This window comes from Sinohyriopsis cumingii, chromosome 4, assembly GCF_028554795.1.
Source record: "Sinohyriopsis cumingii isolate HCF-2022 chromosome 4, ASM2855479v2, whole genome shotgun sequence".
In the NCBI taxonomy this organism is placed as follows: Eukaryota; Metazoa; Mollusca; class Bivalvia; order Unionida; family Unionidae; genus Sinohyriopsis; species Sinohyriopsis cumingii.
In genome coordinates, this window is record NC_142964.1 from 61810705 (window position 1) to 61871652 (window position 60948).

Genomic DNA, 60948 nt, shown 5'->3' on the forward strand with positions numbered 1-60948 from the left:
GTTTATAGTGTTAGGTGCACTTTATCTGAAAGACCATAGCTGGAGATGTAATATCTGGAGCATTTGTCAAAAGTATTCCGCATTTCTCATTCGCAGCTATAAGGTTTCATCATTTCGTTTTATTTTTTTATCCAAAAGCAGCTTTTATGATCGTTGAGTGAGTTGGTTCGTGTTTTTAAAGCAATTGATCAAGTCTGAAATTTAAGGACCGGACTCGATCTGTTCTACTAAAATGGTAATAACTGGGAAGAAGACTTAATCTGCATTGCCCAGGGATTATATTTTAGTAACTTCCTGATCGTGTTAGTCGTTTGTAATTTGAAATTACTTTTATCCGTTTTACTATAAAACATCATTTATCTACAAACATAAGCTTTGCAGTTGACAGGACTGCTTGAAATAATCGCTGGTATTCAGAACCAACACGTAGAAAATAACCGTCTCTCAGGCAAACAACAAAGGTGAATTAGCACCTTAATGGAGGACTGTCACGTGATATGAATACAGAGACAGTTGTTAGATGTTGACCTCGGTACAGTTTTAAATGATATTTAGCAAATAAATCGTTTGTTTCTTTGTGAGACAACTTACATGTCTGTTTATCTATATAAAAAAATCATGACTGTAGTTAAATGTAAGACTCACAGGAAATATAAATCATTAAATTCTCTATATATTGGTACATTCAGTTTTGATATGTCTCGATTTTAAAAAATGTATTAAAAATGCCATGGTTTTGAAGTGACGTCCTCTTTGCCATGCCACTTGTAAGAACTAGAGAATATCTCGCGGAACAATGTTTATTTATATGATCTCAGTTATGGCCTGACGTTTCAAAAGATTACTAACACTTTATCATCTTGTAAATAAGTATTTCATTATCTATAAAAAATATATACTGAAAAAGATTAATTCGAACTATAGGACTTTTATAATATATATTTTGAGAATGGCATTGCTGCTATTCAATAATCATCATCTTGTTTTAAGTGAGCATGCTAAATTTGGGACAATCATCGAATAGTAATGGTTTGAAAACAGCTGATGAGGGCAACTGATTGTAGAAGTAAATTTGAATCGATCGAGAAAACGTTCACTTTAAGAATATCTTAGCTAATCAGATCATAGTTTGCCAGATACCGAGTTAAAAAAAAAAATCTAGGGGCTGCAGAGGTAGAAATCTTAAACGAAATCAAATCTTACAAATATCTTGAAGTTCAATGTTACAATAAAGCCTTATAAAATGCGCCAGGGATCTTGTATGACTGTTTAAATTGACCCTTCGATATCGATGCAAGAAAGGAAAAGAAGCGACGTGCATTGAAATTTCGAAAGTGATATCACCACTGTGACGATAAAAGTGACATCACTACTGTGGTGATAAAAGTGGTACAATTTTTCTCCCACTGATATATTTCAATATCTCAGTATGAAATAAATGATACATTGAGATAATCACATGTATGGGTTAAATGATCACAAAACTTTCCACATAATGGCACAGGAAACCGTGCCTTGGACGAATTATTATCAATGGCAGTATCTATCCAGTTTTTCTCTCCGGATCTATATTATTAAAAGGAAGCAAAGTGTACACTGCTAATTAAGATTTTTAAAATTTTAAAGCCTTAATCTTTAATTTAAAATTGATTAATTGATAACTCTTTATCGAATAAACACAAATAATGCTGAATGGTTGTAAATGTAAAGCTGTTAGATTTAAGGCACGCATGTGCTACTACCTCCATTGCGTGGCCAGAGACCGATTTTTAAATGAAGCTGAATGATAGAAATGTAATAAGATAAAACCAGGTTGAGACTGCGTATGCTCGGTTTAAAACCCAACTAACTGAAACATGTCTTTTCAGGTGTCTTTGGGGGACAAAAATGGTTTTCAGATCGACCTTTCTTATGTCAAGTCGTAGCCTCGTTCTGCTTGACAGTTTGCTTCTGTTCGCTTCTTGGTCTTTCCGTCCTCACGCTGAACCGTTACGTCTACGTCTGCCACAAGGACAACTACGACAAAATCTTTTCCCGCACAAAATCGAGAGTAATCTGCATCGCAACATGGATCCTAGCTTTCGTACTGGAGATGCCGAATTTCTTGTATGATGGTGGTCATACGTTCGACAAAAAGAATCATCAATGCATATGGAACAGGTCGGGAAATTTTACATATACCCTGTTGGTTTCGGCAGCCTTTATTTGTGGGCCTTTTATATTGATAGGGTCATGTCTACTCCGTATGTTTGCTAAAATCGTCGCCAGCAAAAGAATCATCAACAAGCAGTGCAACACGGGACATTTAAGGTGAGTAGTGAAAGTGTAGAATTCGAATGTTTCATGATCAACCAATGGAATTAGCAAATGCAACTTTGTAAAAGATCAGTCGTTTAAAATAAAATATTCAATCCACTTTGTATATTTTTGTGGATCGTGGAAGAAGACACGATTCGAGAATTTGCTCAAATTAAAACCCTTAACAACGTTTGCTAGAATTGTGACTACATGGGAAATTAAAGCAACAGTTTATCTGCTGAATATATACGGTTTCGAGAAAATGTAATCTACATTCCGTCTATTTGAATTCTCATGCTCCACAAATTATATAATAATTTTCTGTTCACAATGAAAATATCGATTGTGAATTTTGCCACTGTGCAGAGTGTATTACATTATCTAAATTAGAGATACGGTTCCTTGTTCCAAATATACAGCTGGTACACTCAACATGATTATCAGGGAGATTCCAAACCAAGGAAATGACAGCTTACGAGTAATCATGACACTTGAGAATAATTTTACATTAGAAATTTAATTTCCTTAAACGAGTTATTTTTAATATAGAAAGTTCGGTTCTTGCTGAGGGATAGATTAATAAAATAACTACTGTAGGTTTCTGACTTTTGTAGATACATCTAACTGAGCAAACGGGTTGTAGGTAAGGACTTGACAATATGTTACAGCAGACGATTATCAAACACCACAATGACCACATACTATTTCTTGGCTTATGTTTGCGTAAAATGAAAGCAGTAAGAAAGCTTTGATTGACGTTTTGTGAACGTAGCCTGGAGTTGCATATGTGTGAGAGCTGATTCATCTGCTAGGTCGCTGAAGTATTTTCTCCAATCCATCTTCCTTTCAAGTATTGCAGTATAAATACAAGTAGGATAATTTTGTTAAAAATATTAGGCTGCCGGCTCGAAATACCTACAAAACAGTTCAGGATACATACTGCATATGCATTACAATATTCCGTACTTTTTAGATCTTTATTCTTGTGAGAGCATACTACAGAATGTATTTGGTACTGGGAGTACTTTCAGAGTTAACGCAAATGCATTTATCAATATCCATCGGTTATGGTTTCGCTCTGGGCATTTTCGAACAACTGAAAGCTGAGAGGCCACAGAGCAAACTAAGTTTCTTGCTCTACAGCTCTGTCAGTGTAGAGAAAGTTCATTTACATGTCTTTCGCCCGCATGAATTGAAAATAATTTTGACCACCGGTAGCAAAACTATGAACTGTCTGAAACGGCCGACACACGATATTTGGGCGCTCGGACATTGTACATGATATATAGTATACAACACATACAATTTGCTGTCCTGCACATACGGAAATGATTTTTCACTGCATAGGCATCACTATCTTCTGAAAGTGAACTTATAAAATTGTTAATTAAGAGTTTAATGTTGATGTTTTTAGTCTATCGTGGTATAAACTGTCAGTTGCCGACTAACACATTTGAATGTAAGATGTTTGAGTCAGCAACTGACAGCTTATACCACGATAAAATAAGGGGAAGAAAAAAAACAAAATTAAACTGTTATAATTGCAATTCTTTATAATTTTAGAGCTTTATTTAAGCGTATTCTTGCTGAGAGTGTCTGCTACATAGTTATTTATAGAAAAGGGGATTCTCCATCTGCAACGTAATACCTACGTCAACATAAATAATTGTACCAATGGTAGGCGATCTAATGTTTTCAACATTCGACAGCATCGTCTTAATCTTTTATTTAAACTGGAATATGTTGTCTGAGTAAAGTTCCTGTTCAATATTCAAAGAAAAGGATGTGTTAGTTTGTTTGAGATATGAATGACTCTTGGATTTGACGCTCTCTTGAGTTCATTGTGACTTGACATAATCGTTATTGTCCATACACGTGAATAACCATTTTTCGTTTCTTTAAATCTATTTTCGTGTTCATTAGAAGTTTATTTTACCTACAGGGACTACTTACAAATGAAATTAGGACTATCGGTAAATGGTTATAGTGAAGGAGGTCCAGAAGTCAAACATTTCAAGACACCGACCCTGACATTTATGATGGGGAGTAGCAGGATTTTTACCCATCCATCTCCCCCACATCGTAACTTTCAAGGTTCGCGTGTTGCACTATATGACCGTGAATCCAACTGTTATAATGTTAGTCTTTGACCCCCTCCCAATCTTCCCAGTTCCTATACCCATTTACCGATAGTTTTAATTCATTTCTAAATAGCCGCAGTGAAAGTTCTATACAATGCCTCAGTGTTCGTCTTGGCAGATTTTGAGTTTGCCAGCTTTTTAAACAAATCTAAGAAAAAATTATTTATCTTCAGAAACTTACAATTTTTCTTATTTTATTATGTCAAATCAATTTATTAAATTCTTTAAATAAAATGTAAACCCACTGTTTTTTTATTTTGCTTTAAATGCATGTAGTTTGTATGCCTTTCGTTTCAGTGTTTGCATTACATTGCACGTGACCCTATTTATAGAATGAGTATAATGTGATTCTTCGTACAACCTATACAGAAATAAACGCAACTGGGTATGGTCACATGGTTATGTTCTGACAAATGGACATCTTCCCCACAGTTATCAACTGATGCAACTGCAATTATAAAAGAAATAAATGAAACAATTTTATCGCCTTATTGTTTATAATTTACTTTTGAAGTTCATCAAGTAAAACAAAGCTATACAGGCCAGTAAAATGCTATGAAACGAACATAAGAAGTAAGGCCTGCTGAGCACACTCAAACCAAAATTAACGCTTCATTCAGGTATGAAAATAGATAAAGGTTCAAGTTCTTTGAGCATCACCAAAGAATATGCATATTTTTTATAACAAGCATTATCAGTGGGAGAAATGAGGGGATTCGTTTTCTATAAATTTTCAACGTTGCTCAAACGTGAAAATCATCAGCGAGATCTAACCTAGGTATTTACTTACAAACTGAAGGCTAGATTCAAAGCGGGTATTATGACCCGAAAAAACTAGAAAAGAAAACATTTTAACCTGCTGACAGAAAACAGTAGGAACAGGTACAAATGATTTTACTAAATATGCATTTTCATTAAGTGTCATTTTTGGTAACGCAGGCAATTTTACGACTTACCGACAAATAATTAAAGCGGTTATCTCAAACTTCCATGTAGTTTTCACACACACACACACACACATACAAACGAAAAATGTATCCATGCAATTGGATCCAGGTAGGTTGTAAACCTGTTTGACATTAAAAAATTCTCTTGAAAAAAGGGTAATAAATGTGATAGTTGTTTAGGTGTATCTGCTTTTCTGAAATATTATGACTACATCTGTGTACTTTCTTTAATTTCAGTATATGTTTCAATCATAACATGCATACAATCGTTGCAGTAGGAAATAGTGAACTTTGCATTTTTTCAATAGTGATATTGTTATAAAAATCTGCCAAGTATTTAAGAAATTCATATGTAATAAATAAATAAAGTGATATGTTCACGTCCAATCCAGGGTAAATTCCAATTCAGTCTTATATAAACTCCAATATAACCAAATCATGAGTAGTGTGTTTTATGCAAACATTCGAACGGCGACGGTAACTTCGTCACTTTGACATACTGACTAAACTGTAATATGAACTAGTGGTTCGCAAAGTGGGCGGTACCTGTCCAAGGGGGGGGGGGGGGAATACTGAGTAGGGCGCTAAAGCTGAATATTGCTTTTTAAGGGGTAGCGTAGGGGGCGATGTGGATCACCAAGGGAGCTGTGGCCCAGAAAAGTTTGGTGACCACTGATCTCGACTTTTTTGCAGAATGAACTGCATGCATGTAAATAATTTGGCTATAATTCTACCTTAAGTATCTGCGTTCTTTGATGCAGTTCTTTTTGTTCTGCGACCCTCATGTGCAACTTGTATTGAAATATCATGACGTTTTTCTTCATGAATTCCTAAGCCACCCTTTCTTCATATAGGCAGTTTCTAGCAACTTTAATCCAAACTATGTCTACATTGTATCTCTCTCTCTATCGAAGACTATGGTAAGAATATCTAGAAACAAAACAGAACAAAACAACAAGAACACAAAAATCCCAAAGTATTTCTGATTTTCCAGAAATGTTAATGAATCTCAAGTCTTTAAGAATCCACAATGTGCTCATTTATCTCATGGCCGTCATTATGCAACTCATGACAAAGGCTCATTTTCCACGAGACTGAGATGGAATCTCTCATAGATTTTCATCTCATATTTCATTTTAAAATGTCAAGTATTAAGTCAAAGAACCGTCGCGTGCAATAGTTACACTATATCTGGATGCAATATACAATATACACAGAAGGATGGTACAAGATTTTAAAAAAAAGAATATAACATTTTTTAGGGTGAATAACAGCACATCATTAGTATAGCAACGTGATCGGGGTGCTTGTATCGCGTTTAATTTAATAGTCAACTGGCATCGGAGAATGCTCGCCCATTCGGGTCTAACCAGAAAACAGATTAAAGTTGGAACCGCTTATATTGCCAATTTGGGTCGGATACTCGTCTCGTGTATTGACAGTCCGAGGGGAGCTATTATAAGTTTGCTTTAATAGTTTAAAATGTGAAATCAGTGGACGATCAAGGAGTCACGGTACTAATTCAACTCCCATAGTAAACATATGGACAAAACCATCATATTCAAAATTCAATAACTTAAAATTTCTGGGCGCTGATGATCAGACATACATGTATCCATGCACAACTATCACTAGTGCAAGCTTCTGTGTGGAGAACACCATGTGACCCGCGGCATGTTTTTAATCTACATGTGCATGAAACACATATTATTGGTTCTGCACCAAATGAATCAAGTGCTACTTTCATTATTGAGTACTCCTAAGTCAAGCCTGTAAAACTATTAAAATTGCATCAATATAATTTTGCCTCTTTTTTTGTAATTACAAATAGAATAAGCTCTCAAAATATATTTTTACTAAAATTTTAATTTTCATAATTAACCAATTATGGATCACCAAACCCTTAAATAATCTATTATTTCTAGACTGGTTCACAGTTTTCCCGTATAATTAATACCGTGTGTCCTCAAACATCCAGGCTACGGTCTGATTACACCATTTGATTCTTTAAAACAAGCCTTATTTCATTTCAGGACGAGACAAGCACTACGGGACTCCATTAGCACAGCCAGAACACTGGTCGGCATTTTCTTTCTATTTATCATCTGCTGGACACCTTACGCTATTGTCATCGTAATTGATTTTAGGGATTTACTCTCACAAGAGGTTCATCTGTTCGTTACACTGCTTGCACATGCACATTCTAGTGCCAACTTCTTTGTATACATTCTCTGCAGTAGGTAAGTCTAGTCAGTATTTACCATGGCGAGAGAGAGAGAGAGAGAGAGAGAGAGAGAGAGAGAGAGATGATGTTGTGATGGGGTTTAAGGACAAACGGTACGAATGATACGGAAAAATGGGAACCTGCCTTGAAATGGGTGAACATAAAATATAGTATATATGGGTTTGGCTGACTAGGATTGCTCAATAATGTAAGTTATGTTGTAGGAAAAAGAATCTTTTGAGAGCTTATCCTAGTTGTAAGTGAAAACAATAGCGACATTGTTTTATTGATGGAATTTAAGTCCTTTAACAGTCTTGAGTTTGGAACATTCATTACTAAAATTAGCACCTGACTCTTTGGTGCGGAATTGAAAGCAGATGTTTCAAACACATGCAGGTCCAGAAAATGGCGCGGCTCATAGCCTTTCCTCAATACAGAAGCCGACATCAATGTTTCATCTATACTGATAAATATAGGTTTGATCATGCACACGAAAACAATTGAAGTAATTGAATTTTTAATATCATGGTGCTTGCATAAGTTTACTATGGGAATTTAATTAGTACCGTGAGTCCTTAAGGAAAGCATGATACGGTTTTAAATATTGATAAGCTTAGCTGCAAGCAAAACTTAATTATGGTGTGACATCCAGATGTATATCGGACAGAGTTCAGCAACGAACTGACAAAAGAACCACTACATGCCCTTTCTTGGTGGTGCGTTACTTTTTCAATATCACTAAACAAGAATGTCTCAGAATACTGTGATCTCTCTGTTTGCCCGATGAATGGTTCGAGATAAAACCCTTACATATAGTTAAAGCCCCACCACAAATCCGAAGAAAAGGTATGCCTGTTTCCGATCGGCCGAACGTCCATGTTTTTCGTTGCCTACTTTAGCACTTTTACCCTTCGGGGTAAAATGAAGAATGAATACAATAAAATATTCTCGAAATTGATTTGTGCATTTAACTGTCTAATTGAGATGGTTTAGCCCATTAATTGAAGTGCTTACTATATTAAATATATTAATCATTATAATATACAAAATCTTTTTGTTTTAAAATCAGAAACATCGTCGACATTGATTTCTGCATCTAATAGAGTAGGTATAGTCCAAGAAGCGTCTAGTTCATCATATATATATATATATATATATATATATATATATATATATATATATATATATATATATATATATATATATATATATATATATATATATATATAATACCTACCTACCCTGATTTTAAACTCAGTGCAATAGGAAACACATTTTTTGGCCTAATACTTAGCATCGTTACTCCATAATGTAAGTATACCCACCATATTTCAGTAATATAAAAGTAGAGCCATTGGACAGTTTTTATCACTTGAGTATCACCTATCCGAACCCTAGGTCCTAAGATATATATTCACGTATTTTTAAAATTTAATTCTATCTTGAGAAATACACCGTACTTAATCGCTAATAAAACGAATCCAGCAGCAAACTTCAGAGACCCAGATTTGCCATCACATAATGCACCGGCAGATATTGGTCTGTGCAGATTGTAAGGAATGATCAGTATCATAAACAACACAGATACTGATCCGCACTTTGCTACGACAGGTCAGGGTCTTTATTGTTTGCAGTTTGATTCGACTTATAAGCGAGTTAAAGTAGTTAATTAAATAAAACAGAGAAGTAAGCGGCAAATATATTCTATGGAAGAACGACCATCATGTTTTGTTTACACAGCACCCAGTATGACTGCCAAATATGATGTCACCCACCAAAGACTCCTAACATAATTGTCGAAAATATATTCTGGCCATGTCAATAAAGAAAAAAAACGGCAGAGTAATACCATTGCGTTACGGTCGTTAGAGTGGATGATACCTTAATTAGAGTGGGTGGTGCATACATAAATAGTGACAGTAACATTGTATATGTACATTCTTACTGATGAACCTTACAAACTTGGATCACCTAGGTAAGAAAAAGGAACAGTAGCACAAAATCTTAAAAAGTGCAGATTTTAAACTATTTTCAAAAGCTTCATTGGAAAAGCGCGTGTGTTATGGTCCTCTGAAAGTAAACTTTTGTTTTAGCCGTTGATTTGACGTTAATGCATATCATAACTGATTCCTATAACTGGTATTTTTCTTTGCTAGATCCAGTTATCAGTTTGGTCTCGGTGTTCAATATCCGAATGAGGCTATTCAATACCAATTCTCAAAGACATTGAAAAAATGCAAGAAACGTCAAAACCGTAAAGTATCTTTCAAGGCTAAGGGTCAATATCAGGTTGACTTCAATATCTTGATTCATTGTAGAAAAATCTCTAATATGAAGATGATGGGGCGGATTTACTTTGTTTCTAATGTGTCTCTACTTATTTATTTCAACTTCTTCCTCTTTTGCAGATCGTTCCGAACAAAGGTTCGGTCACTGTTTTCATCGGACAATTCTGTGTCACCTGACATAATAGATGATGGTGAAAGGCAATCAGTGGTTCCCAAAGTGTATCACACGACCGGAATGGTGAAGCTTAACCCCATTTCTCGTTAGAACCTTTTGCCAGCTACTTCTTCACAACTTCTACTGCCAGTGTGTAGATAGGGTTAACGTATCAGAACCTTGGCTAGTGATGATGACTTCTTCATGGCAAATTAACTCGTGGAATAATCATATTGGTGATTCTGTATATATTTGGCCGCGAATCCCAACTAATCCCATTCCCTTATTATTGCATTGCCATATACCAATGCTCCATCTGAAATCGTCACAGTAACTCCTTTGATAGGATCAAAGGAGTGGACAGAATGTTAACATAGTGCGGCATAGCTGCGTGTTGAATATTTGGTTTCGAGATGTTTGTTTTGCATGCCTATGATTAGCTTGAGGTAAGCATAGGTAAACAGAATCGTACTCATTGCAATGATGGCAACCCATAACCGAAACCAGCCAATGTTCCATCGTTAATGTTTGCAGAAGAAGATATGTGTTTTTGTTCGTATGTATAGGATTGTTATCGCCAGCTTTCGCCCTTTAGGTGTAATCCGACGGACTACGTTAAAAAATCTGAACTTTATTTAATCGCCTGTTTTATAGTTGATATCACTGGAATACTAACAAGATGATAGTTGTGTTTTGTCCACAATGGTACTCGTTCCGAGAAAGATTAATAGCGCGTGTTTAAAGAAAAAAATATGATGTTGGGACTGCCTTTTAATCATGATATTTAGTTTTGTAGCAGGTGCGTTGATGTATGCTTCTAGATTTCCAGGACAAATTAATGATCACTGTAAAATCGAGAAATGTGATATTTTTTATGACAGTATTTGGTATTGATATTCATGGGAGTTCTTTGGAAGTCTGAGTAGATGGACCATTATATCTTAGATCAAGCTAATTATTTTCTTTGAGAAGAATAAAATACATGCAAGAAAAAACTACCATCGATTTGAAAAGCTTATAAATAAGCAAATTCAGTTTTCCTTTCAGATATTAGGTGAAAAACAATATTAACACCTGAAATTTATTATCGTGGATATAATTTGTTTTGGGTTTACCTAAAGATGACTCTTTTGTTACTACTTAGATATGTGAGTTTGGAAGATTTCCCATTATTTTCACAGAAAGACAATTGATTTTTTTAAATATTTTTTTAAAATTTGTGTCTCACACTAACACTGAAATCAAACGAGCATTATAATCCCATTAAGATGAGTTCTCAGCTGGAAATAGTAATTTCGCTGAAACCACGATAAGGTAACAATGCGATTTATTAAAATCACTTTTGAATTAATAGAGCCAGAAAATATTGCAAATAGAGAGACTAGAATCAATTAGTAAATATCTTCCACTGAGAGATTCTGTTAAAGAAAAGCTACAAGCGCGACAAGAATCTCAAGCTGAATTTGCAGAAAGGGCAGAACATTTATTTAAACCTGTCTCATCGGTTAGTAAAAATAGTTGCAACAGCTACTGAAGGTATTTTTCCGCCAGTAAAACAAACCGCTGAACAAACTGAAAAAAGCGAGAACTAAACAAACAAATAGGATTTTACGAAAACTTCCAACTGATAAAGATGCTGCACAATTTCAACCACCTCCTCAACTTGAAGAAGAAAAAACACCTGAAGGGGCTGTTGAAGAACCAGAAAAGGGTAAAACTGTAGATGAAAAATTTAATTCAGGAATTATTGATAAAATATTTTTTTTATAGATGATATTGAATTAGCTAAATCTGGGCTATATTCTTATCATTACATTAAAAAAATACTTAAAACCCGGGTATGATAGAGATAGAAAAAAATGGGAAATATGGGCATATCGAGTGTATAAAGGTATCAACCAGGCTAGAGACAATGATCCTGAATTTATGAAATATCAAAATGATATGGATAGACTGCAAGCAAATATGAATAAATATCCAGCGGAAAAACAATACTAAATAGCGGTTGAGTTTTTAAGAAAATTTGATGATCAACCAGGTCCTTTTAGGAGAATGTTTAAACCTGAAGTTATTGAGGAACATGAAACCCCTACTAAATTAATTGATATAGCTGCATATGGATATAATGAAAAAGAAAAATATATAAATCCTAAAAATCTTCAAAACTGAAAACTGGAAAAATGGGTTGGCAAGGTATATCCATCTGCAAGCGATTCAAATAAAATTTATTGGAACGACCCCCAACTAGTACAATTTCAAAAAGTAGTAAAAAAGTATAAAGAAAAGAGATAAGAACAACGACGACAACAAACGGAAGGGGAAGAATTTTTTAATGGACTGATTCGAGAACCTCCAAAAACCGGAAGTTGTCTTGTTACTTCATACCCTAACAACATCCTTAATGAGGTGCAACGACTAGAAGTTCTCATAAGAGGAAAACGAGCATGAAATAATTCTCCAGAAATAATCAATGAAGCAGCTGATATTTGCCAACGATTATTTCTGGGTGGTATCATGGATATCGATGTTTGTCGGGAACTTATTGATGAAATCGCGGACGGCTACTACAGTGATTAGATAAATAAATAACAAATAAGATGATCATGCACAGCAACGGTCACCGCAAACCCGTGATGGTCAGAGTATTAAACTCACGATTACCCGTTTACAGCGCGTATTACGGAGATGGACTCGGTAATGTTGTTCAGGGATTATTTACAAGAATGGCTCCCAAAGCAGCACCAATCGTAAAACATTTATCAATGAAAGATATCGACGTTATTCGAGAAAAAGCTCCTCGTGTAATCGGTAACGTTGCTAGTAAAGCATTTTCGGAAATCGAAGACAAAATAACACGATTAATACGCAGACCTCAAAGACCGGTCCCACCACAACCAGTGAAATTAGCACCCACGGAAGCCATGCCCGCGGATGCCAGTAAAATAATAAATCAAACCCTAGCAGCCCTGATAAATCGAGAACTTATACCTGGCGAGGAAACAAACACAAGTTTTATTTCAGGAAGTGGTTTTCGTGTCTTTGGCAAGTCTACGCGATAACCATTTGGAAAAACGGCAATACAATAAGATGTTCAAACGCATATCCGACACAGCATTCGATATGGATGAACCAGTTCAGAAAAATAGATCCGTACGCGATTACCAGTTTTATTCTTATAACGCGCGCGTACCTAATGCACGAGGAAGAATTGAATTACAAGTCCATAATACAAGCATATATTTTCTACCCTCAGAAGCATTCATTGAGGTTGAACGTGAGCTTGTAACAGATGTTCCTCTCAATATAGCATACAACGCCTGGGCTACAGTTGGTTTTGTTAATAACGGGATTATGGCGTTATTTGACAGCGCCACATATATGATTGATGGAGAAAAAAAAAACATCGAGACAATTAAAAAAGACGTTGACGTTGCCACAACAATAGCAGGGTTAGCAAGATACTCCGATGATTATACAAGATCAATTGGCCCATCAATGATGTTTACCAAAGATAACTCCAATCATTCTGATCCCAGACAATTATCCTGAAGTACAAATACCACGAGATGCTGCGACTGACCTACAACCGGCTACAGCAATAGCCAGACCTGGCTCTGCAGAGTTGATGTTACAAAACACCAACAACAATTACAATCTTGGATTTGCTATACACATAAATTAATGCTGAAAGATGACCGTAGAAGATTTTCATGCGCGATTCCACTGTCACATATCTTCGGATTTTGCAGAAACGTTAGAAAAGTTATCTTTGGAGCGAAACACACAGTCGTGCTTGTACAAAAAAGTAACGACAATGATGCTATTTGGCGATCAGCTGCAGCTCCTGCTGGTAAAGTAAAACTGCATAAACTTTCACTATGGAGGCCAGTGATGACTCCGTCGATTACTGAAGAACAGCTATTACTTTCTTTCATGAACACAGGTGGTAAATTGTTGCAAATAGCGTCAATGAAGTTTCTTTATGAATAAATGGACACCAGGAACCATCCGAGGATATAATTTTAAATTTTGAAAACAATAGTGCTTCGCGCGTGTTATCATTGATTGTTGTCGTTTATGGGACTTGATCAAAACGCATATACTGGTTTACAAGTCTCACAGCTGGATTTTACAACACTGTATCCGATCTATTACTTTTCACTGGGGGTTCCCAAGTGGCCGAGTGGTCTAAAGCGCTCTCTCTTACGGAAAATTGCCATCTCACCTCTGTCTCCGTAGGTTCGAGTCTCGGATTCAGGCAATGTGTGTATGTGAGAAAGCTTGCCAGTAGCTTCTCGTTCGTCGGTGGTTCTTTCCGGGGTTTTCCCGGGTTCTTCCTCCACCATTAATACTGTCCGCCATGTATAGCCTATCGTGTGCTGAAAAATGGCGTTAAACCCTACACTAACAACAACAACAACAACTTTTCACTGGAACATTTAGACTTATTTAGGCGATCTGTCGTTGATATACACTTCAGAGCTTTCCTGAATCCAGGTGGCGTTAATTACAGAGCAATTGCGGTTATACTTAGCGACAAAGCTTGAAGGTGCTGGTGGTCGAATGAAAGTTATTAATGCACCAGTAGAAAACATGTAACCGGCGGTGATTTATACATACGAGTATTTTATAAATGTCATCGTACCATCACGTTAGTGTTAGTCTGACTCCTGGTCATATTAAGAATCTAAAGTGAAAAAAACAGGAACCACAATAACGCTAAAGCAGTAAAATCACAGGCGGTGAAAATAAAATGTCGTTGACATCAGGTCAACTTAAACATCTCGATAAAGCCAGACTATTCTGAACCGGAATACGACTCAAACTTTCCGCCGGAGCCATCAACGATACTGCTAAGACTGGCGGTATATTTCCACTTCACGCGGCAATACCAGCGCTGATAGCTCTGAAGCTCCAACCGTTGCAAAAGCAGAAGCTTTATGTGCTATTTGAACAGCTGCTGTAATGGCATTTAAAAAGCAACGGGAAATGGCTTAAGGCTTCTGGAAACTCATCCTCGGGGAAATGGTCTAAGATTTCCAGGAACACTTCGTTGATCTCACAGTTGTCAAATTCTGATTTACTTGATGCTGCTAAACAACTAAATATCAAATACTTTAGAGCTGTTTTTACGCGCGATCAGTTACCGCAACGACCAAACAACACAGAGACAGGTATTATTAATCTTGATAATAGTACCGGTGCAGGAACTCATTGGGTAGAATAGGCGATTGATCCCTGTGGAATTGTTTACTTCGATTCGTATAGGTTGGCTTCACCGCAGGAATTTATCAACTATGTCTCACCACACAAAATCCCGGTTCGGTACTTAACGCTACCAACACAAACACTAACCGATCCACCGATATGTGGTCGTGTAGCAATTGCTGTACTCGACACTGTATCAAAATCAGCGTTGCCACCTTACAAAGTCGTGCATAATTATACAAGTGCGTCGTTTAAACAATAATGGTAGATATTTACGAATAATCTTGCGGCAATACTACTAAGAGTTAAAAAAAATCGACGAATAGATTTGTCAAATTACGCGATAAAGACGAACTCGCTGATATTATGAACCTCTCTGGAGCTGACCTTGATGAAATTGTTGTTTTTCAGGATAAATACGACGTTTAAAGACGAGTAATATCAAATGGAATGACATTGTTCGTAGAGTTCTTGGTGCTAACACGGATAACATCCCTGTGTTTACCAGAGACGTTAAGATCAGAGACTCAAGTACATCTGTATCGCAAATCAGAAATGAAATTGCAAGAAGCATTGCTAATCGTTTGAAGACTACCGGCGACACAACGACAGGTGAACTCAGCATGAACGGAAATAAAATAATCGTGTTAATGAGATTCAACATCCGACGAAGACGCCGCAACAACAAAATACGTGGACAAGGTAGATTGTAAATTGTTGGCGTTGCGGGCCGAGTATGACGTTCACGTAAGTGCGTTTACAAATCTCCGTAGAAACTTTCGAAAACTTAATGAAATCGCAGATGATTTCTTTTGCACCCTGTTGACTGCTGACGTGAAACTTTCTGATGTCAAGAGGAATATTGAAACAATTAAAAATAACCACTAGAAGATGTAGTAAGTGGAATTCCTGATATCGTTAACAAAATTAATCTGATTAAAATTCCTCACAAACAGTTTGTCAACGTGGTATACACGATATCATGAGGATTCTCAACATGGTCACAGCAGAATAATACTATCAAACATACCGCGGAAGTCAATGGTGTGTACAGGTTGTCTGTGTTCAGCGCTGAAAATTTAACATATACACTACATATCCCTGGCATCATTCAACCGATAATTTTTTTGGGGTTGTGTCTATTGTGTTAAATAGCGGAGACGAAGAAACATTTATACTGGAAGCATCTGATAAGAAATTAACCGCAGCATCTCACTGGTGGTGTCTGGAATTTGTTGCTGAAACGCCTCAATTGGTTACCGTGTAAAACATAATAATGGACTTAAAAGAGTTATGTGCTCACAAATTTAGATATGACCAAGTACGTGAATGGCAAACATCGTTGACAAATATACAACGAAAGTAAAATAAGACGCGCAGTTCTCCTTGATTTTGTTGTATAATCGGTATCTGCGCTCACTGCTGGTACCGGCGTAGTATTATTAGTGCTCATACCAATGACAGCAACAGTAGCAGTGACAACATGTGTTTCATCATCGGCAACCATCGCTGGGTTTTTTAATATTATCGCGAAAAAGATATCCAGGTGCACTAGCACAAAACCGCACGATTACTTTGTAACATCACACAGCAACACCCGCGTACGCTAAATGTTTGTCGCCGAAATCATCAAGTCTAAACGATGAAACGATATCAGATTCTGAATTTGACGGAATGCTTAAGACATACAGTGAAATAATTGATTCAGAAAACCATGATTTAAATCACCATTTGAATAATGACAGAACTACTGCAGCAGATAGTCGCAGATACAAATCCGCTGAAACCACAATGATATCAGTAAACACCACTAACCCTGAATTCAGTATTAATTTTCCAACCGCGATTCCAATAAAGGCAATAGCCCTTGCGCAGTTGCGGGTATACTAAAGTTGGCCAAATATCAAATCAAAATCATTCAGTGGTTTGTGAACAAATAATTAGTTAGTATTTGCGAATAAAAATAAAGATGATGGCACTTCCGACTGGCAGGTTGTTGGAATATCCAGGTGAAGTTATTAAATCGAACAAATCAATGATGAATTTCAACGTAGAATAAGATCGATAACTAGACGAGGATCCAAGATAGCTATAACAGTCCATGAACCAACGCTATTGGCCGCGTTGAGATAATTTATTTCGATTACGTCGTTCACATTTATCAGTCGTCGATTAGATCAGTGTTAGGATGGCCCGAAGTTGCACCTGAGTATCATGGACCGCCAGAACCAAAACAGTTTGATTTTATCACTAAGGAAAAGAAGTATATAACGAAACCAGAATATCGAAGAAAATATCCGTGGATAGGAAATTACCGTTATGATTCGACTTCAGATCCTTTGATTGAACATCCTTGGGATAAAACGTTTTTTTTTTTAAAGAATAGTATGCGATTTATACACCCATGATGATAAATTAAATCTGATTGTCAATTAACAATTTGTGAAATCATTTTCCGAACCTATTAACGTCGAGTTTAGGCAATCATTAAATCAATTACAAAATTTATTTTCCAGCGCTACACAACTCCACAACGATGACATAAAACAAGAAATCATTCCAACGATACAACATCTAAATCACTTTATGTCAGATCTTGAATATATGAATAATATTGTTATTGGGAATATAAATCGCCTCGGCAGTGAATTTGTTCATTACCATGGAAAACCCCGTAAAATAACTCTTAAACAATTGTTTCTAAAACACTATGCGACCAAAGAAGAATAAATACAAGATCTCATATTTCCAGGATTGGAAACTATCCAACTAAAAACGATCAATCAACATTCTCATGAGGTTTTTCTCTAAAATACTAGAGTCATGGAGAAAAATTGCGCCGCCACCAAGTATTCTCAGATACAACAATGATCAGCACGGTGAAGGCCATCCTATTTCACCGGGAATTGTAAATACAACCTCACCGATCGCGGTCAAATTTGTATGTGACGTAATTTGATGGCAGCTATCAGATAAAGATCGACGTATAAAATCGGGCGCAGCAGGGATATATTATTTATACTTTTACACCACAAGTTCCGCCCGGATATCTGATTGTGCGAGAACCGATTAATCCGGTCTATCTACGATAGCATAATCCGCTATTATCAAGAATACATTTCAAACTATTTGACCAGACCGGCCACTTTGCTAGACCTTCATAAAGAGGTTTTTAGTTTAAATTTATATGTGTGGTCTTAATGATTTTTATCAAAAGACAACACATACTTGAAAACAGGAGGAAAAAATGCATAATAATCTCCCTCCTTGATCCTTGACTCTGTCAAGGGGACATTTTTAAAGACACATCGACTAAAATCAGTGACAAAAGGACTAAAATCTGACATACTTTCACTTTCACGAAATGACTTTTTCATTTTCAGATATAATCTTTCTTAATTGTCTTATGTGAGTTTTGATTGTCTTTTTCGCTTGGTATTCATGAGACAGTTATAATCTAATTTTTTATATTGCGCGCGCGCGAGAGAGAGAGAGAGAGAGAGAGAGGAATTTCCCTACTTCAGTTTCGTTTCTTTTACTGTAGTCAACGACTAAAACATAGCGCCTTGAATTCGCTTTACAAATTTGTATTCTGATGGTAGTGTGTATCCCCCTTCGAATTTACGTTCTTGTAATGTTTCAAAATCAGTAACAATTTTTTCAGGAATTAGCTCATCAGGTATATTTATTTTAAAAGCAGAAATAATAGCATTGATATTTTCGTAATGCATTATACAGTATATAACATATCTTTAAAATATATTTCTCAACCATGTGATATAATACAATTGTGTGAAACGCATCCTCTAGATTATTGAATAAAATATTTGTCTTACCTCTGCTGTTTTGTACTTCAGTCCAGACTGAGGTAGAAAATTTCCGTCTTTTATAGATATACACAGATATTTCCAGTGAATCACCCGATGAGTCATTTGGGAACTTACATGAGTTATTTTGGGAATTCACGCGATGACCTATTTTTGGGAACTTATATGATGTGTTGTCTTGGGAATTCACATGATTCACTGGAAACAGCTGCATATAAAAAATGGAATTTTTTTTCTATCTCAGTTTTGACTAAAGTGCAAAACAACAGAGGTAAGGGATATATTTTTTTCAATGTGCTATGCCAATTATTAGGTAGACATTTAAACTGTGTGATCGCGGTGGCTACAGTGATGAAAGATAATTAATCACTAACATGCGAGATAACTGCTTAATTATTCTACCCGATTAAACTTAGCATTATGTCTTCATTGTCCGTATCTAACACTATTGGAACATGGTAAAATGAACTCCACCGTTCATTCTTCTGCGAAAACGTTGATTTTCGTATTTTATCTGCAACACGTTTTACCCGGCGTGGGTTAATTCTGAAATGCTTGCCAGTCGGGAGCATTGATTGAAATATTATTTCTTCACCGATCTTAATATTTACATATTTAACTGCCTTCCTTGCAACTGTTTTACATCTCCCAGTATTATCACGTGTAAAATTCTCACTATGTGTAATAGCTTGTAAGTTATTGTGCTTTTGTACGTTAATATGATCAATCACAAGACCGTGTTTGATCACCTCGTGAAAAGTCTCGTATATAAACCTATGATTGTAATACCTTTTCTTCCTATCGGCGGTGAACACCAGATAGCCAGCATTGTCAACAACTAGCTTTTTCGCCGACAGTTTTAGACTACACCAGCACGAGGTGTTTCATAATTTGTGGTGACAGGATGTCTCAAGAATTCCTTTTACTCAATTTTATATATAATATTATTTGTCTAAATTTGTATATGTCTTTACAAATCAAGCTATATAATCTTCAGGGTTTCTTATAACCGTATCGTGTAGATTTTTATCCTCTTGATATTTATCAAGGTCCTTGACGTCGTAAAGGTTGTTATTTTTTTTATCATAATATGGTTTTAGTTCTCTATATTGTTTTACTACCACATTGCACACACAAATGCGTTTTCCCTCTAACTTCAACACCACACCGTAAGCAGGGTTTTGGATCAAGACTTCCTCGACGCCTTCTTTGCAAATGTTGTCCGCAAAATTCATTTACACAGGATTTGTTACAAGGAGTTGAAGACCCTATCATCATCCACTTGCATCATTGTATATATAATATTTTTAATTTAAATGCATGTTTAAAATATAACATGGAAGAGTTTGAGAGATTATCTACAATCGAGCCCTGAAAAACGATGTTTCCTGAGGCCAGATTCGATCTTGACAGAATAACTCCTGACTTGCTGAGGCGAGCTCTGGTTGATCCGACGAATAACCTAATTAATAATATTCGGGATGCTGAAAAAGAATTTCGCGACGATGGTGCATCTCACGTATGGTCAAAATTCAAAATTATACACGACGACAGTGGTGTCGATGGTACAATGAACCATAAGCGGGCGGAAACGATTATTAATTATCTCAACGATCAAAAATATTTTTCAGAATAAAATTTGTTGTATTATCAGAAACAGACAATTCCAGCGCTGGGTGGATTATCCATGACAAACGTGACCCTGTCCTTGCTAATGGGAAAACCGCTGTGCTAAGCAAAAATTGCAAACCAGGAATGTTGTGTGGTATTGATAAACCATATTACGAACGAGCGTATCCTATAACAGCGTTTATTTATGGAATTTATTCGCTAAATGATGAACCCAGCGTCGATGATCTTGCGACAATGAGATTGTCATGGCTAAATTGTGTAGCCGAACGAGTAATCGAACACTTTACAAACGCGATACGTAGAAATGTGTTAACGAATCAGCGACGTGAAAAAATAAACAAATGGGCTGAATCGGTCAGTGATACCGGAGCTACAATAAATGATGTTGCCGGGTTAGAAGAAAACACTAACATTCCCAATAATAGTAGCAACGAGAGATTTTACACGATTCGAAACATTATAAAAAGGGGTGAGCTCCAATAAATATCGTTGATCATAATGCGCACGCGTGGACTAGCGCAGTGACAATATTTCCACGAGATCGAACCGTAATGATTTTACCCTCAAGACTCTGGGGGAAACCTGTTTGACTGTATTCACGAAATAAGCAAAAACGATCCTGTATCAGTATGGCTATTTAAGAGTTCCGACGATGAAAAATATGATCAATTTGTGCGACCTAACGGCGAATTATATCGTAAAAAATCTCTTCACGAAGAAATGAAAAATCTTGCGCACAAAGCTGCAACAGAGAATACGGAACAATTGTTGAATAATTGTTTTATAGTTCCATCTGTTGCAGCTCACTTTGCAAGTGAAAAAAATTAGTGGAAGACAACACGATTTGAATTTCTTGCGATGTAAAATTAAGTTGCTGCGTGTATGGTCATGGTGGATTGTGGAATACCGAGTATGACCACAACGATGTTATCTCGGTTGATATGGTCTCGTGTTATCCGGAGAGTTTTCTTGGTTATGGAGAGTGTTATGGACATTTTAAAAGATTTGGACACCCCACACACGAGATGATTAGAGTATCAATAAACGGACCCCTACCTGATTTTGATCTAACTGGATTCGCCCGTATTGAGTCATTCGTGTTTGATGAAGGTCTTCATCCGATCTGTTATGCTTGGTTTGGTAGGCACTTTTCAGAAAAAACGTTGGGCACAAATACTGCTGTTACGACATATGCTTGATTGTAAAATACTAATATTGTTGATTGTGAGTGAGGCAATTATATCATACCGTCTTCAGAAAGAAGTTTGGTTACCACCACCTGATGAAAATAAAACCGCAAAGGATCTTGGCAGAAGAATAATTGGTAAATTTACTTAACGCGGAGCATTTGATCATTAAGGACATTATGCACGATTGATCATAGACTGATGTTGAATATGATTTTATAATTGCTGATGCAAGAAAGAGAAATATATCTGTAAGTCGAGAAACCGCTTACTTGTCTAACGGAACACGATTAGGTACTATTGGTGGTTATATTGACGAGGAGTCACCTCAGTTTATTCGTTTAAGATCTTCAATGATCGCTTATGTTTCTATAAATTTATTATCGATGATAAACAGATTCCCCACCAATGCAGTCAGAGTTGCAACGGATTTGTCTTATATTGAAATAAAATATTCAGAATTACTGACTCAATTTACCGCTCATGATGCATCGTGGGGTGAATGGAAAATAAAACAAGAAATGTTATATAATTATTCTGAATCCCCAGGTGTTACGGTTAAAGGCATTTATTTTTAAAAATAATCAGATATCAGAATTGTTGTCTGCGGCATCCGTACATGATCCAGTATCCCGACACAAGACTGTTTATCTAAACGGACCGGGAGGTTCTGGTAAAACAAGCGAGTTATTGAATTATTTCGGCAGAGTTCAGATGATATGGTTGTTTTAACACCTACACACAGACTAGCAAGATAAATGAAACAACGAGGAGTGCGATCATGTACTTATCATAGCTTCTTCCGATGGAAGGGTGATACATGTACTCCTGACCGAATGGGCGAGAAATACATTCCAAAGATCACCATTTGGGATGAAGTATGCACAATATCTAAAGTTACATTAAAAATGTTTCTTGATTGGCTGTTATTGAAACATACAGCTGTGATCATGTGCGGCGATCATGGTCAATCACCGCCGTTGTTGGGTTATCTCCGCACGAATGTCTAAAGAATTTTGTAGATTATTATGAAGAAGTAACTGATGATCATAGATCTCTTGATCCAGAATTAAGGGAGTTTAAGAAATTAATCAGACTACAACCGAATAAAATTCAGTGTGAAATAATGCGTAAAATAATTTCAGAAACTTCTATGAACGATTTTCTGTAAGTGAGGAGAGCAAATGATTTGATAGTGGCAAGTATCAGGATAGTTCGTGATACACTTCAATAGCGGTTATTTCAGTTGCATAAAGAAAACATTTTAGATCTACGTGTACCATTGTGTTATAGACCAGTTGATACACCACGACAGGATATCGAAATTGAAATTCCCGGTTCAACGGATAAACAGAATCTCGTATTAAATGATGTTATCGTAGTTGATGTCAGTACTGTTGAGGATCAGCTGAGCGCGGATAAGACTCCATGGACGTTGGGATATGCAATGACAATTCATTCATCTCAGGGGTTAATCATCTCTGATACACTTGTTTGGATCGTCGATGATCACATCGAATGCTCAAACTTAGTTTAACTCGCAGGGTATCGAGTCAGAAAAAAATATCTCAGCTGCGGAGAATTGTCATAGACGCTACAGAAACCATCGATGATGTTACTGACAGCGATATAGCAAGAAAATAAGTTAGCTGGTTATAAACAATGTGACAAAAAATAAAAAAACAAACGCGACTTTGATCTAGATGTTGATTTTATCATGACGTTGAGACAACAGCAGAATAATCATTGTGCGAGCTGTAATACAGTAATGTTGCGACAGTACTCGGATAAACATCTAAGACAATTTACCGTAGACAGAAAATATAGTAGTCTTGATCATACACGCGAAAATGTGATGCTAACTTGTCTTGAGTGTAATCGACGTAACGGAGCTAGCTACAAAAGTGATCGCGGTGGTAACTCTGTGTCTTCAGTAATTACTTGTAAATGTTCACGTGTAAATCCACGTTGAGGAGCAGTTTAATCCAATTTGTAGATGGCGGGTCTACCCGTGGATCTTACCACGAAGGAAATTGTATGCGTTGTAATACTCCAGATAGGATCAGTCGGTCTTTTTTAACCACCTTTAAGTTAACCGGTTTCATATAAATATCTTACAGTAACATTACCCAATAATGGTTGTTTTGAAAAATCACGTCGTTGTACATGTATATGCTTTTTATGTGATCGCAGTAACGGTTTTCATAGAAGCTGTTCGAGTAATTTCATTATTTAATGCAGCTACCACACTTGGTAATCTCGCTCCCCATTCGCGAGATGTCGTATTTTTAATCATTTTCGTCGCATACTGATATACAAATAATCGCTCAATAATTGCCTGATCGCGATGAATTGCAGTGTGTCCACGTCTGATTTTGACGTTATGTGTTTTCATCAACGATGATACCGCACCCTGAAATTCTTTGCCAGGATCAATCTAGTTGTGTCCATCGTTCAAAAGCTGAAGCTACTTCAGTTGCTATTTTAGTTAATAACGGCTCTGCTTCGTTATACCTACTTGCAACGTCAACGACAGTTAACGCGTATTTGTATGTTACACGACGTATTCCAATTTTAATAGTATCATGTGGTAAAGACAAAATATCTGCTTGACGAACTTCATTAGGAACGCTGACATCAAAATGTGGATGCTAAATATTTTTAGGTGGTGGTAGATCAATTTTAAATTATTGTCTGTCGTTCTAACCATTTTTCAGCATCAACACGCGTAACACTTGCTGCGTCGGTGAGTTTACTAATCGCTGCTCTACCTTTCCAATATCCCCTTGGACTATAATAAATCGAGTCCATTATAATAATAATCGGTTGATTAATTACCGGCTGCTAATGCTAGTTTACCTTTCATTGCAGATCTTACTAACCAATTAGCTAATGATTCTTTGAAAGATTTATTTTTTATGGAATTTAGCGCATGAACTAATTTTACAATTGCGATATGTCGCTGCTGAAGATTTTTACTTTTATAAGCTACATGATGAGCATGACACGCTTTATTAAAAGCGTTTACTGGATACTCACCAGGCCTTGGCTGATCTTGGTTATCTAGTCTGATATCAAGTCTGGTACCAGGACCGCAGTAATTATATCCTGGAAGGTGTTTTTCTCCTGGGTATTTTCCCTATGGTGTTCCTGGTAACTATGTTAACTGGGCGGCAATATCACCTCCATTTTTATAGTCTTGCCCGTTGGTTTATCAGCGGGAATAAACTTTATTCTTTTTGTACCGCATCGTTCACACTTACCCGTAAGTGCCTGTCGTTTATTTTTCGTAGTTGTAGTTGTTAGTCCACTTGTGGGGGTACGCGCTTTGCATTTCACACAATATAAATCAATATTATTTATTATATTTCTACATCATGGATGTAATTGATTTTTCAGCGACACGAAAGCAAGAGCCGGTCAAACACCATCCAGCGCTACCAAATTCTGTCCGAATGATTATAATTGGCCCATCCGGGTCTGGCAAAACACAATTGTTACTTAATTTAATAATGAGGTGGATCAACTGGGATAGATTGTATTTAGTTGCTCCGTCAGTTGTTGATCAGATATGTTACGAAGTACTTAAGGATTTTAATGAAAATGCAAAGCTGTTAAACGAAGACGTTATTGAATTTATTACTGATATTAACGAAGCGCCATCCGTAGATGACTTTAATGGATTTATTAACAATTTAGTTGTATATGACGATGTAATGCTAGACAAACAGTCAAACCCAGCTCGGATATTTTCTCGAGGCAGGTTTAAAAACACGGACGAGATTTATGTTACTCAGCGGTATACGCAAATACCTTAAGTGATCAGAGACAACTGTAATATTTTAATTGTATTTAACGGAGTTGATACACATGCTCTGCGAAATATTCACCAGACTTGGTGTAGCGGTGATATGGATATAATTAAGTTTAGATTTTTTTTTAGTCATGCTCAGTCAACCCCACGTGGATTTATAACAATAAACGTACATGATCCCCGATCACGATATCGTATAGTTCTTGATACAATTTTTGGATAGCAGCAATGAGGATGCGACCTCTCCGTTAAGGTAACCCGTATAGACTTTTTTGCCTGGTCGTTCCAACGGAGCCTTCCTTTTTGAAAGCTTTATTTTCTTTTAATGGAACCTTCCTCCGTTAAGGTAAGCAGTGTAGACTTCTTTGCTCGGATTTATTGAGGTGGGTTCGCCCTCTATGCTAGCTCTCATATATCAAAGAAATCTTATTATAAAAGTAGCTTCCTATAATATTGATTTTTTTGGCAGATCGTTCATCGATACAGAAAATATTGGCGTTATATGTTTTCCTCGACACCAGTGAATGAAAACATTGATTTTGGCAACGTACATAATAATAAAAATACACACTGCAACTTATCACAAACACGCCCCTCTTCATTAAACAAATTTTAGTTACCAGAAGTACGTGGCAGCGTACTTCGTAGAGAGTAGGATTATTGATCCTATTGTCGCGGGTTCGATATCCGCGAAGTCCAACCTGAATATGTTATTTCGGTGCGCCCACGGGAAAGACACTTAGTTCCTTTTTTCTTGGCATGACAAAACCAATATTGTATGACTAATGCCAGCATAGCCAACACAAGTAAAAACAAAAATCGTTCCATTTATTGTTTTTCGATAAAGTTTTAAAATTTAACATAAAATTTTGAAGACGTGAACACAATTTTATTCCATGCACTGGTCATGTAATTTGTGCGCTAAAACGTCTTCTCGGTTAAAATATGAGGAGCTAGTGATACATTATTTATTAAGAGATTCTACTGTCTGTAAAAATACGTTTCAGTATTTGTAGGTTTTGTATTTTGTACTATCCAAGCATTGTTCTATTCAATAGCTATCGACCACTACTGTTACATCGTCGACCTTGCTGGTTATCTTCGATGCAGTAGACAATGTCAGTTATCAAAACGGTCAGGTTACTCGAGCGCTCGGAAGAACCTCTTGCCCATTTCCGTCAGATCGTGAAGTAGCCTCAGAAAATATTAGAGGGTGTAGGAATACATATAAAAATTAATAGTTTTGGTGATCCTACACTAGCGGAGTGCACCACATATGTTACAAAAGCAAAGGCCGACATTGTTCCGATTGCGACTTTGTCTCCTTCCGCTGTTATATTGTTCCATAGGAACAGATGTAGCTTAGAATATATTTCTCATTGGCGACGAATTAAATTAGAAGCTTCTTTATCGGATTGATGAAAAGGGCCGATGTTATTTCGAATGGTTACTTTTGGGTACTAAATACAAACGGTGCGTAATTGTGGTCAACTAGGTTTTACTAAAACCCACCGAAGTTTGTTAATTATCAATCCCTTTTAACTCATACCCTTAAAATATATAACTAAACAAAGCAAATAGTTTAACTTCGAAAATAACGCTCTCGGGAGCCGCGTTGAATCACGTGACTTCTAAGGTGGGGTGCAGCTATGTTCACAATATTTCAATCTATTTTATGTCAACATAATTTAATAGCAGTGTCGAATTTGGATTTATTTCATCATCATAACGAGTGATGAAAAGAGCGATATGTCCACGACTGATTGCATCACCTTTCTCCCCTTGATCGTGTATCAGCGTCTTCCTGTTTCCTCGAGCCTATTCCTATTCTCTACGTTTCACCCCTTTCTGGACTTCCTAGTCCTTTTTTTTCTGAACTCATCAAACCTTTTTCTTTGGACTTCCGCCTTCGGACTGTCCCGTCTCTCCAGAAAGCTGTTCCTTAAAGGACAAAATTACCCCATAACCTCTGTATATATCACTTTCTACATGTACATAAAATTGCCTCACTTACGTTACCCAAAAGCACACTAGCCATCCACACTGCATAAATTCCAACTAATCCGATAGAACATCACCTTCGCTTCACAGCAACAGGCCATAATTAACATATTACCGATATTATATCTCACGTTACCGTATCTCTTTACCTATGCTACCACATGCTCGATTGCTATTGCATAAAATTCATAAAATTCTAGCTCACAGCAATCCCTAACTTACAAGAGTATTTAAACATTACAAAATCAGATATAAATATGCAATTATCGTTAACTAAATATAATCAGTATCGTCCTAACAAAGAAAATTATTTCATATAACCCTATGAAATCCTACACACATGAAAACTTGGACAGCATGCAATCGTCAATTCTATTAATGAACTAGTAACTGTAAAATTATTGAGATAACTTGCATAACAACTTAACCATCAATTGATTTCCATGAGATTAAATAAGCAATACATAATATGAATCCTAGTCATATCAACCACATTTGCATATAAAACAAACAATAAAAATAACTTTGGAAAATTACGTGGGAAATTAAAAGTGTGTACCTTAATGCTGTTCTCTTTCAGAAATGGTGCTTCCTAGCACAAAACTATGTCTTTTCTTACAAGACAGCCACCTGGTCCCCTTTCCTTGTTTAACTAGGAAAGCACTATTCTTTTTAATCGTCCTCGGAGCCACTTCCTCTCGTATGAAAATTTAAAGCTAAAGAATTTCGACTGAGATCGTCACTTTAAATTCACGTTATTTGAAAAGTTTACACCTTGCATTATTCTGGCCAGTCGTTAGTAGCGGTTCCTAAATTATCCCAAGATAATTTCCTCCGTCAGATCGCAGACAGCATAGAATCTGTGAATTACGGGTATATACATTTCTCTTTGGAAACGACAATTTGACATAGGTTCCTATCAAGCGGTAATGGTTGGTAGCTCAAATGTTTACTTTCTCAGAACAGCGTAGCAATGTCCAGATCAATCTCCCTGAGTGATAACTTCCAGCCTTTCAAGCTGTAACACTGACATGGGGGAGAAGAAAGGTCGAAGTGACCCTTCACAAAGACTTTTCTGGATTAAATGGGATAAAATTTTATTCTCAATGCATTCAACTTTAAGGTTCAATACTATTCAAATTTCGACACTTTGCAGGCTGTTAGTGTTTGATCGAGAGGAAATTTTGAAATGTTTTTGTTGTAGGTTCCATTTCTTATGAGATGGTAACTAAATTCTTAATGCTATTTTCACGTGAATATCTTCTATAAACATTATAGAACATTATATTAGTCTCTTTGACCTTCGATTTTTTGCAAAATGTTTATTTAAAAAAATCGAAACACTATATATCAGACATCTTGTCAAGTTTTATCTTGGTACCGCAAAAAAAAAAAAATATTCTGCGCCATGATAAATTTGCTTTGAATTTTGAATGATGATATGAACAATTATGGAACAACATCAGGGAGAATATTACCGAAGCGAGTTTCAATAAAATTAAAAAATGTCACATTCTTCAAAAAGATTATGAAAATAAAGGATTTCTTTTGATTTGACGTTATGAATATTTAGTTGATACAGTGATACCGTTTAATTCGCTGCAACTATTTCTTTCTCAAGGTATTTGTCGAATAGCATGTATTACCGTACACAGGCTGGGACAGACGTAAAACTCAATAAGATATGGATATTACTCAAGTGGACCTATAAGCCTTTTTTTTTGAAAAAAAAAGTATATTAGAGATATAGTCAGTTCTTAAATATTGCCATCATATCGCCAAACATTTCTGATAATAGAGATTGTCGCATGTGTTAACATGTTCACTGATGGGAGAGGGTTAACCCTAATTCTAGTCCTAACCTGTCCTACATTGAAAATCTCTACTACAATGCTGTGATTCAGTGGCGTTAAGCATGCCTAAAATGAATGGTCCGGAATGTATGAGGCGACTCTGAAATAAGCGAAAAAGAAATTTGAAGGCTGAATCATGGACATGGTATCACAAACAATTAGTCCGCATAGATTTAGCAGTCGGATCAAGGTAATAATTTTAACTGTGATTCATATATGCATACCTTTATAAGATAAATTCAGCGCAGTTAGTACGTCAATTATCAGAGCACTCAGAAATATCATAACCTATCCAAAAGTTTCGAAAATGACGCATTTGTGGCTGCCCCATTCAGCTGGCAAAACTACCCATTTCCCTTTGCCTCTGGAAGACTTGGGAAATGGGATTTGGGAAATCGAACAACGCTCTCTGGTAATGAAGCTGTCATATAGAACATATAGTAACTGTATAAACTGTAACTGTCAAATGACTGATTAAGAAATTATATCAGACTTATGACTTCATATATCCACGAAAGAAAATTACTGGACGTGACACATACAACTTCTTTCAAACAATCTAAATTTTGTCTGTGAGCAAATGATCATTTTAAGAGAGAATGATGCGGGTTAAGATAGACGTTTGTGTGTGTGTGTGTGTGTGTGTGTGTGTGTGTGTGTATTTGTTTGTTTGCTGGGTTGATGTGCAGAGGGTTTGCCCCTTATCAAAATTATATAGGTAACAAAAAATATGAATCCTTCTCTATCAGATGATAAAGCAAAAGAAAAAAGAAGAATACAATTTAACACATCTTTTTACAAATCAACATACTTGTCTCTAAAGATGGACAAAAGCTCGGACTAGAAGAATTAAAACTGTAACTTTGTGTTTAAACATGTAATTTGTAAATTTTACAATTTCCAAACAATGTTTAACAATCGGATACTTTTTGTATTTTGGTATTGCACGAACCTTGTAGTAAAGAGTGTAAAGTCGCCACTGCCGACACATCATTCGAATATGTCACACTGTTCTTTTTGGCGATTTATAGACAATTTCAATTTTCCAGTACAACTACTTTTGGCTTTTTGGACTGTCGAAGCATCAAAGGGACGTAATTAATAACGATCCTCTAGGTTATCGTTACAAACACTACGTCTTAAAACATGTTCATGTGTTTGTTGAATATTCATCTCTCTATCTACTATTTGTTCCAACTTGGTCGATATATTCTACCAGTGCTTTCGCACGTATTAATAGGTAAAGAATAAATCCAAACACATTTTTATAATGAACAATTATTTGAAATGAAACTGTGACTATATATTTAAAAAGTCTCTCTCTAGGAAATGTAAAAAACGTATTAAGTGCATCGAGAGGGTGGATATGAATTATGAATTTCAAATTTGCAGAAGGTGCCCACATCTACGGTTCGTTAGAAACGGTGGAAATTAGCAACATTATAATTTCTCAATAAATTCGTGCTAGTGGAAGATTTATGTATTCATCGTAACGATATTAGCAAATAAGACATAAAAGCCACATTCTATACTGCATCTAAAGAAAATGGTTTTTCTATTATTACCTAAGAATCCGTTTTGTTTTATTGTTGTTTTTTTTTTGTTGTTTATCCTCCGATTAAAACTGAAAATGCTATCTTTGATTTAACGGTTGAGAATTTTATGACATAACCATTAAGAGGTCTTAAAAGTAAAGTCCTCCTCTAAGGAACAAGCCAAACACGACAAAGCAGGTCCCCTTGCATCTAGTATGATCTTTTACTCATCTGGAATATTGTGAATGATTTCACTCCAGCGTGTTTCTAGTCACAAATACTGGCAATTATATGCACTGAAATCATTTTCATTTTGATTCAAAATACATAAATATACTTTTATAATTAACCCCCCCCCATAAAAAACTGAAAACTATCCACGATTGAGAGCGGTATCATTATTGCCTTTTAGCGTTTGATTCGAGCTGTCCTGGGGATATAAATGAAAGTGTCTTGTTATTTAGTTTTACTTTCGCTTGATCGTCATCGTCGTATTCGTTCTTAATTTGCCTCGCACTATCCGCATAAATGATCTCTTTTCGATCTCCACATTCATCAATAATATTTATGGAAGGTGTGGAAGCGGAAGAGGTCTGAAATGGAGGGTAAATAGTCAGGTTCTTCACAGGGACATTTGTCTTCCTTAATGATACGGAACTATCATAAGTGTCCGTTATAGTGTCAATTCGAGTTCGAGCATGAGGTTTCGGAACGGCAGGTATCTTAGATCTTGCATCGGGATTATTGTTGCTTGCATGATACTGTGCAATTGGATCCAGTGAAATGCTCGGAATTGACAGCAACTGTGGGCTCTGCGTTTTAAGCTCTTTAGTTTTAGGCGGGTGTTTTTCCAATTTTAGCGTTATTATTCTGTCAAAAGTCTTTGTGCTTTCAGGTATAGGATCTTCTACCTTGGTAGATTGTTTGGCGGGTTCATGATTCTGATTACTGAGAGAAGTTTGCTCCGTACTGCGTTTCACCGGGTCCTTATTAACCACAGTGTCACCTTTGGCAAGATAAGCTCCTCTACTAAACCGCGAAAGAGTTCTTTCTTCCTTGAGCGTGCGAAGTTCTGTTGGCGGTTCAGTGCTTCCACTGTACATGATCTCATCCTGCAGCGCTTGAGAGATGACGGATGGTGGCGGGTTCTTTAACACACGAGAGCTGGAACTGCTGGCCGTACTTGCACGCGACTGTAAGCTGCTATTAATGACTGAAGGAAGCGTTGAAACGTCATCATTTTGAATTATGACTGCTGAAATTTTCTCTTTCCTAATAACTCCAGAATCTGTGTAAAATGCTAGGAAGTCGTATTTGCGTTTCGACTTTTCTTTTCCTTTCATACCTTTCTTTCCTTTCACATGTTTTGGCTGCAGTACTGTGGCATCCATTTCTGCTTCCAAGCGTAAAAGTTTGGTACTTACTTTAGACTGGTTTGAGTTGTCACTCTTAACTCTGTCGGCCCTTTTCTCGGGATATTCGAATTTCAGTTTTCTGAGATACTCATTTTTACTAGAATGCCAATCATACATTGGATAGAGTTTTCTAGTTTTTATTTTCTGTCTATTAAAATGTGTTGGAGTCACGGATTCTCCAACGGACACAACACTCAATTTGTTCTCATAAATAGCGTCTTTTACACTTTGGGTTGAATTTGATTTCTTATTCTTTTTTCCAGACACAAATGAGTTGCCTGGCGTTAAGGGACTAGCTCTTCCACGAGTGCTTCCTTTCGTTTTAGGAAATGTTAGCAGTGATGGTTCTAAACGAGAAGAATCGTTATGCTTCTCATGCCTTGATTTCTTCAGCAACTGCATTTGGATCGGTTTCCTTTTGGTTTTTGAAGCCAGGAAACTATGACCTATATTTATCGTCGGCACGAAACCTGGAATTTCATTTGTCAAATTCACTGGAGAGGATGATTTAAGATGTAGCCCGTCTAGACCTTTCCTGGAATCTTTTAATCCTAAAATGAACTGGTTTTTCTCTTTCTGAACTGAAATATTATCAGGAAGATTAGAAAATGGAATAGATGTCTTCATGGCGAACAAAGGATCTGGACTTTTACTTATTTTACTGATTCCTTCTCTGAATACACGGTGGTCATATCTGCTATTTCGAAAGGCATACCCACCTCGCATAATGTCATCCTTTTCACGCCTCGGAGAGGTAGAATTGGATCGAAATGACGCCTTTACGGGAGGAAGGTTTCTGATATTAAAGTCAGGATCATCCACAAGGTCGTTGTACTGGCGAAGAAGATCTAATGCTTCGTCCTTCGAAACATGGTTCAGACGTGCTCGCATGGTTGGTCCACTCACCTGAAAAATATATCTTGTGCATATTGTTTTGTAATGAATGAGATCCCCAAACTTGCAACTTGTTCAAGATTAGAATTATTATTATTATCATTATTATTATTATTATTATTATTATTATTATTATTATTATTAGTAGTAGTAGTAGTAGTAGTAGTAGTAATGGTAGTAGTAATAGTAGTAGTAGTAGTACTATTATTATTTTTATTATCATTATTATTATTATTAGTAGTAGTAGTAGTAGCATTGTTGATCTTGTTGCTATTATTATTATTATTACTATTAGTTCTAGTAGTATTAGTAATAGTTGCATTATTAATGTTGTTGTTATTGTTGCTGTTGTTCATTTTCATACATCGTTTTTAATTTTAATATCAACATCACTATCATCATCATCATCATCATCATCATCATCATCATCATCATCATAACTTCATCTTATATTTCTTCTTCGTTCTGAATAGTCCTTGTCGGATAAATTTAAATTAATTCGGGTTCATTCGATAACGGCCGACATATATGTCAGTATAAGGTCGCATAGACAGAATTTAGACAAACCAAAGCAAACATTTTGGGAAATCCAATAGATGTCATAAAACGACATTTTCCAGAATAGTTATTAGTAAAGACAATATAGAGAGGCTTATTCTCACTCTGATGGCCCCTTAAAAGTTTTAGCGGTTAGATAAAGTAATCCTGATTTGCTACGCTAAACGTGAAGGTGTTTTCCATACGGACTTCAAGGTTTTTAATTATGGACATGTGTCGGAAATTTGTGGACATAAAAGCGAGAGATTTAGCTGCATAGTATGAGTGAGTCTCAATAAGGCACAAGGTGAGTCCCAATGGTATACAACATGTTTCTTGGTATATGTTTGTAATTATTTGTTGAATTATTTATTTCAAACTTACGCTAAACTTTTTCTTGAGATCAGAAGCTAAATGTTTGCATGCGTTACATTATATGACTCATGTATTATAGGAATGAGTTCAGACTGAGTAGTTTTGTATGCAATATAAATCATGTAGTATAAGAATTTCATGCATTACTCTGACACGCATTATGATAATTCATTTGTCTTGACGGTTATATAAATCATGGATCCAAAAGATTTCGTGCGTTTCTTTTGATACGAATTTTGAGATGTAAATTATATCTTTTAAATGATTTGTATCATGTATATTGAGAATTAATTCTTCTATGACAGTTCATCTAGTAATGTCGTGCTGTTTATCAAAGAGGTCTAGTTATGTCATGTTCCAGTAGGAAGCGAGAAACCGCTTCAAAAGACACTAATGTTCTGATAATTGGATGAGTGGCGATCTGACCATATTGGCTTAGTTCTGTTGAAATGGTCTAAGACAATCTCTGTCGTGAAAAGGTGAGAATATTGTTTGATCACAAGAGACTTAGTAGTAGTTGATCTTGACTCAAAATCTAACACGTATTTAGTTTGGATATGGTATTTTTACATGAAGCAGAATTTTGTTCCGTACCTGTATTGCATAGTACAAAAGAGCACAGTCTACAACCAAGACGGTTGATGGCCTGAAGATGTATGTGTGTGTGTGTGTGTCTGTGTGTGTGTGTGTGTGTGTGTGTGTGTGTGTGTGTGAGAGAGAGAGAGAGAGAGAGAGAGAGAGAGAGTGCGCAAGGAAATATTTCACGAGTTAATGGGAAACATTTGCTATTGTAACCATATCGTTATATCTACTTAAAGGTGTAAATGTACTTTTTCTAAACAATTTTTTTTAAGGTTAAGGCCTTGATTTGCACGAAGTTTTAGCCACTCTATGTCACTGAGATTGATTACTTAATTATTGCATCTAAAATAATAGTAAAACAACGATCTTTTATAAATGTAGATTATGGATATTGTTATCTGCATTCTTGTGTGTTATTTTTTCATTTTTTATTTCATTAGATGCTATTGTAATCTGACACTGTATGTTGGACTTAACCTTGTCCTAAATCGAGTTTATTTCCAGCTTGACCTTTATTTTGTAAACATTAGGAACGTTCTAGTATTTTTTTTTATAAATGTTAATTGATGTATAAAGTCAAGTTGAAGACTATATAATCTTGCTAATGGTAATAATTTTCATTTGTGATTTAAGATCTAGCAGAATCAACTATATTCTTTTGGTGTTCAAAAGTTCATTTGGGCTGGAATTTCTTTCTTTAAATTATTCAAGTGAATTTTCTCTGAAAATACAAAAGTACTTTAATAACATTCTTGGAAATAGAAAATTGGAATTTTAATGAAATACAAACAAAATATATATTTTCTGATTGTATCATTGTAATCCAACAAAAGACTGCTGACACATTAGCGTGATACAGGTCATCAATGACACGTCAACACTTTCAGAGTTGGACTTAATTTGGATTTGTACCAAAGTTTATGCAGAACTTTAAATTATTTAGGACTTATGTCTGTAATTCTATGATTATTTTGGAAATTAATTCGCAATACCGTAATTTTTTTTTTTCATTTTCACTTTGTATTCTAGAGGAAATATATTTTTTAAATTTTATAACGTTTCTTGCTTTTCACTCATTTCTGTTCATTATATTTAGAATATTGACTCTTGACAAAATAATGCTTCAAACTTTGTATCTTGTTCTCACTTAATAAATGTCTTCAAACGAAAATGAAGAGATTTTTTTTTCGTTAGCAAATTTCTTGGCGGAGTCAACATTACTGGGTGGGTGTATTATAGAAACATAACAGAACGGTCAATAGACATCACAGCGTAATATCATGAACAAGAGAATTTATTCATTAGAGTTTAATTGTAAGATTTCGATTTCTTTTTTGTTTACAACTTAGATGTGAATTTTTGTGTATTGACTAGCCTGCAGTCTACAGATGTTGTACTTTAATTTCGATTGCAATTTAATGGCAATTAGTGATATCGCCACTGTGGCGATAAAAGTGGCCATTGCCAAAGTGGCGATGTCATTTGTTCTCTTATATTCTTTTACGTACATGAAAAACTAAGAAAATTTCTACTTAAACATTAATTTAGTGTAGATGATTGTTCTAGTGTAAGGACACATTTTTTTTTGTGATAGAATCCTGGAGATTAAAACGGAGACATCGATATTGCAGATGAAACTTGCGTGGTCTAGATGTGCAGACAGGAAAGTATCATACTTGAGAGTTTTTAAAGACAGAAACAATACGGAAATGTACAAAAAATGAGAGATAAAAAAGATATTCTGGACTGAGAGAAGAGCTGTCCGTATAATTATACAGTTTGTGTCTAAGACACAGAAAAGCTACAATAGATTCATGCACAAGAAAGAAAGATAATTACATTGTAGTTTGTTTCGAAGAGAATGGTCACAAAACTTGGATGTGGAAAAATCACGTGTTTCAAAATAGTTGATGCTCAGTATTTTAATAAAACAGATCACACAATTCATAAAATAGAACAATTTCTAGCCAAGTAATCTCTCTTTCTCTTTCTCTGTCTCTTAAAATCAGATAAAGAGAGATTAAGTGATTAAGATTAGGGGTTGGCGGATTAGGCTAATATATATCTGTAAATGCATAAAACAATTTGACCAAGATTTGATTTATGACATTTAACGCAATAAGCAAATTTAATAAAGGTTTAATCGTTAAAATCATCGCGCAAAGCAGATTTATATATGTGTTGTATGTCTTTCTGTAACAAGGTATACATTTATTGTACCTGCAAACGTGGACTGTCCCGATTGTTGTATGCGCGTCCTGGTGACAAGGGAGATAAGCCAATAATGGTGCTTTTCACTGGCAGGTCTTCTCTCCGATTGTGTCCATTGTATGTTTTCGTCTCTCGGCTAATAATCAGACCGCCAGCAGTCGCCATGGTTACGGAAACTGACATCCGCCTGAAAAGAAACTTGCTTTAAAGTCCTACTTGCTGCTGATTGCTTTATTTATATAACCTAGCTCTGATTGCAATTTATGACATTTCATGAGCATCGTTATACTGATTTAATGTATTATCCTATTAAACAAGCCGTTTTATGATTGATTCTGAAAACCGTGATCAGAAAGATTCATTCTCTATAAAAAAACACAACAACAACACAACCAGTTACTCTTTGTCATAAAGACTAATTTTGGTTAGGCTGTCCATTTCTTAATATAACATTTGAAAACAGTTGTGTAATTTGGGATGTTTTTTTTCTCGATTACCCCTGACTTCGCTCATTCTGGTATAATAAAAGGTTAAAACAACTAACTGAGAAATGTTGAAAACAATATACTATCGTTCCAAGGTTTAGGTGCTATTCTTTATATTTTGCTCTGAAAGTTTTACTTTTATTGGCATCATATGTTCATTATTGTAATGAGGTTCTGTTCGACGCCACTGAATGCATGCATGCATACATACATACATACATACATACATACATACATACATACATACATACAGACGTACGTGCATACATACATACATACATACATACATACATACATACATGCATGCATGCATGCATGCATACATACATACATACATACATACATGCATACATACATACGTACGTACATACAGACGTAAGTAGGTACATACATACATACATACATACATACAGACGTACGTACATACATACATACATACATACATAAACAAAATCTGTTCATCTCTAGGCAAACGTTTATTGACCACATTCTAGTTTGCCAGACGTATACGTGATACCGAATACTTATCAAAAGAACTGCACGTTTCCCTGAGAGATAACGAGAGCTATGTTCCCATGGTTACATCCAATGTAATTAACCTAATCATCACAGTCGGCTAATGAGGATGCAAACCAAGGTCTTCCCTTTGATGGTAAAATCGAAGAATATACACAAAACTCCCAGCACATCTTCAAAGGTAAACATCATTATTCTACAATGGGTATTTCCAGGTAGGTCCAAAAATGCTCAGAACATACATATGAGGTCCTAGCCACAAACTGACCGATCATTCAAGCCTGATTACAAATATGTTTTCTTATTTTTTTAATTTTTTTGGTTTGGTTCTTTACATCAATACAAATAGTACATTCGGCACTGAAACTATGGGAGTAAAGAGCCTTGTCCAAGGCAAAACCATGGTAGCCAGCCTGGATCGATGCAATGTTAAGATCTGAACCCGTCTACATTCGGTACCAAGTTCGGCTTGCTAAGCACTGAGAACTTTTGTTGAAAGGATAACAAAATAAGTCATATCCTTTGATGGTAAAATCGAAGAATATACACAAAACTCTCAGCACATCTTCAAAGGTAAACATCATTATTCAACAATGGGTATTTCCAGGTAGGTCCAAAAATGCTCAGAACATACATATGAAGTCCTAGCCACAAATTGACCTATCATTCAAGCCTGATTACAAATACGTTTTCTTATTTCTTTTTATTTTTTTGGTTTGGTTCTTTACATCAATACAAATAGTACATTCGGCACTGAAACTATGGGAGTAAAGAGCCTTGTCCAAGGCAAAACCATGGTAGCCAGCCTGGATCGATGCAATGTTAAGATCTGAACCCGTTTACATTCGGTACCAAGTTCGGCTTGCTAAGCACTGAGAATTTTTGTTGAAAGGATAACAAAATAAGTCATATCCGATGGTGTGGGATTTTCCCATCCCACACATACGCTTATGACTGACTATCGAACTCTCATTGCTGACTAAGAACGACCTAAATTAAAACGTTTTTGACAGATACTCTTTAGCATTTTCCAATAAACTGAAAAGGATTTGGTGAATAACAATATGCTACCACTTTCATGTAATCAATCGCAGACATACAGAGTACTTAGAACCCACATGTCTTATTCACAATGGCATTATACTTTAAAAAACATCTATCTATCTATCTATCTATCTATCTATCTAATCAATCGCAGACATACAGAGTACTTAGAACCCACATGTCTTATTCACAATGGCATTATACTTTAAAAAACCGTCTGTTCATCTGTATACACAGACTTATCAATATATATATATATATATATATATATATATATATATATATATATATATATATATATATATATATATATATATCTGTGTGTTTATAAGTGTGCGTGCGTGTGTTTGCGCTTGTGTTTGTTTGTGTGTGTGTGCGTGATTGCGTGTGTGTTTGTGCTTTTGTTTGTGTGTGTGCGTGCGTGCACGCGCGCGCGCGTGTGTGTGTGAAAGAATTTAAATCATGTTGCTCCAAATGCCTGAAGGGTTAATTGAGCAATTTCTCTTTTGTCTTTGAGAAATGCAACTGAAAGATACAATCAGTTTATTCCAGGCATATTCAAAATATTCAAAACATTCACATTTTAAACAGTCACTCATATATATATATATATATATATATATATATATATATATATATATATATATATATATATATATATATATATATATATATAACCGATTAACATTTATCACTCGTTAAATCGCCATTGATTTTTCATTATGTTGTCTTGGATTATAGGATGTTCTTGATCATACTGTTATGAGTGTGCAATTAAGCTTAATTAGCTTGGCATTTCAGAAGGACAAAATTACATATTGCCTACGTGGCACATACTTAGAGAGGCAATTGGGTGTAAGAATAAACTTTTCCTCTTTTTATCTCACCCTCTGCCTCCCTCTGTGCTAATTACATTTATCTGTACTTTAAAAATGTAAACACGATATTCATAATGCCATTGAAATTATAATTGTACGAGATTATACTGTATTGTGTTTATGTATGATTTTTATTATTGTTGTCTGTGCTTGTGACGTGATCTGCAACTTTTTGTTTATTTACAGATTGTTCTTGTTCGTACTTGGAATGCATAAATGGCCATGACATCACTAACTGACCTGGTGCCTGTGGAAGATCAGGCCAGTTTGTGCTCTGAACTGTCTGTGTAATGAACCTCTGCGAAATCTTCCCAAGACTCGTGGTCAATGTTCAATCCTTGAGAGTGTTCTCAAGGAAGTCAAAAGAATCAAAGATGTCTTGATGGAACATTTTAAAGCGTTCCTTTTGACCTCCTTGAGATCGCTTTCCCGCCTCCAGCTCTCCGTAGAAAATTTCTTTGGTAGTCTCTCTTTTGACATCCTTGCGTCGTGGCCTGCCCCTCTCAGCTGTGATTTCATCAACGGAGCGCATACGCTTGGAATGCTTGTCCGTGCAAAAACCTCAGCGTCTGGGACTTACTCTGCCATCTTATCCTCACCAGTTTCATCAGTCACCTCATTTTAAACATGATTCAGTTTCTTGGAATGGTGTTTGGACAATGTCCATGTTTCATATACAACATGGTCTGCAGCAACATGTCCTTGTAGACCTTTGTTTTTTCGTTGGTGCCTTTGCGCTTCCACACAATCGTCCGTTGTCTGCTTTGTCAATTCTGCCGATGATTTAGTCATCACTGTGGAAAATATTTGATAGTGTTCTACAGAGGCAGGTGAAATTGTCTACTACCTTTCGAGTTTGAGCATTCACTTGTGATGGCAGGAGTTTCATAAGGCTTTCCTGGTGCAGGCTGGCATCACATCTGGCTTCTTGATTCTGATTATTTGATACAGTTGTCTCAGACTGAAAAGAACTGACCGATACTATGTTCTGTGTCAGCATCGGGTTGAGCAGTGGTTAGCAAATAATAGATCACGAACAGCTCCTCCTTGTAACTTCGTGCTCAGCCGTAGTCTCTGAAGACTCTAAGAGAGAATGCAACCAAACTTTTCATCTACGTTTCAGTGTTAATATAGAAACAAAAACAAGGATATTTATTAAAGTAGTTCAACTACTACTATTACTACTACTACTACTACTACAGGTAATACATTTAATAACGTGATTCCGCTTTAACGCGATGGCAGCGTGGCTCCCATTTTTTAAATTAAGGTGACCTCACTTTTTAACACCCTAAATACATGCTCTCGAAAAAGCCGATTATTTGATCAAGAGGTTAGTTTAAGCTGATGGCATTGAAATTTCAATGCACATTTTCTACGGGGAAGATTTCGAATTTTTTTTAACGCGATCCTGCTTATATCGCAATGTTATTCTTTGGGTCCCGAGCATCGCGTTATAACGGGTTTTACTACTACTACCACAATAACAACAACGACAACAACAACCACCACTACTAATGCTACTACTACTACTACTAATAATAATAATAATACTGAGTGAATAAGATGGATGTCAAGAAACACTGATGTGAAAGGAAATGACACTACAATGGATCGAATAAAGAGTGCTGATTAGATGCTTTAAGAGATACCGCTCCGGTGGCCTAAGTGGTTAGAGAGTCCGCCTCGGATGCGGGAAGTCGCGGGTTCGAACCCTGGTCGAATCATATAAAAGACTTATAAAAATGTACTAACAGCATTAAGAGGTTAGTGTTAGGACTTTTTGGTCTGGTGTCAGGATAATGTGACTGGGTGGGACATGATGTTACACGTCTGCGGCTTGATGTCCCAGTGCTAGACATCACTATAAACTTTCACACTGCAGAAATCGTAGCGACATGACCGAAAAATTCTTAAAGCTACGTTAAATAACCAAATCACACATATACATAGATTCTGTAAGTATGCATCGAAAAGCATTGCGCAGACTGTCTCAATTAAACAAATTCTTCGTGTGATTTCAACTGTAGAATCTAATAGTTCTCCTTCCGCATGCGTTCTACGTCAGTATGCACACGTTTAAGCGATATGTCTGTAAAAATGTATCCCACTTTATTCTGTCCTTCGAGTTCCCCTACTCTGGTTTTGAAAGGCTATGATTTCGCTTCTTTCCAGCATTCAGATTATACAGGTAAGCGTTATAAACTAGAGAGTAATTTGCTTAGAAGTAATTAAATACAAATTAATAAATTAAATGGGTTGAAGTTTTAGGGGACATATCGATTTAACAATTCAAAGGAAAAACAGACCCAGGATTTCAAATTTAGTCGATAATACGCCGTTTTATACCCATCAGTTACAAAAGACGTATTCTTGATAAAGTTTTGAGCAGGGCTAGATCAATACATATTCAATTAGCAACCAAAACATGCACACAGACTGAACGATTGTTTATCAATTTTGGAATGACAAAAAAAAGGTTTTCATTTGTTAGATTCCTTCATTCAAAATATTTGAATTACCAGAGCTAGTAAAATTATGTGCCAAAATATACCGATGTGTATGCTAGTACTAAAAAATACAACAATACTATCAAGACAAAAACATCATATACAGCATTATAAATATAGATATGCCTTTGTTTTTTGCACAGTCTTGCCTCAAAGTGTTTTCCTGTAACAAAGGGTACTGATGGATTAGGGTTAAAATTTCAATGTAGTGATTTATACAACCGTACAAATTGCAGATTTCGTTGCCACGAATGCTTCAGCACGATGAACTTGTTTTCAGCGCAGCGTTTGGAATGGTAAATATAGATAAGATAGACAGCAAATATGACAGCCGTAATAGTATACAACTGACATTAGTATCGGGGTTTTAGTGTTAGATCACTGCGTTTATCTTGCAGATGTATTAAAATGAGAACGGGTTTTGTCTCAATGGATGCCGTATACTTACAGTTAAATTGTCCATTTCCAATAATGGTAATATGACCTTGGATGTCAGTCGCATGCCACGTTTGAACTGCTTTCAAGAAAACGAATTCGTATTTGATGCACCAGTCATTATGGCGCACAACATACTCATAGTGCGTCTGTCACAGCGTACATTTGATCAGGGCTATAACATTCAACTGTTGGTCAGCAGTGTACGTTCGATTTTTATTTATTGCTTGACATTCTGACATTTGCGTCCTGAGTCAAATCTGTAAGTATCGAAATCGGACTAAGATAGGATTCGTATGTAAATCCAGTGATAGAGCGTTTTGATATACTTTTGGCGAAGAGTTTATGACGATTTGAAAAGCAACGTGTCGATTGACATCTGGGTCTCGAAATGAGACTCTGAATTAGATTCGGATATTCTGAATGGGACATAGTATTGTTTTCGCTCATAAATATTTTATATGTCAGGAACCCGCGCACGGAACTGCTCTTGTGATTACATCTTAATCCTGGATGTTTGAAGAAAAATAAAACACAACAAGTTTTTGAACCATTCTTTTCCTGAAAAAAGGCCTATTCTCTTAGTTTGAAAGGAAACACGGAGAAATAGCGCGATATATCATGCAAAAACGCCGACGTACCAAACTGTTCTGAGTGGTTAATATTACAACTCCAGTAATTCAACATCAGATGCATATGACATTGTGACGTTATTGTCCAAGTAGGTCAGAATGATGTACCTGTAGTTTCTTTGAAAGACGTCGAAAATGTGGTACGGAAAGTTACGTAAAGAGAGGTATAAATAATGAAGATTACCAGCTGAAGGATAAAATAGTATCAGGTTCGGAACATCTTATTTAAATAACGTTTTGCTCAAGATTATGCATGTGCTAAATGGAGGTTTGTTAAATGATGGTATACTAAATATTAAAATGCGTGTTTGATTAATTTTTAATTGCTTTGAATGAAGTTAGCCCATAAAAGTTATGACATCCGATAGTGGTACTATAATATAACAGACCATGAATCGTTTGCAGTAATAACTGTACTAGCTATGATAGAGTTTTAGCTGTCCTCCGTTATGCCAGACCACGCATCGTGTACCGTACTTGATATAGTGGTGTTTTGTAGAGCTTGCAGCCTCCACCACGCCAGAAAAATAAATAGGCAGTACATTATAATTCGCTATGCGTATGTTAATTGTTGTATAAGTTGTAATATAAAAACTGTAGCTGAAGTGGAATGATTACGCATGCACAGTAGCTGACACACTATGAAAGACAAGAATGCCGGTTGATAAAAATAGAAATGTTTACAATGAAGTCTACAATTTACAAAGCTACATTATTGATATATTAGGCAGGGAAACATTGAAGGGGTATGCTAACACCCAGACAAGATACTCATCAGAGAGGTCTAGTAAACATAAAACGCTGATTCAATAAACTAGAAAATATTTAGTGGACTTGAGACTTAAGTGAAATTCAGACAGAAAGCTACCGATCTCCTGAAACCCTTAGGATGGTTAGCAGACTTACAAAGGAATATATGTACTTGACACATTAACATATTCTAGCAAAATAGGCCTTTTGAATCAGAAATATTTCCAAAAGGTGGACCGGAATATATTCCACTACATTCCAAAACCTACCATGTTGGCCAACACATCGACATACGCTACACGTGTCAAACATATGATCAAAGTATCATAACAGTATTTCTATTTGTGCTATTAACAATTAATTTGCGACAAAGTAAATTGTTTTGTAAAAAAACAATTTGATGAAATATTTTCTTTTGATTAACATGCTATTAATATTATTAAATAAAGATGACTCGGGGATTTCAGTTCATTGGTTATTGACGGAAACTATCGAAGTATCGGTTCGACGAAAAAGTATCATGGTACATACAACCAGAATAAAATATCTCGGTAAACCGTGTACCGGTAACATGTTTCACTTTGCTCATTAGTTAGCCGTTTAGAGAACCTCATTTGTTTGTGTGACGACATTGTTCAATCCAAAGTGTAGTCTTACAGATTACTCTAAATATTTGTGCTAAATATAATAAATTTTTGTCTCATGAATTATTGCTGTTGTATTTGTATTTAGAATATATTACCTTGATTAGATAACAGAAGAACTCGCTCTGCAAAAAGGGGTTTCACATTTCTTTCTTATATACACAGGAAAAATACTTTTCTAAAAATATATTATATTCATATTAAAACAATCGATTCCTTGTTAATTAATATTTAAAATGTTTATTGTTTTGTGCCCACATCATAAGGCGAAGCTTATTATAATTTTTTCCGTCCGTTCGACTATTACCAATTTTATTTCGGCACAATAACTGGAATACGTCACCATCTACAATCATCAAACTTTGCGGAGAGCGTGCATTATTGACAGTGTTGGTCACTGTGACTGAAAGCAGAAAATTGGTTTCGGCCAATAGATGGTGTCATCGGCTTCAGCAAAGTGTCTGGATGATTCACACATCGGCTAAAAAGAAACCTCTTGAGTTGCAGTCATAAAGTCAGAGATCAGGTCACTGTGATTGAAATAAATTCTCAGTTAAGTTTGCGTTAGTGATAAAATATTTAATATTTAGCTTTTCTCAGGACCAACTCGACCGGTTCCACTCTTTGAACAGTCGTACAAAAATGTTGTATTTAAATTCTACTGACCTATATTTGGTGCCCTGACTGGGTTTGTAGTGACTTAACACTATCTTGCTAATTTTATCTTAGCACGCGGGTACATCTCAAATTTCAATAGAACAATGCTGAAATAGACTAGGCTATTATGGATAAAAACTATTATCGAAAACCCTTGATCGACTATAACTATATGTAGTGGCTTATAAGACGAATCCAACCACCCACAAAACATAAACCCTGCTCTGATGCCCCATAACGCGTCAGCAGATCAGGGTCTATGTTGTTTCTTGTATTGATTACTCCAGGCAGACTGCATTAACGCAATATGTGACGGCAGGTCTTGGTCTGTGCAGTTTGCGATTGATTTACAAGTGAGTAAAGACGGTAATAATCATCATGTCCATACACGCACATTATTATTGTACAAACCATGTGCAATAAATATACATGACTGAACTTTTCGATAAATACACTAAGTAATTAAGGGTTCATATTAGGTTAATACAAGTGATGAAATCAATCGAAAATAAATTATAACTAGTTTTAAAAAATAAAGATGTATTTCATTGAATAATAATAATAATAATAATAATAATCAAAGAACATTTAGATAACAGAAAATACAGATTAGAAAAAGTATCTTTTGATTATATAGTGCAGGTCAAGAATATTAGAAAATCGATCACAAAGTTTATGCCAGAATATCGTTATAAAAGCAGGAAAAAAATGCCTACATCTAGTTAGTAATTACGCAAAAACATCGATTATGATAATGAAGTATGATATAATTGTTAGTTGCACAATTAATAATAACGAGGTAGAACAAAGACATCACTGAATTCAATTAGAGTAGCAGCTAAACACATGACGAACAGAGCTGCCAGCAAATTCAAATTGAGATGGTTTTTTAAAATAATAAAATAAAATAGAGACAAACAGTCATACTTATAATTCTGTTCTTATAAAGGATATACAATATATCAATTTAAATTATACAATTTTATATAGTGCATTGGCATTAAGTCCATTAGGATACAAAGTATCTAACTTATGAATCCAATAAGTTTCTTTTATGAGTCTATTCATGTCACCATGCACAATATCTACTGGCATGAAAGAAAAATCGAGTAGAGAGTGATTATTTCTGTTAAAGTGTGTTGAAGTATTAGAGGAAAACTAAGGATCTCTATAATTTTTTTATATGAAAGTGATGATTATTCATTCTCTTAGAAACTTGTTGTAGTGTTTGTCCAACATATTGCATGCTACATTTTTTTACAGGTTATCAGATAAATCACATCAGTTGATATGCAGTTAGTGTTATCACGTAGAGAAAATACCTCTTTTGTATTAGCACTACTGAAAGAATTACTTTCTCTTACGTTTACACATTGAGAGCGCCTGTGTCTGTTACATTTAGATGACGAAAAGTGTATTTTTTTATTTTCTGTCTGTTTAGTTCTAATTAAAAAATCTTGCAAATTCTTGGGTCTTCTATAAGCGAGAATTGGTTTAATTTTGTAAAGTGACTTTACGCTGGTTTTATTCGATATATTTAGGAGACTATACTATTTATTAATTATTCGACCTCTATTAGGTAAAGAAGGATTATATTTTATTGTGAAAGGAATCACATCTCTCTATTTTACATTCTGCTGTGTTTAAAGCCTCATGTTGAGTAAGATTACGGGCTTTGACTTTCGTGCCTGAAGAAGCATAGATTAAATGCGAAACTAGTTGCACAGAATTTTCGGCGTTTGTGTTGTTTTTTTATCACAATTCTGATGGCTTTTTAAAACATACAGCCAAGTAATTCAAAAGAGTTTACAGTAATGATTACTGTACCTTACTTGTTTTTTATTTAAAAAAACGCACACGAGCATACTTTGAATACAATGTCTAGCTGCTGTGCAATAAGTACTGATGTAATAACATTTAGTAGGACTTCAATAAAGGATTACGTTTTCTTAAAAATGTTAATATAGTAGTTTTAGTGCACAATTCCTGGCCGAACAACCAAGCCAACGCCGTATCATCGCACTTGTGCATATATGAATGCTACAAATTTCCCGTCGAATCGTACCATTACAAAATTGCAAAACAACATTCCTGGTGATATTTAAATTCCATATTTCTCAAAGTGCTGCAAGATCCCGGCTCTAACAAAAAATTACTAATAATTTTTTTTTATTGCTTTTCATGCATAACTTTATTCTAACGATTGTTTTTGTTAAGACTGAAAAGCTTTGGAGTAGGTCAAGCAGTGGCGTCACTACGGGGGTGCGGGGGGTGCGGACCGCACCGGGTCACACCATCTCAGAGGAGTGACACCAAAATGAAATATTGCAAATTTTACAGAGCACACACTGCTCGGTCTAGTCGGATTTCAAAAGCGGATAACCGATTATAGTTAAATACATGACTAGCAGGCACAGCAGTGGCGTCGCTAGGGGGATGCGGGGGGTGCGCACTGCACCGGGTGACACCATCAGAGGGGGTGACACCAAAATGACATTACTAAGGATTCTGTATGGTCTGTTACGGAAGGAGGACCATGGGGGTGACACCATGAGCTACCGCACTGGGTGACACCAACCCGAGTGACGCCACTGAGGTCAAGTAAACAAAGATCGGTAAAAATATTCATATACATATTGATAAATACAAATAACGGTTAAATCAATATATTTTTACATATTTTTTTCTTATCTGACGAATATACACAATGATGTTGCTATTAGCTACCCTGGCGGCATATACTTGAGGCGCGGATCAGTATAAACCGTTCATTTAGCTTTTCGGTCTTAAGCTTTATGAGAAAAAGTTGCCCTACGGGGAATGGCGTGCTAGAGTTTGCTAACCTTCACCAAATCTGCATAAAAAAAGTATATAGAAATGGTATGGTGTCGAATATTCTCTGGTTAGTCATCTCTTGGGTCAAAATGCATTATTCGTCTGTACTGTAGATGATATGAGGTACGAGTCTTCAACCCTTGAGCATATCAAGAGATTAAATCATTCTCAGTATGTAGTATTCCCTACCGTCGAACTTTTCCCCACCGATTCCGATTGAGAGGTTAAACACTTGTAAATGCCAGTGTGTGTACTTAGTAATTCTTAGTGTAACCTTGTGTACACTCTTTCCGTTAATACCCATAACACTTGTTCTCATGAGGTCACAATTGTAAACCAGTCTTAGTTCAAATAAAACTAAACAATATGTGCACAAGTTCAACAAACAAAAATCATACAATTTTGTACTGTTTCCTACGGCAAAATATAAAAAAGGTAATTATCTTTTTCGTGCAGTATGTTCATGCCATGAAACTGTATTAGAACGATGCAAGTAGTCGTTTTGTTTTAACATATTTACTCACATATACGTCGAATCCCAAATGCAAACCGCATAGACCCAGATCTACGTCATATAATGCGGAGCAAATCTGAGTCTATGCAGTTTGTTAGGAGTAATCAGTTGAAGAAATCACATAGACGGCTGATCAGGGTCTACGCTGTTTGCAGTTTGACTAGACTTGTCAGCGAGTATACGAGGTATGTGTGGTGTCTTTCATCCTTATAGCCTGACGTTGTATTTATCAACATTATATTTCAGCCAACCTGGATTATCTCGCAGCCCTATATTTGGTATCATATATGATGCCGCTAGTAACCAGCCAACTGGAAGTATGATCTGCTGGCCCGATATTTGGCATCATATATGATGCCGCTAGTAACCAGCCAACTGGAAGTATGATCTGCTGGCCCGATATTTGGCATCATATATGATGCCACTAGTAGCCAGCCAGCTGGAAGTATGATCTGCTGGGCTGATATTTGGCATCATATATGATGCCGCTAGTAACCAGCCAACTGGAAGTATGATCTGGTGGCTCGATATTTGGCATCATATATGATTAGTGCCGGATTAAGTTAGTGCGGGGCTTGTAGCATGTTATAAAGGGCCGTACATTTGAAAAAAATCCCACATAAATATTAAAACATATTAGTTCTTTTTAACTTGCTTAGTGAAGTAATTGTATTTTTTTATTTGCTATACAGCAAGATAATACGACAAGTATGTCTGACATTTCAGTAATAGTATTATTTATATGTAGGTAATTGATATCTTGAAAGCATTTAGCGCGGGGCCTTTGAAAGTGCGGGACCCGTAGCATATGCTATTTTTGCTTTGGATAATCTGGCACTGTATGTGATGCCGCTAGTAACCAGCCAAATGGAAGCATGATCTGCTGGCTCGATATTTGGCATCGTATATGATACCGCTAGTAAACGTTCGATAACACAAGCAAACGTTCGATAACACAAGCAAACGTTCGCGCATCCTTAACATTATCCAAAGAAACACGAAGTTGCACTAATCATTTGCTTTTTTCAACCATCCCATCACCAATTACCCATGATCCATATTTAAAAATGAATTAAAGTGAGTTCAAACTCTGGTAACGAACCATCGACAAATGTGTATAAAAACGCATATACGAGAGCCTAGCATGTGTCCAAAAAACGACAACCGAATTACAAACAGCTTGGGATTTAAAGTTTTATAATATATTTATTTTGCTTCTTGTTGGCAATGACGCCAACGAGATGAAAACGTTAGATGAATATTACGGCTGTGTCAAATATTGTACTTTTGAGAAATACACTCGAATGGTTCCTTTTAGTGAAAATGACACAAATAATTTCTGTATCAGTAATGAGAAACAACGTTCTTCTTAAAATATTTATTGCACACTCGTTGAAACATTATGACGGCATAAATCAATTATTTGCCAGATCAACTTCAGTAAGCTACCTCAATTAAGGAAATAATCAGTTTACTTTTTTAATTTTTTAATTTTTTTCTCGATTGTGAATTGGTACATTCTTCACTTTTATTTACGTTTCCGCCATTTTGATGAACACATGTGGCAAATAAAGTAATAATTACAGAAATATGTGATATAATATTTTGCTTTCCATTTAGGAAATCTAGTAATATAACTAAAACATGGTCGTCCCAGGACACAAACACAAAACTATACAAACTTATTATTTAAAAGTGAAGAAAAAGAATATTTCTTGTGATTGGTTTGATTTGGATGGTGTTTTTTTTTTTTTTTAACGTAGCTTTAACAATGTTTTCAGTCATAGCGCTACAGTATCTGCAGTTTGAGAGTTTATAGTGATGTCTAGCACTGGGGCATCATGCTACAGATATGCAGCATCATGTCACACCCAGTAACATTATCCTGACACCGGGCCGACCAGTCCTAGCACTAACCTCTTAATGCCGAGCGTGAAGCGAGGCAGCTGTTAGTACCATTTTATAAGTTTTTGTTATGACTCGGCCGGGGTTCGAACACGCATTGGAAGCGGACGCTCTAACCATTGGGCCACCGGAGCGGTCATTTCATGTGATAGAAATGACACATAAGTCAGTAAATGAAGCAACGGAACTAGTATCCTGTTTGTTTACATTGGAACAAAATTATATTATTTTCAATATTTTTATTGAGTCTGACCGCCAAGATGCACCCTTGATTATCGAACGTTATATTAATGCCAATAAAATCCGTCCTTGTTCGCACGTGCTATTGTGTTCTCAATCAGCCAAGATTAACTGACAGCTCATCTCAACTGAATAGTTTCAAATGCACTTTATTTAACGATTCTAGATAGTTGATATTGTAATAGTAGCGACTTTATTATATCGTATATCCACCGGAGTTAAATTACTTCACAGTTCATGTTTCTGAGCTAAAAGTGACAACAAGAAAAACAATCGTACCTTTAACATGTATCAGTTGCCGCTATATAAATTGCAAGAATGCAAATTTCAATAAGTTTCAAATATTTGTATTTTCAAATAGTCGTCCGTCATATTAAATAATCATGCTCCTTCAAACAAGTAGCGTGTTTAATGGAAACATGAATCATTTAGTGTCATGAACACCTGAACATGTCTCAGTAACTTTAAGCTAAATGCCAACAAAATTTCTACAACTGGAAAATCGATCATTTCCTTGCGTAAATATTGTCATATGAAACCACTTTCCGTAATGTTATCATCTTTATTTCCATGTTGTTATAGTGACATATGTTATCTCTTTCCGTAATGTTATCATCTTTATTTCCATGTTGTTATACTGACATATGTTATTTCTTTCCATAATTGCATCATCTATATGTCCATATCCTTATCAACTCACCGTAGATGGCCAATTACATCTTTTTAAAACAGTGACAGAAAGTGCAGAACTACTCAGAGAAGGAGTACAGCACAATCATTGTCAACGTTAAAGAAAATTATTTTAAAAAAAACAACAAAAAAAACAACATATAAACAAAATAAAATAAAAAGCAACTACAACAACAGACGATTTAATTTCAACAAGAACAAGATATGCGTAGGGCTCAAGTTAAAGAGCAAACAATCAAACCCCCAATGCACCTACCAACCAACTCTTAAATATTATTGGCAAACTATATTAAACGACAATGAGTTTTTTATGTTTGATTTTATTTCCTTTTGCTATACATATATATACATCGAGTGTTCTTATGATTGGGTATATGCACGCTCACTGAATCCCAAATTTCTTGTCATCTAAACAAAATCTGAGTACCTGGATGTGCTAAGAAAGCTACGTGTATTTATTTTTCCACTAACAGTAAAGCGCTTGCAAGATTTGGAAGTCGGGCTTGCGCTGCTATAGTTAGTGGGTGTCATAATGTTTTCGCATTTATACAGACAACAACAACAACAAAACTAGGGCGTGGGTAAAATATTGCATTAGAAAATGAAATCAATCCAAATGAAAGAGCATTCTCTTCTTTCACACTTATAATCGGATACAAATTTGACGGTCGACGCTAAATATGATCCAGCAGGAAATTATGCTGACGACATGTCGCTGGTTTGTATGTATAATATGTAATCTAAAGCACTGCATATCCAGTTTAGCTAGAAAGTAGGTCATTGCAACCACAATTGACTTGTTAATATACGCTCAGTCATTATAGGGTATACAAACATGAATAAAACTCGTTATACGCATGACAAGAATGATTCAAGTTAAGTGTGCATATTGAATCCATTCTTTTCCAGAAATGGTAGTGAAACGCATGTGTGGCTGAGAATTAACAATTGGTTCGATTCTCACGTAAAAGAAACCGAGATGTTGGATGTGTATTCTGATCTAATCTAAAATGAACATTCACCTTATAGTTGTTGCAACCGTTACCTTTATTCCAGATTGATACCTTTTTCACGACATTGAAAAGATTACAGACTTGTATAGGGCACAACAAAGGTGTTTAACAACAAAGGACGTATGAAGGTAAACAAAAAAAAGGTAAACCAAAAAGAAGGAAAGAACGAAACACATACCATTCAACTAACAAAATCACCAGCACGAAACGATGTCAAGAGTGATCAAAAGCGACCTATACAAACAACAGGAAACGAAGAATAACAAACTGTAGGTATGGTCACATACAAAAATACTTACCTTCCATTTGCCATACTTTGTACTGACCTTCAATTGAAAAAAGCAAACAAGCAATAATTATGTTAAGAACACTTTAGTGAACATGATATTGTCATTTGTTCATTTATGTGTTTGCACATTTCTTGGGGAAAATTCTGATCAGGTCTCAGGAGAAACTGAAACAAAACATTTGATCGAACAATTTTAAAATGATCACATGAATGCCAATTTGAAGCACCCATATGAGACACGCAATAAAAGTGATCACTAATGGTCATGTTTACCGTGCAGGCCTATACGTGGCAGCTAAAGTGAAAAGAACAGATGCTAAAATATAGATTGACCCAACCTCCACAAGCATCCCCGACCATACCTGAATATATATATATATATATTAGCGCGTGTGCAACTGAAAATACCTGTCTCTTGTACAGACAGCATATATACTGGTAAGAGCTAAACATAATTATAAAGAACAGAAGGTGTTCATGTTGATAACAAATATAGCATATTTTGAATTGAGCATGAAAGGTCAATCTTTTGCAAAATTGTCTAAATATGTCTGCGCGTTCATAAATGCATATTGCAGTGGTTCCATTAAGAAATGGAAAGCTCAGGTGGAATAAGTGGTTAGAGCGTCGAACCCCGGCTAAGTCATACCAAAGAGTTATAAAAATGGAATTATTAGCTGCCTCGTTTGACACTCAGCATTAAAATGTTCGTGTTAGGACCGATCGGCCTGCTGCCAGGATAATGGGACTGGGTGGGCCATGATGCTACATGTCTGCGGCATGATACCCCAGTGATAGACATCACTATAAACTGCTACACTGCAGATATCGTAGCGATATAACTGGAAAATTGTTAAAGCTGCGATAAAATCCAAATCACACACACACACACACACACACACACACACACACTCACAACAACAACAACAACAACATGAAACAGATTACATATCGCATAATAAATATCCCAATGGACCTCTCAGCAGGGTAGGAATCATTACATAATCGCTTCCACCGGCTCCCAGGGCAAATACATTGACTGCAAAAAACATCATACTCAAATCCAGCTCTAAATAACTTCTATACTTTTTATCTAATTTTGAAAGTATGTTTATAAGTATAGATTGCATCAATAGGGGGATTTCTCAAAAACAATTTATGGCCGGTTTTTAAAGAAATAGTTATGCAAAGTTTTAGGCGGTTTATTAGTGAATAAAACGAGAAAATGACTTTGAAGCGCAAAATGTTGGACACCTCGAAAATAACCTGTTATGTTTTTATGCGGAGTAAAAACATTTATTTTAATATTTTCCAGATATTGAACGCCGACTGCTTAGTTAAACAAAATGAAAGCAAGCAATGACACCAGATTTTTTCGTATGTCCAGAACATCGGAGGGTATCGGCATTTTAGGAAATACACAGGGGTATATGCATGGTGTTATTGTACACTTATTCCCAAACCTTTTTTGAATCACAAAACTATGTTTGTTCGTCCTTGTTAATGTCCGTAATGAAATAAGAAAATCAAGGGAAGTAAACATTTATAGGCTACTGCATTTGTATGGGAAAATAAAAACGAGTTTTTCTGAGTAATACATCACGACTTTGGGAGTGCATTATTAATCCGAGAAAAAACAACGAGTTCATATTTTCCTATACAAATTCAGTAATTTGTTTTATTTTATACTCATTTCGTTTTCCTACCTAAAAGAATGCACTACAAAAAACAAAGCAATTGAATTTATTCTGTATTCCAAAAAAATACACAACCATAGATTCATCAATACATAGAAACACTACTAGTGCGCGCATAGCACTAACAGCGACGTTTGAACTTCGTCTCGCATTCAACAGTTCTTTAAAAACTAATCGTTTTTGTATACTTAAAATTTAAATTTAGAGACATATTGTGAATGATCGCGCAATGAAACAACTTTTCCAGTTGGTCTGGAATGGATGGATTTTACTTTTCTGGTTTGTTTTTGCTTGTGATGGGCTGCATTTATTGGGTAAATTCCTTCTTATGTACATGTGATTTGAACAGCGGAGGGGTCGGCGTTGAGGGATAAACTGCACTTTTGTTTCTGTTCTGTCATTCGAATTTGCAGATCTGTATGTATATTTTGAAAAAATTCAAGATGCAGAAATGTAATATTTATTGCCATTTTTATTAACAGCTAAAGAAAATATATGCATCCGTCCTGTCACTTGCATGCTCCTTGTTGGAGGGACCCAGTCACTAATCATATGTACATGACATGGCTTCTATCGCTAGCCTAACATTGTATCAAAAATGTTAAACGTCGAAAATTGCAACGCAGATGTTTTGTGACATTCCAGTTAACAAGCAGAAATAGGATTTCTTCTTCATCTTGGTTTATTGGCTCTTAGGTTCTCAGATATCTACCAGAACCTTCAGTTCTATTTGGTCTCGAACTTAGTATTTAGACTGACTTGTAAAATGCGTCCATATCATTAAGTTTGTCATCTCTACTTCAAATGGACGAAACAGATCGTTTAGTTTATTCACAAACAAATGTAATAAATCTAAAGCCAATGTGTATGCTACATGAGCGTACACTGTCCAGATTCAAAGTAGTTCCTATTACGCGATACTATTTTTAGACTCACGTGCGGTGCAATATGAAGCAGTGAAATTTGGAAACATATTGTCCGATTATGACAATGTAACGTTAACAGAGAAAAATATGAGCATATAATAAAATATATGTATGTAGTAGTAGCTATGTACAACACCCAAGCACAATAGTGACAATATGGTAACGTGTAATGGTAATGTTCGACGGATGGAAAAATCGATTGCACAGAAATTTAAGGATGATAATCCCTTCCAAATAAATCTTAAAATGAAGTTCAACAAGATAAAATATGTAAACTATGAAATGTAGTGATATTCAAATTTCGTAATATATATATATATATATATATATATATATATATATATATATATATATAGGATAAAGGTAACATGTCAAATCTTAAAACATCTGTAAACGTTTATATCTAAACCACATAAAGGTCCAATTATCTTCCCTGGCAATATTATGTAAATAGGAGAGGAAGATGGGAAAGATGGAAGTTAACAGACGAATATGTAGTTAATTATAATGATGACAAAGCAAAGTCTGCATGAAGATTAAGGGTTACTTGCAGACCATTCAAATTCAGCGAGCCATGCTAAGCACAATTCATTGATCTCCACCCATGTCGTTCTTCGACATGTATAGCTAAGGTTTACATAAAGACTCATCTATTTATCTATCTATCGATCAATAGATCGATACATTGATAGATTAGTCTTTAGGTATATCATGTTTATACATGTCAAGAACTTTAGACGTGTATATTAATGAATTGTCCATCCATCCATCCATCCAGCGATCAATCAATCGATAACTCTAGCCATCCATCCATCAAATAATCCATACATTTATATTTCTATCTACCAATCATAATAACTATATATGTGCATTACTTCAAATATACATATGTACTTAATCATAATATTACCGTGAATGGTGACACTGACTTCCGAATTATCAACCAAACTTCCATTGTCCTTCATCCAAGAAGAATGTATATTCTTATCCTCGATGTTTTGGTGTATCTGTAGCAATTTCAATACACTCACCTTTCTTAAAAAGAGAGTCTTTTGAAGCTTGGCATTGTTTTCAAACGCCAAGGCCTGTACATGTAACACACACACACACACACACACACACACGCACACACACACACACACACACACACACACACACACACACACACACACATATATATATATATATATATATATATATATATATATATATATATATATATATATATATATATATATATATATATATATATATATATATATATATATAGGCATACAACGATTCGTATATATATATATATATATATATATATATATATATATATATATATATATATATACATACAACGATTCGTATACTGTTGTGGCTGTATCAGCAAGACAGTGGCCTTTTAAAAGTGGATAGTGATAATTCAGCTGTATGAATTCAACTCATGATCTGTATCAGTGATACTAATGATCTTCATCCGTAAGGAAAAAAAATGTCAACCAGTTACTTAGCCTACACGAATACAATCAACGCGGTATCGACAAAACTGGAGAGAGAATATGGTAAAATATGCACCTAAAGCAGTACCACAGTCAGCGACACGTACTTATAAAAAATCAGCAATATCCAAGGGTCCCTTTTCCTACTCTTATTATCAGTTACAACTTCTGCATAAACGACACCATTCGATTAAGGACACAGTTTTATTATCCAGTGAGTCTCTCCTATAGACTGGCTTCACTATGCATAATGGCCCGATACTCCTCTATATTTGAGTGGAAGTCATATTGCCGAGAAAAAAATCATTTCGGTCATTTCATTAATTTTTTGGTATTTTAATCAACATATTACAACAAATAAAGATCAAGTTTATTATATTAGATATATTAATAACTAAGTGTTGAAGTTGAAATTTACAGATAGAAGATTGAGTAATCAAAACTGATCAACCACAGATTTTAATCGGGTAATGATTCTTTATTTTTCTCATGGGTAATGCGATTCTAGCATACTTGGTAATCGTTCACTTGCTTGTATCTTGTAAATTGGAACGGCTTACGGGCACCCTTTGTCGTATGCAATGATGCTGTCGCTTGAGTCATATTAAACAGCGGAAGACTAAATTTACATGAATGATCAATAATATTTTGCTATCCTTTAAGATTTCGTCCGAAAAAATTGAGCAGTCAAAAGAGAGAAAAATATAATCGTTTATATTCGATTATGGAAAATCATAATTTGTCATAAATCGATAAAGCTGAAATTTTTAGAAAGATGTTCATGTCACATATCTGGCTATTATATATGCAAAAGGCTTTCCCGACAAAACTTTTATTATTTTAATTAATTGGCGCATCATTATTCCTAACTCTGTCTGTCTGTCTCTTGATATATAGTAAAGAAACCTTTTGGGTCATTAAGGTAAATAAAACCCATAAGCAAACGTTTGCAAGAATAGATTTCCTATATGGTTTGGCCATAGAAAATTCACGTTCTTTGTTTATAAAGTATCTTAACTGTTATATAAATTTGGTACCGAAGTTCTAAATGCTTAGGCATATAAATTACTTATACATGATGGTTAGGTACATAAATTACTTATACATGATGGTTTAATCACAAACCTAACATTCTTAAATCTACTTAAATCCAGACAGATGTCAAAATAATTGAAAGATTATCTCAAGATATTGCTCTGAAGTGACTGTAAACTTTGATAGAAAAGTGTTATCTATGTAAAATCGATTTGGTTTGCTGCAAGTAGTCATTGTTATGAACTGTGTTTTGTTCATTGCATAAAAACCGACATAAACACACACACACACACACACACACACACACACGCATTTCCTAACTATCAACTAACCGACGTAAGTAAGTACCAAACCTACCCATCTACTTACCTATCGACCTACCGGGCTAGCTAGCTACCCACCTGCATACGTACGTACATACATACATACATACATACATACATACATGCATGCATGCATGCATTCATGCATGCATGCGTGCGTGCATTCATGCATGCATGCATGCGTGCGTGCGAACGTACGTACGTACGTCCATCAATCCATCCATCCATCCATCCATCCAAACATACATACATACATACATATATACATACATACATACATACATACATACATACAAACATGATATGCATTGATAAAGCTATCTTTTTAAAAATTTCAGCTTTACCAATTTGTGAACAATAATTATATGTATGTATCATGACCGATGAATTTTAGCTACGTATTTTATCTATGTAACGTTATAGGTATTAACCAAATAAAAAATAGAAAAACAATAAGAATTCCAACAGCTACAAGTATTACTGTCTCATCGTTTCGCATAACAAATCAGGTAACTGTCACTTCTACAATCATCACCACACCACAACTGATTCTTCTGCCATCTACTACTAACACCACCACCACTACTACAGCATAGTTCTTGCTCCCATCACTTTTCGCATGACCTCTATTGTGCGACGAATAACCGCATTATCACCCATGCTACATTACTACTACTCTAGCAAAATGAATAAGTGCAGGTAAAATGTATACTTTGCAAAGATAAATCTATTTAAATTCAATCCATTTGTTTTGGTTTCTTTTCTTAACCGTAAGGTGGCAGCTTAGTAATTCCTATACAATACTAATATTGAAGCATATACGTAACGACAACGATTAATTAGTGATGTTCTCTAGTCAGTGCATCGTTGTAATTGTACCTGACTGTTAAAGCATATATTAAACATAATCATGTAAGAAAGTGCTAATATCTTAATTACAATCAATACAGTGAAAAGTATATCTAAATGTTTTACCTTATTGTTGTAAAATATCTTCATCATCTTTTTCAGTGTAAATATCTATCCAGCTATATATATCTATCAGTCCAAATCTGTCACATATCATATTTAGCCATAATTCATTAGGGTGTACTCCTGAAAGGCTCAACTGACCTATAAAATTGCCGTATTTTGCACTGTCTTGATAATACAGGGAATACACAATAGGGATCTAGTGTGCACATTGTTATGTGTAGATAAATACATACCTCAGTGACGTTCTTTATTTCCCCCACATACGTTCACACAATAGTCGGGAAGATCGTGATTGCTGTCCACGCATCCACTGTGCTCCTGTCACTCGTGGTTGTTGTCCACCTATTGGCTGCACTCTTTTCATTCCGCTAGCATTTCGTTTTTCCGGCGATCCAAAGATCTAATCCAAATCACTGGAGTGTTTATGTTTTGTGTGTGCAAATACACAAATATGCTAATACACGTCGATAAAGAGCGGAGGCAGTCAGACGAATTTCGAACAAGGATTACGACTGAGCTTTGGGTTTAAATATGCCAGAGCCGATGTGTATTTATTTGCCAAGAGATCTTAGTTCAGTGTCTAACTAATCCTTATTAGTCTTTTGTTGGCAGCAAAAGAACTTAATCCCACCATGCAGGCATTTAAATCATCCAGACGGTTAGGACAGATTGTTTCCCGTCTCTTTTCAAGTTAGGTTTACTAGATTTTCTATCAAATGAAAATCGAATCTCGATAGATAGCCAACGTGGAATAAGGAAAAATCGGTAAAATATTCATACCCTTGTTAAAAATCTTCAAATCCCGAGGATGCACCCATTGACTGGGATTGACATTGTATGAAATGTGGGTGGATGGCCTCCCCCCCTCCCACAAAGCGGTTAGTGATTCGAGCTACTTAGAGTGACATATACAAAGGTCCATACTGCGCTGTTTTCCAAAATGTCAACGATCGTATTATGCATTAAAAATGTACACGTGAAAGTAAAGAATTCAAATTATCAAATGTTTAATTAGCCTAAACCTGGAAATTCATCTAAATGTTATATAGTATGAATAGATGTTGTTTCTATCTATATTCCGTTTTCCATTTAATTCCTTTGATATCTTCGATCGTTTGAATATGTTATTCTATCCCTTTTAAATGTTATTTTTTTTAACCTGTCAACGTTATTTCAAAATTTAATTACTTGTAAACAGTGTTTGAAAATAGCTCATTTGAAAATAGTGGATATCTAAAGCGGTTTAATTTCTTTCTAGGGGAGACGGTAACAAATGTATTTGATAAAGAAAGGAACTAAAGATAGGTGAGTACATTGTATTATACTGTACATGCTTCTTACCATG

At 35.6% G+C, this 60948-nt stretch overlaps 2 protein-coding genes across 2 annotated transcripts; one reads left to right on the forward strand and one right to left on the reverse strand.

The window, feature by feature from the left end:
* Positions 1 to 1905: 1905 nt before the first annotated feature.
* On the forward strand, positions 1906 to 11050 carry LOC149801289 (uncharacterized). Its single transcript, XM_089954292.1, has 3 exons — positions 1906 to 2310; positions 7420 to 7626; positions 10019 to 11050. Exons 1-3 carry the CDS (start codon positions 2093 to 2095, stop codon positions 10161 to 10163), a joined length of 570 nt encoding a protein of 189 aa, XP_089810418.1. The 5' UTR covers positions 1906 to 2092; the 3' UTR covers positions 10164 to 11050.
* A 19386-nt stretch (positions 11051 to 30436) lies between these two features.
* Positions 30437 to 59994, reverse strand: LOC149801290 (uncharacterized). Its single transcript, XM_089954293.1, has 3 exons — positions 59837 to 59994; positions 37133 to 37310; positions 30437 to 33430 (listed from the first exon to the last, which is right to left on the reverse strand). Exons 2-3 carry the CDS (start codon positions 37304 to 37306, stop codon positions 31508 to 31510), a joined length of 2097 nt encoding a protein of 698 aa, XP_089810419.1. The 5' UTR covers positions 37307 to 37310; positions 59837 to 59994; the 3' UTR covers positions 30437 to 31507.
* Between the last annotated feature and the right edge of the window lie 954 nt (positions 59995 to 60948).

Bases quoted from the DNA above. Each gene is read 5' to 3' on its own strand.
- LOC149801289 (XM_089954292.1), top strand. From the start codon at position 2,093: ATGCCGAATTTCTTGTATGATGGTGGTCATACGTTCGACAAAAAGAAT. The intron at 2,311-7,419 runs GTGAGTAGTGAA...ATTTCATTTCAG, and splicing joins TGCAACACGGGACATTTAAG to GACGAGACAAGCACTACGGG. The intron at 7,627-10,018 runs GTAAGTCTAGTC...CCTCTTTTGCAG, and splicing joins GTATACATTCTCTGCAGTAG to ATCGTTCCGAACAAAGGTTC.
- LOC149801290 (XM_089954293.1), bottom strand. From the start codon at position 37,306: ATGTCAGTTTCCGTAACCATGGCGACTGCTGGCGGTCTGATTATTAGC. The intron at 33,431-37,132 runs GTACAATAAATG...TATATTTTTCAG, and splicing joins GGGACAGTCCACGTTTGCAG to GTGAGTGGACCAACCATGCG.